Source organism: Schistosoma haematobium, chromosome 2, assembly GCF_000699445.3.
Source record: "Schistosoma haematobium chromosome 2, whole genome shotgun sequence".
NCBI lineage: Eukaryota > Metazoa > Platyhelminthes > Trematoda > Strigeidida > Schistosomatidae > Schistosoma > Schistosoma haematobium.
Genome location: NC_067197.1, coordinates 40,278,991 through 40,351,079, shown reverse-complemented (window position 1 = coordinate 40,351,079; position 72,089 = coordinate 40,278,991). Strand labels below are relative to the sequence as shown.

The window sequence follows — 72,089 nt, the reverse complement described above, 5'->3', positions numbered from 1 at the left end:
TCAGTATACATTGAGAAATGAAAGGATTTATACAGTTAACGGTGAAGTTAATAATTTCGGTAATCTTTAGACATACGTTATCTTCAAATATGAAAATTGTATTTAGATTAATATTGAAATTTCATTAAGTCCCATGATAGCAATAGTAGTAATAATAATGATAATAGGATTATTTAGAATAAGCTAAAAATTCTCATTTTTTGAACATTTCTCATATATAGAACTTATTTGTTAACGAATAGTGAACATTTTCATGATTTTATAGCTTTTAAAGCTGAATGAATTCTGTCGATCAAATTATAATCTTCAAAATGATCTAAGTGACTTGACATCGAATCAACTAAGTTGAGATGTAAGGTGGTTGAAGAAAATTTGTGAGAAACCTAACTTGGCCTACGTTTTGTGGTAGTTGCAACATTTCATCGTCAATCTCAACAGGACTTATGCTTCCTGTGGCGTTCGAACATTAGTTAATCTGTCCAACTACCTCCAATTATCAAACAAGCTAAATCTTCATATATGAAAAAGTAGAGAAAATTACATTTTTCAAGAAAATAAAATATTCCCTTCTCAACTTACCATTTTTTTCAAGTGTCCTTCTTGCTAATGGCCAGTAACCGACTAAACGTAAAAATATATATCGTGCACGAACATGATCTAATGATAACTCCCAAATCGGACATTTACTTATACATAGACCAGTAGAATGCCGTAATGAATGTTTATGTGTTGGTGAAGATGATGCATTTACATAATCATATGATTCTAAACCCATATCATTAATACAAAATTCACAGATATCAACTAGTTCCAATCTTCCACGAAGTAAGACACCTTATGGTTAAGCGAAGAAAACAAGTAGAATGTGAGATGATGATAAAAAAGGATAACGGATTTTAATGTATACGTGATAATTCGTATTAATAATTGAAAACACTGAGTAGAAAAGGGTAAAATCGATAATACTGGGTGTCAAATTCACTAAAGTACCATACGCAACGTCGATTAAAGAGAAAATACTATCTTGGAACATTTATTACAAACAATAAGAAAATGGTTGGTTCACCGTTGAACAATTGGATGCAAAAAACTATACGATAGAATGTAACTACTCATAAATAGTATAGTTATACTACATAAAGTTTACTGAAGCACATGCCTTCAATTACAAAGCTAAATTTAAATCTTGAATTTCAATGCAATTTCAAATAACTCTTACGCTGTAATTTCATTCGTTATTACTTTTGAGTCCTATATACTCTAGGCTTACATGTTCTTTATATTACCACTGCTACTACCACTTTATCCCAACTCTGTGGATGCCCATCTTGTTAACTTCCTCTAGTTGTGTTTATATGAGGTGTGGAGATGTATATTTATAGTCAAACCTTTAAAGACCGAGAGATCCCAAATATATCACTTGCCTGTACTCATATACTATCTCAGCGTCAATCCGTACTTAAAAAAAAGTATAAATTAAACACTATCGAAGAAAACCTATCATATTTCTAGTAAAGGTCATAGCTTACGTTTCCTTGTTACGAGGTTAAGACAAATTCATACGAACCAATAATTTGTGTATCTAATTATCCAATTTCACCAACTACAAATTCCTAGTTATTCTTTATTCGTCTCACGTGTATAATGAGTCGGGTGAACGTAAAGGAAGAGTGAATACCTGAGTCGAACGTCATGAGACGAAACAGTACTGTGTTAATTATGAGTGACTTTTTGAAACGATTGAATGAAATAAAACTAGAATATGAAAAACCATCAATTGTTCAATGAATTCTATAGTATTGGAAAACTGGAAACTCAACAGTATTCACTTTTTTGGTAATAAAAAAAAACAAATAACACAGTTCAATAGTGTTATGGACAATGATCAATTGATGTGAGGCTTATATACATATGTATTCAAACTATTTCCATTTCAATAGACAGTCGTAAATTCATCTTTGTGTGGTAAGTTTGATTCACAGTCAATTAGGAAAATTCACTCATAGTTATTATGCTAAATAATAATTCTACTAATCAGTAGCTACGAAATATTTAAACAACAAAAATTATGTATGATAAGAAAAAAAACATTGTTAACAATTTAAGACTCTGATAGAAATCACTTGATATTGTTTTGCTTGTATCTTCCCATTGAGGTTTAAGACTGCAATTGATCAGTCTGTTATTGGAATCTTTGGTAGAAATGATTTGTAGTGTGGTGTGTGCTACTTGTACGAATAGATATAAGTAGTACGTATAAAGAATTGAAAGTAGAATTCTTACGAACAGAAGAGAAAAATGAAGAGAAGAGTAAGAAAAACAGAAAACAATCGAAATAACAGCAGAAATGAAAGAACAACAGCGTTGTAAGAAACAACTCAAGGAAAATGTGCAAATAGTGCATCTATGCATTGTTTTCATATTTTACAAATTCATTGGGTGATTTTGCATAATACAGTAAATTGTTTTACTTTAACCAAGTCTTTGTTCACTACAATAGTCGTAACTAAAAATACTATACATATGCTAAGAAATTTCAAAAATGATTTGAGATAATGGATTATTATCATTATTAATATTCATTTTGTATTGTGTGTTTGAATCTTCCCATTGATGCGCAGGACTGCAATTGATCAGTATCTTATGTGCAACCTGTGCGGATTGCCTCGATATTATATTATCTCAAGTCACAAGCATTATGAGCTTGGACGGATGATGGCTATCAATGGAATCCAGGACACGCGTTTCGTCCTATTTAGGACTCGTCAGCTGGATGTGTCTGTATCTCAGAGTTGATGAACAGTGCTGAGTTCGAGCCCCGAGATGAACACAGACTCTGAGGTGCAGGTGCATTCAGCTGACGAGTTCCGAATAGGACGAGACGCGACTCTGGGTTCAACTGCTAGTCACTATCCATCTTTGCTGATTATTAATATTGTTTATATGGGTTAGGTATCGAGACAAGTCTAAATGGGAATTGGAACTTTATTTATTTGTTGAGGATAATAGGCGCGTATTGGTGAGATGTTTCAGTCTAAAGGGACTTTCAACAGTTCAACACTGGATGTCACTTTAGCATGAAAAGTAACTTCTGATTAAAGGGTTTCGAGTCCGGGTATGAACGGCAACACTGGAATGTGAGAAATACGTCCATATAGAGAGTCTTAACTAATATGAAATGGGCATACAGGATCACTATGATAGCCACATACCAAATACATTCAAACAAAAACATCGTTTATTAAAATTCTTACTTGGAAAACGCTGAATAACATTTACAACATCGTTATGTATAAGATAATGATTTAGTACTTCCAATGATTGTTGTAATATAGTTTTTTGAAATAATGACGACTTGTTGTTACTTTCGTTGTAATTTGAATCTGGCATATCGGTGGGACAAATCATAGTAGATAATGGAAGATCTGGACACCGTTCAATAAGCTTATTTACATGTTTCACTCCAATATTATATAATGGATCGTACAGTTTACTAAGAATTATATCACAATTAAGTATGTCTAAACGAATATGTAGTGGATCAAAATGTTGGTTATATTGTAAGGATACATCTAAAGTGTGAAAAAAAGTATAGTGGTAGAGGGAAAATAAATAAATAAATAATATTTTATCTTTACTCGACTACATTTGACGAAGCCGCAAGCGACTTTACTCGCCATTTTCATGGTATCATGCAAATGTAACCAATGCTCATCTACACTTTTCTGTGGGATGGTAGCTAGCCTAGAACCTAGCTACGTTTGATACTTAGTTGCAACAGAAGCTGCAATCAATTTACTGACATCGATCCGTCTAGGACGGTGAATTCATTGGCCACTGAAAAGTAAAGTAAGATTGGCGCAAACCAAGGCATGGTCAGAGTCCAGATAGGTAGTCCAAAAGGAGCGGCAGTCTTGTACACAACCACGCCAGCTGTAGCTTTGATAAAACTTTCAAATCTAACAGCATAACCGGTTGTTAATGAGGATGCAGTATATAAAAAAATAGTAATAATAATAACAGTGAGTGTTATCAAGTAAATGAACCGAAGCAGGTGGTTTTCCTAGGGGGCCACATCCGGAGACTTTGACCTAAAAGTCTGATCCACAAGGCAGTGGAGCAACGAAAGGTTCCCACTCGCTTCAATTAGATTTCAGACAATTCACATGGCGAGTAAAGTCGCTTGCGGCTTCGCAAAACGTCCTGCTTATAAGCACTGGGTTTCTTCAGGCTCCTTACAACTCATCGGAACCCATCAGTCTAATCCGGGTGACCGTGAGTTTAACCACAAACGAAGGATGTTACATAATGAAATTGGGCAAAGCTTGCGAAAGGACCGAGAAGCCTGGTGGTTGGAGCATGCTAATGAGTTGGAAGCAGTAGCTGCATCTGGTAACTACCGGAAGCCACTGGCAGCAAGAAGTCTGGTGTGAGCAAAGCAATCTGTGAGGATGACGGGATGCCAATCAGTAATATCCAATGACGTATTGGACGATGGGCAGAGTTCTTCAAAGGGCAGTTCGATTGGCCTGCTGCTCCGGCAACATCAATTAGACTGTCCTGTTCTCCATGGCCTGTGACGACTGATCCACCAAATGAGGCGGGAGTCCACAAGGAACTCCAACTCTTGAAACGCTACAAATCACCGGGCCCAGATAACTTACCTCTGACTCTTTCTAAAGATGGTGGTGACTTTCTGACTAAGGAACTGACGACGTTGCTTACAAAGGTTTGGGAACTAGAGAGTGTACCAACGTCATGGAATGAGTCAATAGTTGTCCCTATCTTTAAAAAAAGTTCACATCGTTTCTGTAACAACTATCGGGGGATAAGTCTACTTCCAATTGCGTCTACACTACTGGCTTCCGTCATACTTCGGAGGTTGTTCACAACTCGAGAAAGATTGACCCGCGAGGAGCTGGCTGGGTTTCGTTCTGGTCGAGGATGTATTGATCATACCTTCACCCTTCGCAAAATGTTAAAACACCGCCATCCTTATTATAGGTCAACAATCATAGTGTTTCTTGACATCAGGGCTACCTTCGATTCGTTGGACAGGACTGTTCTCTGGGATTGTCTATTAAAGAAGGGTGTGCCTCAGAAGTTTATTAACATCCTAAAGGCCCTATATACAAACACCTCAGGCAGAGTGAGGGCATACAACCACCTCTCTCCACTGTTCCACTCAAGCAGTGGGGTTAGACAGGGTTGCCCAATCTCACCATTCCTCTTCAACTTTGTCATCGATGACATCCCGGAAACAGCTCTGATGGATGTAAGTAATGGCGGTGTGGATCTGTTGACTGGAGAAAGACTTCTCAACCTTGAGTATGCGGATGATATTGTCTTACTGTGCGATAATACCCAAGCCGCGCAATCCGCACTTAATCAGTTGGCAATTAGTGTCCGTAGGTATGGTATGTGCCTAGGGGTAGGATACTCGCTTCGGGTGCAATTGGTCCCGGGTGCGTATCTGCCCCCAAATGCCCTGGTATGGCCAAGAGTGGGGTGGGCCCGCCCTCCCTCTCGAAATGCTCTCAAACGGCCACGCGTATACAGCCTCTGCCAGAGAAGTCCTACTCACTGCATTCTCGTGGCGGGCGTGCTGTTTACGAAACTGAGAGGGCGCTTTAACCGGATTCCAAACCAATGATGCACATGGACTCCAGTATCCTAAAGGAACAAATGGCGTATGAACCAATCGTTGGTCACCGGCTACCATGGGACTGCATCTCCTCACGATTCTCCACTGCCTTGTGGGCCAGACCTTTAGGTCCAAGGCTCGGGCTGTGGCCACCTACGGAAACATCCTGCTTCGGTCTGGGCACCCGGGCAGCATTCCAGCCTACACACAAATCGAATGATTTATGTGGCGCATATCTATTTGGTACCTCCTTGTACCAATGTTTATGTGTTTAAATAAATAAATCGCACCTTCTAAGTGCAAAGTATTTATACAAAACTGGTAGGACCCTAATCCTGTACTCACCCTGGGTAGTGAGTAGATAGAAGTAGTCGAAAAGTTCGTGCATCTAGGTAGCTGCATAAGTGTTGTTAGTGGCATGAATGATGAAATCAATACACGTATAGTGAAAGCCAGAGCGGCTTATGACAATCTGGGCCATCTTCGGCGCCTTCGTGATGTTAGTCTGGCTGTATAAGGTCAGATCTGCAACGCGCCGGTGAGAGCAGTTTTGCTCTATGCTTGTGAAACCTGGCCTCTCCGAGTTGAGGATGTTAGATGACTCTCTGTGTTTGATCATCGTTGTCTCTGAAGGATTGCTGACATCCAGTGGCAACACCATGTCAGTAATGCAGAGGTTCGGCATCGTGTGTTCGGGCACAGAGACGATAATCCAATTGGTGTCACCATCTTGAAACATCGACGTTAGTGGCTTGGACATGTTATACGAATGTCGTCCCAGAGAATTCCACGTCGTGCATTATTTGCCGACACTCGGACTGGTTGGAAAAAGCGCAGAGGTGGTCAGTGTATGACATGGTGTCGTGATATGAAAGAAAGCTGCAGAGGGCTGGCTTCTGTTGGTCCTTCTCAACTCCCTGGCTGGGGTCAGAGAGATGGTGCAACACAGTAGCTAGAGAAGTTATCATATATGGCTCAGAATAGAAGCCAGTGGTGATCCTGTCGTAACCTTCATTTGCTTTCTTCATAAAAAGTGGCCGTAACTTTAAGTGAAAGAATTCTTTCTACTTGTACCTTTCTGTTTCTCCAATTGTTATTGTTATTTCGCTACCATACACTAATTTGTGGTCGTTAATGTTTTCTTTTCTTTTTTCACGCACCTTTACATTCTTTATCTCTTCCCATTCTCATTGTTATTGTGTGGCGCATATGTATCTGGTGTCCTTAGCTGTTGGACAAACAGCAATGTCATCCAGTCAAATTTCTATCATTTCCACATTAGATATCATAGTATCCATTTATCTACTAGAAAATTTCAGGTGCTGACTGTAAGCTGAATGGCAAGCGCTTATATTTGATAGCATCCACCATAAGTATCAATAGCTAGAAACTCATTTGAATAAATATTGACCTCCATTTGCGAGTAGGCTTCAGACAAATCAAGTTAGGCGTTTAGCATAATAAACAAACCATTAAGGTAGATGTAGTGGATATGAATGATTTTGTGATGTACCTCCCGGAAGATGATCATATCGAAAGTGAACGGAACATCTCATTATTCCAAAGAGCTTCAGTACGTCCCTGTGTGTATTCCTGGGTGTTTTTAGTTTGTAATCCTTGTGAACTAATTAAATTACATGTCCTTTCAGAGATTAATGTGATATTTGGCGCAACATCCAATGGTGATAGAATATATAAACCGTTTACAGATAAATCCATATACCTTCTTTTGTCAGCTGTACTTCATGCGAGTGTAGCATATATTCTGTTTATATAATTTTTTTGATTTTAATCAAGAAGCTTCATAGATCGTGATTTCAATCTTTCCTCAACTCGACAGACAGTTCTTTTGTGGCTAACTTTTTTTGTATGCGGTGCATCCATGAGCTCGTAAATTCGTGAGAAATCAATCGCACTACAGTACCAGAATTTCATCGAAGGTTTGAAAAATTTCGATGAATATTTGTTACTCATCATAATATTTTGTGTCTAGACTATCTAAACAGCATAAACAGTATATTTTGATGATGATGGACCTTGAGTCTCCACCATCGTTGTATTCCATTTCAGGTTTACTAATCATTGACACTCTGTAGTAATATTCGACTGATCGCCTGTCAAGAGTCTAGAAGATAGCAGACAAACTTATATTCTTCTTTTCATTATTGTTCAATGTACGTATCGATTTATAAACAGACATACCAGACTGCATTGCACCAGATTAGGAAACATACTAGTTATTCAGTAATTAAATAGTAAGAATCCATATAAAAATAATAAATAAGATAGTTTCGAATGTTATCCTTTTCTTAAGTTTTCGTTTTGTTACATAAGTTTTCTCTTGACTACCTTAAACTATCTAACATACAACTATGATATTATGAATAGGTGCATAAATCTATGTTACAATAAAGAAAGCTTCATTGTTTCTCACCATATCAAACACAAAAACAAGTAAATAATAGCTGCCACAGTATCTAATCCGTAAACTAACAACCAAATATCAATACATTAATCGAAAGCGAAGTTATACAGAAGAATAAACCTAATGAGTCTAATTAATTGTAATGAATTAAAACTATTAAACTGGAAGAAGCTGTGTCGATAAAGAAAAAATAAATGAAGGGAAGTGATTCGTGGGAAAACAAATAAGGATAAAGGAAACGAGATGCGAGAATAAGCGTCACTGAAAAATACATAGAAGAAAGCTGAGAAACAGAAAGAAATACAGAAAAAACGAGGACGAAAGAGAACAATAGAGTGGAGAAAAGCGAGGATGAAGTGAGAGAAACAAAGTGAGTCAGTCAAAGAGATATTTATGTTGGCGGCTATCTCTTCCCAGTTGCCTATACCGTACAAGGATGATTTCTTGAGATCACTGAAAAGGAAACAATATCCAGGGAGTGAGAATGTACAGTCCATAGGAAAGTTCCTTGAGTTTAAATATCCATAACCTTTTTTGAGTACTTTTGATATATTAGCTATGGACTTTTAACTCATCACCAACAGTACCACATATACGTGGGGGAAGGTGGGGTATACTGCTTATAGGATCGATTTTTTCTAACTTAACCTTCCTTTGTGTATGAGCAAAATTAATGTAGATGCTGATTATCCAGTGGAAACACCTTACTGAAACCACAATCTGACACATTCGATAGTACTATCTTTCCCTATGACTTTAGATTTTCTACTTTTGGTCTTAGTCTTATCATTATTCGACTGACCTGCCTGGAATGGTATAGCCTCAGGAGACAAATAATCCAACCAATGCAGATTCATTGAGTTATCACGTTAGGAAAATCCGACTACAATATCAAAGTGCCAGATAGAATCAAATAAAGAACGAACAGATAACAAAGAAAAAGAAAAACACAAGGAATTAGTTGAATAACTGTAATAATATCAATAAGAATATTTCACTTACTTTGTTCACTGAACTTATATTTACATACATTGTGTATCATTTGAATACCAGTTCTAGCGTTGATATTTAATTCTTTTTGATAGACATTTAAGAATAAACTATCCAATAATGATTCTGAATCAACTATTTCAACATCATCTTTAGAACATAATGATTTCATTGTACGCCAACGACCTAGTTTTGATTCATATTGACATAATACAACCAGACTTTTGAAATTATTTAATACAAATGGATCGGAAAATTCTTTATGTAACCAATCATTTGGTAGATATTTACTAGTAATCCATGTTGGAAATACTTCTTCTTTTGATGAAATTGTCGATAAAGAATGATTTACTTGTATAGAAGAAGTCAATGAACTGTAAAATCGATTATTATTATTATTAATGGTTTGGCAAAGGAATACATTTTGATTGCGATTCAAGATTATTTTCGAAATGAATGTATAACATTGTCTATAGTGCATATTATAATGATTATATGGAGTATGTTTTCTTCTTGTTCTGTAAAAGTACAAACAATCATTATATATTATTGTATCATTTCCGTTAAATGCATAATGTCTACTATATACATAAAGTAAGATTTCAAAAACAACACTTTACAAAATCATGTATCCTCATCAAAAATCTACCCATTTTTAACGATACACTAGTTTTATGGCTATTTTTCTTATTCAGATTTATAAGTCAGGTTCTTTGGTTACTTCATCGTCTTATGTTCTATGAGAACTCTTTTTAAAATGGTAATTCAAAAGTATAGACTACCGAATACTTTCAATGTTCCCATCAATAAAAAAAGAATACTGAGAACTCTCCTAATTTTATATTACTCTTGTAATCGCATAAGATGCTGATATGACGAGAAAAAAAAATCAAAATTAGATTGATTCAAGATTACCTCCATTTTGATTCAATGTGATAATCATTCAGTGTAGCATTCGGTTTTGTTTCTCTCTTATGATATTTTATTCTGTATAATATACGATATTCTTGTATTCAAACGGACATAAATTATGCTCAGCATGCGATTTGTTATAACTTAGTATTCTATTAAATATGTGATTTCATCCTAATTATGAATCAAAAATGGGTGTACAATCAATATATAAATCAGTGTATTTCCTACTAGAATTGTCGTCGTCTTCGTGTTTTGGGGCTTAATAAATCTTCACTTACACCAGTCTTTGTGTTTTTACTTCCGTGTCGTGAGAATTGCAGAGGTGCCTCGTTTCGAGTATTAGTGATAAGCGTTTCCGTCATAACAATCAGTGACGATCAGATATAACAAGTATCGTTCAAAACAATAAGACATATCAGCCGCTAACTGGAATATTTGATACACCTGAAAAAAAATTGTCTTATCACAAAACACCTACCAGGAATTCATGAAAGTCTTAAGAGATTTCTAAGCTATTATGAGAGACTACAGTGTTTTGTTTTGTCTATCATTACTGAACCGATCGTATTTATGGGTTACAGTGACTACAAGCAAAAAGAAATAGATATTTTCTCATGCGTTAATTGAATGGACACACACACAACACTGTCAATTGATTCATACTTTTTAACCGACTTTCTTGAAAACAAAAAACTATACTATACAGATTATCAGTTAGATGATTTAAGACAGTCTATAAGATATTTTACGAAATCTAGTCTCATACTAGTAAATTCAAAGTGTCTGATATTCCTTGTCTTACATTCTCATTTTAGAAAACTCTCGGTTTTATGGTCACAAATATTTCAACAGTGAAACAATTAAGCGACGAATGATAAAAATTGTTCGGTATCATAAACTAAATTACAGATATGAAAACCATTTAAGGTACCTTAACAATACTGTTTATCGATTCTAAATTTAAATGTCCTCAGTTTGACTCACTGATTTGGACTGTGTGTGTATGCGAATTATTGAGGATTCTTATATTACGACAAAATAAATTATCTGTTATAATTGGGTTTCAACAATCCTTCAACTAATATCAGATAGGGATAAAAAACTGACTCATGATCTTAACCATTGAAATTACTACAATCTCCACAAAAACCCATCTGATATTAATCAAAATATGCTCACTAGTGACTGGCTTCACGAGGTATATCCTGGAGTTCTAGTGAGAAGTAGTGATCAGTGGAGTTCAACCAGGTCTGTTGTGAGGTAGTAACTCACTGAAGACAATGGTGAATGTGTCGCTCAATTTCGTGGATTAGTTGAAGTTAGACATTAACACCGTTGGATGCCGGCCGGCTCAGTGGTCTAGTGGTTAAGTGCTCGGGCGCGGAACCAGTAGGTCCTGGGTTCGAATCTCGCAGGGGGCGAGGTCGTGGATGCGCACTGCTGAGGAGTCCCATACTAGGACGAAACGGCCGTCCAGTGCTTCCAGGTTTTCCATGGTGGTCTAGCTTCAACTGACTCATGATCTTAACCATTGAGTAAAGAATGTCGATGTACTCTTAAAATAATTAGTCTCAGTGTTTAATTTCCAATATTACAAAGCCATTTGATAACTATCAAGTAAACAAAATGTATAAATCACTGAATCTTATGATATAAACATCATAATGTAATGATGGCTTTATAGTTAGGGAACATCTCACTTTCGTCCAGCAAGTCTCACGTTCAAACTCTACAACACCTACCTAGGTCTAGATAGCATAGTATTATTTTATGGACCCTCACATAAACAGTAAAGTTCAATGTTGAATAAATAAACTAGTAACTGATGGGTTACATAATATCTAGGCAATTGCTGAACAGGCGTTAGACATCCACGAAAAAAAACAACAGAAAATATGCTTTCACTCATTAAACTTCATTTATTTTATGTGATACATATATACAACTACATAAATCACACTGTACAATAACAAAACAAAAAGTATCTATTCGTCATCATTTTACTCATATTCAATTGTTCAATATTCAATCATTTAATATATTTAATCCTTTCAATTTCGAAGACACAATGGATATCACTTGTGAACTGTGTGCTTGATCTGATTTTACTATTAACCGGATAAGGAGAATAGCCCATTCAACACAGAATGAATTGAATGGATCCCTATTTGTAGCGTCTAATATCACTTCAAAGGCAGATAAAAATGATGGTGTAGGTGTTGTTGAACTGATTAATTTCTCGCTGACATCACCGTCGCCTATCATATAATTATTTGCGTCAAATTTGTGTAAGGCTAATGTAAGTGATAGTTCAGGAAACTGTGTAATCAATCCAACTATGCATCGAATCACATCTTGTTTAAAACAAATAGCTTGAATTAATGAAAAGGGTGATCTCGTAGAGAGTAGGACCTAAATTTTAAAAAAGAGATGGAAAACATTGTAGAAAAAAAACAAATTGATAGTTTATCCATGTACTAAGTGCAGATTTTAGGTACTCAGCTTCAAGCCGCACTTCAGTTGCTAGAAGGCTGACAATACTATCCGGATGGTAAATCAAAGTAGGTGGGGCAGGGTTCGAACTCGTAACATACGAGTTGATAGCCAAGTGAACTAGTGACTAAGCCAGGGCCTTACAAGTGAAAAGCACTAAACAGCTACATCACCTTAGTACGGAGTATCTCAGCGTTTTGCATCTATGACCTCATTAGGGGTCGAACTCAATAAGGTTATTAACCAACTCTGGGACCCATGTACATCCAGCTGACAAGTTACAAACACGACGAAACGCACGTCTTAGATTCTACTGATAGCCACATTCCATCTATTCTACAGTAGCCTAGTAGGAGTGGCACCTTTCGAAAAAATTGAAGCTCAAATTGAAGCGAATCATGGTTTCTACAACTAAACGGTTTACAGTAACACCAGTACAGATTGCTGAAACAATACTAGTCGTTTGCACAACCTGGATTCTGATCATTAGAGTTAGAAAGATAGTATTAGAGCTATGATGTTAAAGCTTAAACCTAACATTCTAAAACTATTTTGTCCTTAATTTTGTAATGTTCAATGGTTAGTTTACAATCATTACAATCTAACTGGTTAACATATGATTATTTAATTGTAAGGTCAATCTTGGAATCGCTCAAGGCTATCCGTTCGCTCTAGTCCTATAAAAACAGGTACAAATTAAAATAATTAACACAACAACAGAATAACGAAAGAGAAATAAAGAAATCATACCATTTTCTTCGCTAATTTTGATGGATAAACAGTAAAATCTTTATTTTTCACTAAATCATTCTTGAATGGTAAATTATCTTTGATTGAATCAGGTAAATCATAAAATTCCTCAAATTTATGAGTTGCATAATGTGTAATCACTAAAATATTGCAGAGGATTTTTAATAAATCACTAGCATACTCTTGTGTGATTGGTATGTTCTGTTCTGATGATTCATTACTTTCTTGATGAAATGATAGTATGGATGATGATTGAATATCAACAGGTTGTTTATCATTATCACTGCCTTCTGAATTTGTTGAAATACTCTCGTCTGTATTCAAATTACTATTACTACTATTATCCAAGTTTGAAAAAGTGATACTGGCCAGTATATGAACTAAACCACGTAATCGAGCATAAGGATAGTTTACATGCTGTGAATACAAAAATAAACACATTGAAACTGTATAGTTCAATTATACTGCTAGTGTAATGTCCAATGAATATGAGAATTAAAGTAATAAAAACTTTATAAAAATCTACGATACTTAAATTCTATCCTCTTTAAAATACTCCTCCCAATCGATTATAATGACATGGTATCAATTAAGTGGAGAATTTATTTGATCATCCCATTATTTTAAATTATCTACAATATTAATTAATTAATTATCACTTGCTAGAAAAATCTATATAAATGAGTGTATTCAGTTATCAATGTGGTCGTTGAGTCCATAGAATACGTTCGTCCACTTCTATTTTACATACGATAAGATTTATACAATTGTATATGAATGACTTGATAAAGTTCTGGTTAGTGGTGTTTGAAACCTGGAAATTTCTGTATTATAACATTCTCATGGCAAATACAGTAGTAATGGGGTTAACCGACATGCTGTTAGTATGAGGAGTTTGTGAAGGATGTCAGATTTTGTAGTTTGTATCACAGATTGGCCTTAGACAACTGATGAAAACCAGAAAATACTTGACAGCTATTTTGTCATAGTACAAGACTTCTCTTAATAGTGTACATCGATCACCCCAGAAGAAATCGAAATCTTTAGGTCTTGTTGTGAGCGCTTAACTTTAGGACCACTGAATACGAATCCAATGGTTTACATTTCTAAACTCAATCAATTTATGATATCGTGCAGCCATTTTACAATCCCACTGGTAAGTGTCTTATACCAGTTATGGCATAACTCCACTGATTTCAGCTATTCACCAGAATTCCCAGAATTACCTGGATCCTATCATTAGTGGGTTTGTGAATGCGTAAAACTAAGTTGAAGAACCCCATACTAGTACGAAATGGCTATCTAATGCTTTCTGTTTTCTAGTGGCTGTTTAACTAAATTTATTTTATTTATTTGTTTAAATACATAAACATTGGTACAAGGAGGCAGCAAATAGATATGCGCCATATAAATCATTCGATTTATGTGAGGGCTGGGATACTGCCCGGGTGTCCAAACCGAAGCAGGTTGTTTTCCTAGGGGGCCATACCCGGAGCCTGATCCGCAAGGTAGTGGGGCAACGTTAGGAGATGCAGTCCCATGGTAGCTGCTGATCAACAATAGGTTCATACTCCACTTATTCCTTCAGGATCTCGGAGCCCATGTATACCATTAGTTTGGAATCGGGGTTTTCCAACTCCCTTGAGTGGATCCTCCATATTCACTAAAGAGGTTAAAGCGCCAGATATTCGCTTTTCGTCCTCTCAATTTCCTAAACAACACCCCCGCCGCCAGAAAGCAGTGAGCAGGACTTCCCTGGCAGTGGTTGTATACACGTGGCCATACGAGAGCATTTCGAGAGAGAGAGAGAGAGAGAGAGAGAGCTGACTCTCCCCACTCTCGGTCCTACCAGAGCATTTGAGGGCTTAACTAAAACCAGTTAGTGTTATGAACTGTATAATTAACTAAATAATTATACACATGATATATTGATTGAATTTACCAACAGGGAAACTGTATTATTATTAGCCGGAATAATTGCATCCTTTTCTGGAGAACAAACAATTAATTCTTTAATCCATAATGAAGATAATCTAGAACATTCATTCAATAATATTTTCATTGTATCATTCATTAGATGAGAAAAAAAAGAAGGAGAAGAATCCAACATTGATAGATATGCTAACCAATAACCTAAACATGATTTCATATTAGTAGGTAAAATTCTTTGTGGTTTCATCGGTAATTCACATTGATTAGTTAGTTCATTAGAACTTAATAATAATAAAACAAATCCAGTAATATCAATTATTAAATGAATAAAATCAATATTAATTTGAGTAATTATTTCATTAAATGATAATGATTTAATAAATTGATTAAAACTTTTCATTAATTGTATTAATAATAATTGAAAATGAATAATTTTTATTGAATCATTATTCGATTTAATTGTATTACATGATTGGTCTAAAACAGATTGTATAATAGTTTTATTACTGATAAAATTATTCTGTAATAATTGAAAAATCAATTTAGGTAATTTATCATGATAATTAATAGTTTGTTCAATACGTAATAATAATAAATATAATAAATAAGCATAATAACTTGATAAACGATCATGATTGATAGAATGATCATTATTATAATGATTCCATAATGTTAAACCATAATTTGTTAAACATATTAATGGACGATTATTAGATAATAAGATAATAAATAATGAATGAATATCGAATAATTCAATGGATTGTATTGATTCACTTAATAAATTAATAATGACTTGTATACAGATTGAAATACATAAAATAATATTTGATTGTATCATAATAGGAATAGAATACCAGAATGAAATGATTTGATCCTTTTGAAATAAACATAGAAATAATGAATCTAAAAGAGTTTTCAATGAATTATATACAACTTTTCGGCAAGAATTAATCTCCTCAATAGAATGATTATGATTATTATTATTATTGAGTAAATCTGGAATAGTTGCTGCCCATTGTCTAAGTGAACGTAGATAATCTAATAGAGTAGTAAGTTGATCATTTGAAAATAATGTTGGGATATCAATCAAATTATTGTCATCATCAGAACTGATCAGTTTATTTAAATCTGTACGTAGTAAACTAATAGTTGAGGATTGAATTTGTTGAGATAATTGATAAACAATATCCAATTGATTATTCTCCTATAAAATAAGAGATTGTTTTAATAAATAAAAAAAGGATGATTGTATTTATGTAACTATGCATGTAGGGAAATAAACAAAACAAGAATGTATGCGAACAAACTTAAGAATGATATACAAATAGTCTAGATTTTGAAAGGGTTCAAGATCTCTTGTGAACATGTAGACAAAAAAGTATGAATGTGTATTGTTGGATTGTTAATTTGTTGACAATTTTTTTCTTCATTGAGGTTAATACTTATGACTAGAAAACAAAACCACAGTGGAAATAGATATATTTACGAAAAGAGAGAATTTAACTTACATAATCTCAGTATTAGTTAAGGATTTGAAATATTTGGTAGTTGATATTTAGGACTGAATTTGGATTAGTTTTTATTATACCGTTTATACATCTTTGATAGATTGTTTTGATATTGTCATTTTGTTACAAGCTTTTCGAAACATAAACTTTAGTCAGTATTTAAATCTACAAAAAGCGTTCCATCCTGAATTCAATCTCTAACATAAACAACGGGGTAATTAAAATCCTTACTGACAATTATAAAAACACCATACCCGTTAAACAACTGATGTTTGAAGTGAGAAGTACTGGGTACAAGATTAAATGTGCACATCAACTCTGAGAAATAACACATACACTCGATCAACAGGTCCTAAGTAGGACGAAAAATGCATCCTGGGTTGCACTGCTAGCTATAATCTATCTAATTTAAGATAATATCAGTACATTTAGTCTTTAGGAAGAAGTAACTGAAATATCAACAATCAAAACATCAAAGCAATATTTTACAGATGCTAAAATAATGAATTATAGTTTAACATGTAAAATCTCAAAACAGCATGGGGTCGTGGAGATTACTGAATATCATTGAAACCATGAACTGATCAATTTTAGACAACCGTTGAAACCCTAGAAGCACTGGACGACCGTTTCGTCCTAGCATAGGACTTAGCAGTCCACATCCATGATCCCGCACGCATGACTTGAACCCAGGACCCTTGGACTCGTGCGCTAATGCCTAACCCCTAGACTGCTGAGTCGGGATCCAGTGAGGTTAATGTTTAACTCCAACCAATCCATGATGTTTCCTCATCATCCTCCATTGTCTTTGATGAGTAAATGACATCAAACCTACACGGTTGAACTCCACTGGTTACGGCTTCTCACAGAGAATTTTTTCCTGGATTTGTTTCAACTAGTTAACAACGTACAGTAATCATATTCATGGGCTTTTATGAAAACCTCAAAAACTATCGCATGAAGTTGATTACTACAAAATTCGAAGGCCTCCACATTAGTTAGTGTATTTTTTTCTAATATTCAAAAGTTAAATGAATAAATAGGATTCATTAAAATATCATACAATCCACGCATAGACTTAGGCATAGTAATCAAGCATGTATTACTGAATAAGATGACTATTATTATTATTATTATTATTATTATTATTATTATTATTATTAACACAATGGACTACATCAGAAGTCAATAACTTCACTGAACTAAATCCACATCCTGTTATGATAACAACTGTGCTAATTATCAATGGATATTTCTTATTGGCATTACAACATCAATCTGATTTATCATTTAGAATAAAGACTTTTAATTCAACTTATCTTAAAATAATTATAGAAAAAAAAGCGAAGAATAGATCATCAGAGTAACTTAATCTATAAAATTATACCACACTACTGAATGAAACCATAGTAAAATGTTTATTATTCCAATCTTTAGGATATTTCCCACTACCAAGTGAACGTGGAATACTTCACTGAACAAACGGTAACATAAAATCTATCATCATTTTTATTTTAATTAGTATTAGTTATTACTATAGTTAGTTAATAGTCATCTTTAAAATCCTTCTCTCTATCATTCCATTCACATTCAATCATAACCTTGAAATATTCCAGAATTGATCACCTTGTTATCACTCGACATGAACATTAGAAATATTTGCACAATTTCATGCTGAATAATTCAACGAATACAAGTAGTGAAGATCAATCTTTTCTTGTGATGAAAATGATTATTCAATTGTTTAAATTGAAGTAAAGATGGAGTGACTTTCGAATCACAAGCATAGTAGCCCTTTAACCTTCGAAACTAACGAAATGTTTTAAATAATAAAAAAAACTAGAAAGCTGATAAAATAATACCTAACATACAACTTAAATATAATTTTAACACTGACATCAAATAATCTTAACTAAGTATGGATATATGCAATACCACTATGAACAAAAACATTTATATTGCCACACCAATAAAAATCTATAAAACCCGTATGATATTTATATACCGAATCGGTCAGTAGTTGAAGCTAGAATTCATGCTTCATCTTGTTTAAGAGGCTTCAGTTGGATCTGCCTATATCTGTCCTAGTGAGAATATTATTTCAAAAAAACACGATGAAAATGTATGATGAAGGAATACGGAAACTCAGGAACTGGGGGAAGACAAGGACTGAATGAATTTAAGCCATTGTGACCTACTCTGAACCACATCCTTCAATGTCACAACCTACTGATTGCAATAACCATGAGGGCCACTACCAGGTAGTCTTTATCTATCAAAGTCACAGATCAGCAGTGAGGGAGTTCTCTGACCGACGATACGCCTTGGTTTGCTCTCACCTAGCTTTCTTTTAACCTTCTTCTACACCAGCTAATATCTGTCGATTTAGACGGTGGTTAGGCATACTTAACACATATCTAAACTACCTCAGTCAATAAAGACTCAAAACGTCATCAACCGGCTAAAAAGTTACTTCGGTAACACATGGCCAAACTCCAAATGAGTACTTGCTAAAAAAGAAAACCACTAGTCACTTCTAGGACAATGGTTATTTATGGACAACAATATTTCTACAGGAATTATCTATTAAATAACTTCAAATGCGATTATATCTTAATGGTATTTTCGGTAGTACAATCTAAGACATGAGTTTATAATTATACTCATGGACACATCCGATAGATATACATTCATATCTACAGAACGAATGATGTTCCCATAATGAATACATCAATTTTAGTCACCTAAAACACTTAAAACTCAGTGGCCTAGCCCTTTCAATTATTTTGTGAATACAACATTTGAATTAAATATTATTCGAAGGTGACTATTTGACTTAATAGGCAATACATTTACTTTAGAAAGCCTTGTTAATTTCTATCATACCAATTAAGCCTGACATGTCATTTAATATCTCTAGGTTGCATGGTAAGTCAAATGGAAGTATAACCAAACATACACTAAACGTAAAAGCTAACAAGTCCTTGAGTGAGTCAATTTGTCTACTTTTAAATACATATGTGCTTAGTGCATTCTCTACTTTGCCGTAATTACATTTTCATCATCCACATACTTAAACAAGGATCAAGTGTTAGAGGTGGACAACTAAAATTAATGCGATGAAACATATTTTCTAATTCCAAACAGAACCATGATAACTCTCAAATCTACTCATTATTTAAATTTATTTTAACACACAGATATTGGTACAAGGAGGCACCCAATACATATGCGCCACACAGATCTCATTTGATATGTGTGAGGGCTGTGATACTGCCCGAGTGCCCAAACCGAAGCAGGTGTCATTGGAAAATTACCTATTTCAAGTATATTTTTAGTATTACATTTCTTTCTATAGTTCACATATTCATCTTGAAGTGAACGATAAGAGCCCTAGGGTCTTTAATATTCACTAAATATGTCGTAATCAACAACTTCGGTTAATTTTCCGTTCATTTAGTAGGCAAACACTGCACCTTTTATTATTGATCTCATATCAAGAGGTTGGAGTTACCTATAATTGTCTAATATGAATATCTCTGGGGTGAACACTTAAACCGATGTAAGTAGTAACAACTGCAAAGGAAAGCCTATTCCTCTGAACAAGTATACAACGTATATATATGAGAATATTTATACACATGCAAACATATACTACACACATATACTTTCATCATATACACAGGGTTACTAATTAAGAACAATAATTTTTTACCAAAAGAAATATATAGACTTTATTTGTTATTTATATATAAAAAGGCAACAAAAAATATGTATTTACAATGAGATGATAACATGCAATTTCGAATACATACATACAGACAGACGAACTGACAAACAGTACAAAAATGTAACTTATAAACTTGTAATATGTAAAACAAAACACATCGATATGTTATCAATGATATATGTTCTCGGAAAAGTATTTTTCTGACTGATACCAACAAGTTCTTTTCAACTACAATCCATATATATTGGAGTATTCATCACATGAGTCAGCACCGCATCATTGATGAGCGATAGTGTGTGTAAGACACAGGGATGCAAGCGATACGAAGAAGAGGAAGAAAACGTATACACAAATAAATTAAACCTGTGATTATAGTGAAACAAAAACACATTTCCTTTGATAAAAATTCCAAAACAGTTTACTTCATACATACATAAGTTCGTGTGGGAACCAATAATAGAAATGTGACTACATAGTATTCATAGAATAGATAAAGGGGGCAAAAAAGTCCTCGAACGAAATCATAATATTCTCAAATTATGATAATAACTAGTGTAAAAATTACGTTTTCTATTTCATCTTTGTTAAACAATACACCAACACCCTTAAAAGATAGAATTATTTCAGTAGGTATTACTAAATTTAAAAAAAACAACAGTATAATAACAATAATAATTGGAATAGGCAAAATCTACTACTAGTAACACTGCAAGATACTATTCATTTCTGGATTATACACCTAGAAACACGTACACATACATTTCATTTACAACATGTATAAAAGCAAAACATAATATAATGAGGAATTAACTGATGAACAGTAGAAAAACATGAATATCGTTCATGGTGAAACAACAGTAGGCATATATATATATGAGAATATATCTAGGTGATGAATTTTACAGTATGAGAATAATAATATTAATAAATGAAATAATTCATTGACGAAATAGATGAATTCGAAAGAGGCTTATGTACACAGAATACACAAAGTGAACTGAAGCAATAAAGTATGGTGTATATGACATGAATAAATTTTACAAAATAACAGATTTTATCGTAAACGTTTGAGTGTCTGTAGAATAATATGTTATTTTCAGCAACAACAAAAAAAGAAACGAAGAAAATTAGAGAAGTTATGAGGATGAAGAAAATAATCGAAAACTAACAACTACTATGAGGAGGGAAGAAAACACTGTTGATTCAATATCAGTATATGTAGAATTACCAGTTGATAAAGATGAAAAAAGAAAATGTATATTCATGTTAAAGTAGAAATTAAATAAACAAACAATTACATCATCATCATCATCAGAACAAACAGACAAAAAGTGTGCATACAATACGGACATTAATAAATATTTCATTATGTATAATACACGACAGTATTATATAGATATATATTGAAGAGAGATGAGTAGAGCAAGGATAATTTCTGTATAATAATGGAGCATATAAACCATAGATGTACTTTCTATCAGAAAACAATAATAATGATTAAATAGTAAGGAAGTAACTGACTGTTTGGTAAAAGTGTGAGCAAACACTCAGACATATGTATATACAAACATATACGCATAAGAATCAGAAGCTGATAGTAGAAGTTGTATATCTTAAACACATAAGTACATGGAGCTGGTTATCCATCCAATTAAGCTCTGATTGTCTCTGGACGTATATATATATATATATATGAAAAGATATGGAGGAAATCAAAGGAAGATTATTCAGCAATATACAATCAAACTCTAAAGAAAATATTTCAGAAAGGTAGGTTAAAAGTTAAAGAGAATGCAATCTGTATAAATTATGATTGGTCCCAGGGTAAATGATGATGACATATTATCCAAAATTAACAATGTATTTATCAATGTGAACTTTCGATTGATGCTGTGGATGATGTTGATGATGATAATTCAAAACGTGGACGTTTAGCATTTGGTGGGTTATTGAATAGTACAACATTCGAAGCAGTAGGATTACCCTGGAGACGACCAATCATTTTACCACTAACACTACTACTACTAGTAGTAGTAGCACTAAGACAACTGCTGCTACCAATGGTATTATTATTCCAAGAAGTTAATTCAATACACTTCTGTGATGAATCAATTGTAGCGGTGGACATGGCAGCTACTCCTACTGGTTTCAATTGTTCTCGTTGACATATAACATTACCACCCTAGAACAAAGACCACAATAAAAATGAAAATAATGATGACATGAAATAAATAAAAATAAAATGAGGAAATGATTATATAATCCACCCGTAAATCAATAGAATTGGGACAATGAATAAAAAAACGACAAACTAAAGTTACAAACATTTTTCAGATCAACTCCGTCTTCTCATTGTTCCATCGAAATTTATAAAAGGGACTAATTGCTTTAAATTACAAACTTGTATTTCTTTACAGACGATAAACTATCACTTAGATGCATATTCATCAATATCTAGATAAATAGTTTGCCAGAAATTAGTCACCAAGTACAATAAAAGACATCATTCATGTAAAATGTTTTAATTGAGATAAATCTAAATGATCTAAACGTTTTATTCAGTAATATTTTAGTGAACGAGAACATAGGCGGGGACAATCAAATGTATTTGAATACAAAATTACAGAATGTCTTAGTAAAATCTGAGAACCATACAGTAAATACTTCATTTGCAAATTGTCAATCAATGGTCTCAAACTTGATTGTTCCTTCGTTTCCACATCAATCATTCTCTGTTCTTATTCTCCTTACTTCCATCTTCTTAATTTTCTGCCCTCAGGCATTCCACATTCGACTGGTGTTATAGACTACTTATATCTATCAACATCAATAGCACACACCACAATATCTCTTGTTTGAACTTCTTCAGGAAAAATAATACACAGAAAACGAAATTTAGATCAATGTTTAAAGAATAAATCTAAACTTTTCAAAATTTATTCAGTCATTAGTTTTAGGAAAATAGGAAAATATATATGGGAGAGAAAGGGAGACATACTAGAATGTTGAATATTATGAATAATTCACAAGATGTAAAAACTATAGATCTATGTGTAATTGTATCTTTATGTTATGAACAATTAAAATTTACTGAATAAATAAATATGGTTATTGTTTATTATAACAAAGATAAGTTAATAATTTTGTTTAATTAAAAATAATAAAAATAAAAACTAATAGTTACAAATTGAAAAGTGTTTTAAAACATGAAAAGTTTCTAGTTGTGTTGTTAAGAGATTAGTTCCTGTCGAAATAAAATTACATGTAACATAAACGAGGTGGATAGAGATAAGGTTCATATTGATTGTTCATGAATTGTTGCTAAGGTGTGGCTAGTTGAATTTAATCTTCTCTATCTAAGTTATTTTGATTGGCCCAAATACACAACGCTAATGATCTCAATCGTTTTTTGTGCACGTCAAATCTTTACTGAAGTATTTTGGACCCTTGTGTGCTGTTTCAAACGTATGTAGAGTTATAATAGATTCATTCTCAGGTTTCTTAAGATCAACCGAGGATTTTAGAGCATGTTTCAAACATTATTATTGTTTACTTAACATTAAATTTAGCCGTTTGGATGTTTCTTACATGTACACTGCATTGCATTCATAACATTTGATCTCATAGACAACTTCTTGTCTCACATTCTTTGGTAGTCTACCTTTAACTTTAACTGCAGTCGACCATACGACATCACTGGTTAGGAAATAAACTCTTATGTCATACATATTTAGAATCATCTACCATATACATTATTTTGGATAGTCTATTCTTGTGTCAGTTATCAAATTAACTTATTAAAAGAGAAATTCGAGTTGCTGTTATGACTTCGTTTAAGATAAATAATTTAAAAGAACAAAGTAATAGTGAACGTGAGGTAGAATAATCCTCCAACTGAACTTCGACTAGACTTTCCCAAAAACGACTATTGACCCAATTGTCAACTATCGAGAAGACAAAATAAACAGATTTTCTGCTGAAAACTCCAACCAACCAAAGAAATATTGGAAAACGCGTGAGTTTGCATGGAATTTTTAGGATGCTTTTAAGAAACAGTCATTCAGAATGCAAGTTTCACCGAGTTGAATTAAATTGCAAAACTGAAGTTCGAAAACTCAGAAACTGGATATTTTTTAAATCCACTTTCTGATTGATTGGGGTTGAATTTTTGAGAAATAATATATTCTCAAATATCTTCTTTCTTGAAGCTAATCATACGTGAGTTTTGTTAGACTGAGCAACATACGCTTTTATGGACCCCACACGGGCATGATTTCATGTTGGGTCGTTGGAATCTTTATCTTTATTTCCAAAATATAGAGAAGTGTGTCCACGGGTCATTGTATATAGCAAGCATTCTCGTCGATGCATCGAACAAGCAGTTGGATTTTATATCTAATCCATATGTGTCTTCCAGCATATGCTTTGCATATCACCACCAACAACCCTCTTCTAATGATTATCTCAGGTAGACACTGAGGACGATAATCCCTTACATATTTTGGTCCAGGTAATAGGAACAAATAAGAACTGGTGCGCCTTTTTGGGATTATTATTATTATTATTATTATTATTATTATTATTATTATTATTATTATTATTATTATTATTATTAATGGCTTTATTCAATATTATAGTTTTGGTACAATATAGAATTCTCAGCACAGGTTATTAAGACATCAAAATCAGTTCCCATACTCCCGTAAATTAGACACTTTCCCGGTGACAATCCTCCAGATGTCTCAGGATGTTACATTGTTATAGGTAGTTTATCCATCTATTGGAAGCTAGTAGAATGTCTTTATGTTGACGGCTACTATCCATAGAGGTAATAGAATCAGCTGATCAAAAATTGGGAACTAACTCAGTTTACCATTACAAAAATGATCTAAAATAACACAAGATATCACAGGGACTACAAATCCTGTCTCATCAAAATACATGCTGTTTTCCTCAGACTAATTTTTAAAATAATAAATTTGGTCTCATTGTAATGTATAAAGCCGAAGCTCTACGGCATGACATTAATTACTTACAGAGTATAAGTAGTATATATATAATCGTAAAAATTGCCTGAAACAACTATGAGACTGGTTTCTAAAATTAAATGTATGATCTAAAACGCTCATTATATGCCATATAAGGATTTGCAAACTTATTTCCATAATCTAAAAATCATTCATCGAATAGGCTGTACAAGCAAGAGGTTGGTGAATTGATAAGTAGTCTACTTAGAACGACAATATTCATCAATCCATTAGTTTACAGAGGAACTATTCTAACGAGTTTATTCGTTAATATAAGAATCCATGCTTAAAGGTGTAATTTTGAATAGAGATATAAATAAACGCAAATATCTCTCAGTATAAATTCTTTCGAGAAAATCTACCGAAATTCAGAAAACATTAGAACAAAGCATATTAAGATAAAATGAAGCGTTTTGAATTCAAAAGCTAGTTGCTATTAGAATGATCTTTGATTGATGAGTGAAGAAAGGGCTGAATGAATGAAAAGTATCCATTTTGCAAACTTAAAGAATATATACTTTAATCATGATCTTAATTACAACTAGAAATGGAAAAAATAAACTTCTATATATGAATATACTTTGTTGAAAATATGAGAGAATATAAGACAATCCATTTACTAACGTCAAACATAAATAAATAACTATGGTTAGAGGAAACCAAGATAATTCTGTGTTCTTTTGAATTTCACGATTTTAAAGCTTACTTTCATCAGCTAATAAATACATGGATTACACTATAGATAAAAATCTTATGTGACAACATAAGAAGAACTCCACGGAAATCCGTTAAACAAGTGTTATTGTTTAATGGAGACAAAACATTGAAGAAAACAGCTGTTTCCAAATAAATCAAATGTAACAGTAAATAATGTGTAATATGCTGGAATTTCAGAAAAACCATTCACCGTCTATGCTGATCAAAACATTAAAAAACATGTACTTGTTAATAGTATATTCATCACTATTTTGATTATTATTGATAATGAGTAAAATTTAAGAAAATTATCTGAGCACAAGGACTCTAGAGAAAAGTGAAGCAACAAAAAGCAGAAAAAACATTTACCTCAGAATATATCGGCAATCGATTATTATTTAACGATTGTTCATTGATTATAGTATATAACCCAGATGAAGTATTGTGTAAATCATTATTACTATTAGTAGTACTAGTTGTAGTACGAAGTAAATTGACAACAGACAATTCATCGGTTAAAACTGTTGGTTTGTTATGATGAATAGGTGTTAATTTTGATACGTCTATTGATAAAGACGTTTGTGGAATTGTAACAATAGTAGAACAATGAGAAGTCGATTTATTGCTATGTATAGTAGCGTTATGATAATCAGAATAATAATTGGTTTGATCACTATAATTATCCGAGTCAAGATCAACTTCTAGAATTGATCCTAAACGTGAACTATGATGAAGTAAATGACTAGATGACGATTTAGAAATAGCATTTGTTGTCGTCATTATCGTGGGAGTATTTTGAATAGACTAGCGATGAGATTAAAAAAGAAAAGATAAACATTATATAGGATAACAAAATATTTTAAAGGCTATAATCAACAGAGAATGATGTTAGTGTAACTTAAAAATATATACCTTTATTGTGAATATCCCATATAGTTCAACTATGTATGCAATGAGACGAAACAACTCCAATTAAGTAAAGTTGGAAATGTGGGTCAACGGATAAATTAACTTATTCATCAGGGATAGTTTTATGTACTCTGATCAGATAGTAACAATATGTCGAAGGGCAAATGATATGACTACTCGGTTTCCCAAAACAAACCAAGTAAGGTGGAGTTCGAACCTGTTACTTAGCAGCTAATGGCTAAACGTCTTAAACACCGACCCATCACTACAACGACTGGTAACCCATTGATCTAAAAGTAGCGTGTTCCCTGCGAAATCTGAACGTACTGGGTTGCGTTGCCAGAGATGGGGCACGGTTACTTACCACTGAAGAGCTACATACTAAGATGAAATAGCTATCCACTGTTCTCTGGTTGTGAGTGGCGAGGGTGTTGTTTACGAAATTGAGAGGACGAAAAGCGAATGTCCGCCTCTTTGACTGGTTACTTAGACACGAAAGGTCCACTTAGGGGAGTTGGAAGACCCTAATTCCGAACCAATGGTGCGTATGGGCTCTGGAATCCTGAAGGAAAAAACGGCGTATGAACCAATCGTTGGTCACCGACTACCATAGGACTGCATCTCCTAACGTTGCTCCACTGCCTTGTAGATCAAACCTTTAGGTAGAAGGCTCCGGGTGTGGCCCCTAAGAAAACCATCTGTTTCGGTTTGGACACCTGGGCAATAACATAGCCCACACATAAATCAAGTGATTTTTGTGGCGCATATGTATTCGGTTCCCCTTTGTACCAATATCTATGTGTTCAAATAAATAAATAAACTATTATTATTATTAATACTATTTTATTATTTTTATTTAAACGAATAAACATTGGTACAAGTTAGCGCCACAATATATATTCACCCACAATAGAAACAAGGTTGTGAGCATATAGAGAATATAGGGTGAGTATAATTCGAAAGAACAACAACGGATATAAATTAATGTATGAGAGTGAATTAATAATAGTATTAACGATGAGAGAAGCAGTGCAGTTAGTAAAAATACGACCAGAAAGAATCCTTTCACTTAAAGAAGTTTCTCCCACTGTTTCAAGAAAGTAAAAGAAAATTACAGCAGCATCGTCACTGGCTTCCATTCTGAACCATGTTTGATAACGTCTCAAGTCACTGTGTTGCACCATCTCTAAATTTTCCACCACGGACCAGCAAATGTCAGTTCCGCAAAGCTTCCTTTCGTACCACGACATCATCTCATACACTGACCGCCTCTCCGCTGTTCCCAACCAGTCCCATCGTCGGCAAACAATGCACGATGTGGAATTCTATGGGACAACATTCGTAAAACAGGTTCAAGCCACCAACGTCGATGTTTCAAGATAGTGACACCAGTTGAATTGTTGTCTCTGTGTTCGAACACATTATGCTGAACATCCTTCATTGCTAACATGGTGTTGCCACTAGATGTCAACAATCCTTCGGAGACAACGATGATCAAACGCATAGAGTCCTCCAACATCCACAACTCGGAGAGGCCAGGTTTCACAAGCACAGAACAAAACTGCGTTGTAGACCTGACCTTTTACAGTCAGACTGACATCACAAGGGTATCAAGGATGGCCCAGATTGGCACAAGCCACTCCTGCTTTCACTATACGTGAACTGATGTCGTCACTCAGGCCACCACCATCACTTAGGCAGCTACCTAGATACACGAACTTCTCGACTACTTCTACCTGCTCACTACCCAGGGTGAGTACAGGATCAGGGTCCTGCCAGTCTTGTAGAAGAACTTTGCAGTCAGTCAATTCCTTGACCGGAAAGTCGCCACCATCCTTAAAGCGACCTGGAGGTAAGTTATTTGGGTGTCAAGATCTATGGAGCTTCGAGAGCTGGAATTTCTTGAAGAGTTTCATCCCGTTAGGTGGACTAGTCATCACTAGACACTGATGAGTCTGATTGATTTCACCGGGGCAGCATACCACTGGAATTGTTACTCGATTAACTCTATCCATCGTCCAAGATGTCGGTAGGTGTTATTGGTTAGCATCTCATCAGCTTAACGGATTATTTCACATACACCAGAGTTCGCGCTGCAAGTGACTCGGATGGATTGAAAGGACTTCCGGCAGTTACCAGATGCAACTGCTGCTTCCAACCACCAAGCTTTTCAGTTCTTACGCAAGCTTTGCATGATTTCATTACGAAACAATCTTTGTCAACTCAGAGTGGACCAACGTGCTTCAACGAGTTGCAGGAAGCCTTTAAAGCCTAGTGCTTATAAGCGGGACGTCCCGCGAAGCCGCAAGCGACTTTACTTTCCATTTTCATGGCACTACGCAACTGCAGCCAATCCTCATCTATGCCTTTTGGTGGGTTGATAAATAGCCATGAAAGTGGTCTGTATTTCTTAAGGTAAGAATCTGTCTAATAAATACGGAAACAGTGTTCACGAAAAACTTTATTTTAAAATAATCAGGGTCCATCAACCTGATTTCATAGTTCAAAACATTTCTGGAAATCCTCAAACATTAGGCTCATTATCTGTATTTAAATCTTTTCACCCTTAGTTGTTTCAATATCGTTCTAGAGCCGTCGCTATTGCATAACCATTTTGCATTTTGGAAACCAAAAGAAATCCCTAGAGAGTGAAGTCTATTAGGTTATGGAAAGTGACCTATCATGATGACAAAATTATGAGTCGGAAATTCACAGATAATCATAGTATAGTGTGTAGATACATTGTCGTGATGCAATAACAATCTATTATAAATTAATAGGTTAGTAAAAACTGGTTATCAAGGTTATACAGACTCTATGTGTCTACATATCCATAACTAAACAAATTAAATGGTTCAATCCAGGTATTTATTCTACAGATCATGCACATTACTAATTATGCTATATGGGTTTATAAACCATTGTACAAGTGCATACACACAAGGCAAACGCTGCGATGCCCTGTCTCCAACAACGAGATAATGAATTAACGATATTAAAAATCCCCTTTTTGAAAAATGAAGCATAAAATTACAAGTTCATGAACATACTACTAATTCATTGATATTGCAAATTACTTGACTAGGTTCCTGATTATAAATTGAAGTTTCAACGGTACTAGAATTAGAGCATACAGGTGTATTCGATAAACCAATAATTCGAAACTGACGACTCGGGAATGCAATGGAAGCGTTTGAATAACCACCAGATACAATTGCTTGTGTATTGCTATTGACCGGCACAGTTGATCCAATTCGTATAGATGGAGTAGGTGTGAATGTTTTACGCGCAATACCTGAATAGAATATGTCGAAAACCATTGGTCGATGATGAAATTTTAACGAAAAGCAAAAAGCACGTCAATAAAACCCAACGACACCGAAATATCAAAACTAAGATATCAGGTAGTTGTGGGTAGTTGGTAGAATACCCTGGATCACGGTTTCATGCTAAATGACACACGTGAGCGGCCCGGATAACTTAGCAGTAATGTTTTGGACTGTGAAACTGGGTGACCCAAGTTCGAATCCAACAGTAAGAATTAAATCCCTTGAAGATTACAGCTATCCCTTGAGAACGAGTCCTAACTGGAACAAGACCCAGATTTGCAGTTTTCCGCCAGTTATCTTCAATCACTTAAAAATCCAATATGGTGAACGTGATGTCAAACCACTTAAACTAGTGACCATATTACAACTCAATTGATGAAATCCAATCAGCACTAAAGGGTTAGATAAAGGTAACATTGGTCGCTGCTCAGTGACTAATGTACATTAAGGTTATTATCTTTCAGACATCAATCAAAACAATTGTACATTTGGATAATGTTCAGTTAAACATTCAATGAATTATAAGAATAGATGTTTTTAACGCTTTACCAATCTACTCTTATTCAATCTAGAGTAACTACGAAGCAGTTCCTGAATATTAGTTAAAAAGTTTTCCAGTTATATTTAAGATAATACATTTTACCGGACACTGTTCCAACTGTTTATTTGAATAACACTACTACAAACAAACAGTGATTCACCCTTTCTCTTTCTCCTGGTGATCGACTGGATCATAAAGACGTCAACATCTGGGGAGAAGCATGGGATACAGTAGACATCTAGGATACAGTTGGACGATCTAGACTTCACAAGTGATCAGGCTCTTCTATCCCAAACGCAAAAACAAATGCAGGAGAAGACGATCAGAGTAGCAGCAGCCTCAACAGTAGTAGGTCTCAATATACACAAAGGGAAAAGCAAGATTCTCCTATACAACACAGCATGCACCAATCTAATCACAATTGACGGAGAAGATTTGGAAGATGTCAAAACCTCTACATATCTGGGCAGTATCATTGATGAACACGGTGGATCCGATGCAAATGTGAAGGCACGGATCGGCAAAACAAGAGCATCATATTCACAACCGAAGAACATCTGGAACTCAAAACAACTCTCAACCAACACCAAGGTCAGAATTTTCAATACAAATGTCAAGACAGTTCTGCTGTATGGGGCAGAAACCTGGAGAACTACGAAAGCCATCATCCAGAAGATACAGGTGTTTATTGACAGTTGTTTACGCAAAATACTGCAGATCCGTTGGCCAGAGACTACCAGCAACAATCTATTGTGGGAGAATAAACCAGATCTCAACGGAGGAAGAAATCAGGAAGAATCGCTGGAAGTGGATAGGACACACATTGAGGAAAGCACCCAACAGTGTCACAAGGCAAACCCTCATATGGGATCCTCAAGGCCAAAGGAGGAGAGGAAGATCAAAGAACTCATTACGCCGGGAAATGGAAATAGACATGAGAAAAGTGAACAAGAATTGGATGGAACTAGAAAAGAAGGCCCAGGACAGAGTGGGATGGAGAATGCTGGTCGACGGCCTATGCTCCGTTGGGAGTAACAGGCGTAAGTAAGTAAGCAAGCAAACAATGATTCATTTTATACAGGAGAAAATTCTCATAAAAATTTTTACAAAAATTTATTGACACGAGAAATATGTTTCATCTATCAATTTGAAAAGAAATAGAGATTAGTTGATCATATTTTACTGAAACAAAAGAAAAACTTTTGATAAAATAAAAAAGATTTTATTCATGAAAAACAAAAATCATTGACAAGAAAAAAACAATCTACCTTTATGCAACACAATTACATTGTTCCCGGAAATTGACGATGGAAATTGTACAACTGAACTAGATGGGATCAATGTATTTTGTTGAGGTAATGAAGTACGATTTAATTGATCAGTATTATTATTAATCGGCAAATTATCTGTTGTAATATTTATCACTGAACTACAAAACATATTTGATGCATACGTTGTTGATCCCAAGACGTTACTACAAACAGGTATGGTAGCTTTTAAAATTTTAGGATTTTGAATTTGTGTAATAGATGATAACTGTTTCGGTGTTTCATTTGTAGAAACAACTGGTGGTTGTGATTGTGGAGCACGAAAACGTTGAGATGGTGTAGCTTGGAAGAGAGAATAAAACAAACAAGAGACAACATGTCAAACTATGGAGAAAATCACCTAGTATTTCAGAATTTATTACCCTAAGGTTTAAGGTTTATTAAACAACATCATTGAAAATAGCCATCACAACTATTACATTTGATCAACGGCTGGGTGACAATGGACCTAGTTCGCTAGTGAGCGTTAGTTCCCCTAAGATTGCGGATACACCTTGTTGACCAATCCCGGACTAGCGCGAAACCTATGCCTAGACATTTCTGTCGACTACCTGCAACCATTCCCTTACAATTCAATTATATCCACTAACCCCTTATACCACTGTCTTTTGTTTATATCACATGAAAAGCTTTGAAGTAGAAAGGTGAACTCATTATTTTCCGCTTTGCAAAGCTTACTGTTGCTGTTATCATAGTTATTCATACTCCAATCAAAAGCATTGTTAAATAAAGAAATATTTTACCATCAATTATTACTATTATTATAATTATATACCGGTAAAGTGACTTTTTACACGAGAAAAAAATGAAAACAAACAATCAATTTACTTAAAACTTACTACTATTATGAAGGCTTTGAATGCTTAGAACACTAGGAGTTACAGGTGACAATGTATGAGGTTGTTGTTGTTGGTGGTGGCGTTTTACTCCGATCACATTATCTAAATTCGATCTGCTGATAGGCTGATATAGTTTATTACTATTAGTTGTAAAATTATTAATATGACTAGGAGAAGAAGTGGAACATAAACGTGTCGCTGTAGGTGTTGAATGCTCACAGACATAAACTGAATTGGTAGGATTGATTAGAGAACAGCGTTGAGTAGTTGTTAATACTTGTTGGCTAGAATCCTGTATAGGTATTGAATAAATAAACAATGAACACATTACCACTACATAGTATTAATAATAACAGTAGCTATTATCAGTATAGGTTTGTGAAAATTGTCGAATTTTATCGAGATCATGAACCTATCCAAGTTAGACAACCATCGAGAACCTGAAGGCACTGGACGGCCGTTTAGTCCTAGTATGAGATTCCTCAGTAAAGTGCACTCACAACCTCGCAACGAGGAATCAAACCTAGGATGGTCGGTTTTGTGTGAGAACATTTAACCTATAAACCAGTGAGCCAGAATCCAATGGTGCATAAGACTGACTTCAATCAAATCGCAATACGGACCGACCATCTTCTACTGTCTTCGGTGGGGTAACTAAGTAATTGAAGCTGTTGAACTCCACGAGACTGAAGGTCCTGGGTTCGATCCCTCGTTACGTGATAGTGGGGAGGCATCGCTGGGAATTCTCACACTAAGACCAAAGGGCCGTCCAGTGCTTCCAGGTTTTTAATGGTTGTCTAACTTAGATAGGTTCGTGATGCCAATGAAATTATAACAATAATATTCGGTTTCTTCACTATTATATGTTTGACTACAGTAAAGAATTTTCAGCACAAAATATGCAAAGTCGCAACAAAATTCCTGTTTTATAATCATTTAAATTACGAAGATACCAAAAACTATTTGTAAAATATTTTTAAAGTGATTAGCTGCCATTTATATTCATCCATTCATAATCAGTTTCGTTCCCATAACATCTCTTTTCATTGTCGAATAATATCTAGTGTATGTGTTTTATTGTAATCGTGTCTGGTTTCACTAAAAGATAATGGAAAAAGAAAAGTATACGAACCAACGTGGTGATAATTTTTGTGTTTCGTAATAATCAAAGTCGAGATGATTTGTAATTATTTTATGAAGTATACACGATTGACAGACATAACTAGTCAGATAAACCATATTGAGAATGAGAAAATTACTAGCAATAAATGTACATTATGAAAAATGGTGCCCTAGAAATTTGATCAGGAGCCTATCATTTGTGTTAAACTGTTACAAAATGAAACAATAAATTCTAACTGCTATTCATGATAAGTATAATTAATTCAGTTAACTTATGAGTTAAACAGTAAATATCAGAAGGGTTTTGTAGATATTACAGTAATTTCAATAGTTGAGATCATGAGTCAATTGAAGCTAGACCATCATGGAAAACCTGGAAGCACTGGACGGCAGTGCGCATCCACAACCTTGCCATGCAATATTCGAACCCAGGACCTATCGGTCGCGCGCGCGAGTGCCTAACCACTAGATCATTGAACTAGCATCCGACGGTGTTAATTTCCAACTTCAACTAATCCACGAAATTGAGCGACACATTCATTATTGTCATCAGTGAGTTACTATCTCGTAACAAACCCGGTTGAACTCCACTGATCACTGCTTCTCACTAGAACTCCGGGATATACCACTTAAAGCCAGTAAATAATCTTGATGAAAAAAATCCTATCGACAATTTAAAACAGTGACATATTTTCTCATAAATAATAAGAATGTGTGATGAAATCTTATAGAAATAAATGTGTTAATAAAAAAATGTTTATTGCCCATTCATATTTCAGAATGATAAGTGCACGACTAGCAAGCGACTTAATCACTTCCTATTGGTTAAAATTAACAGTTAAGTCGATTATATCAATGGTATGTTATGGAAATGCTTAAAATTTATGTTCTTCTTTTAAGTTTGACAATTAGAATTCCGGGATTTTTTTTCGTGCCAAATTAGTAACAAATAGTAAGATGACCCATTTTATTAAATAAATATTTATATGACCTTAGCACATTATTTGTGTAGTAGTTAATGATTGTACTTAGTTGTCTGGAGTGGATAGAGTGGAGTTCAAAACTTGTGATATGTAAACTGTAAGTCGATTGTTTTAACAGCAATGATCTACTGTCTCCTATCTAACTCGAGATGACATATATGTGGATCGCTTCAAGTTATACACCACATACTACCACAGCGAGATCAATACCAAAGTAGTAGTGTTATAATTCCCTCTCTTTATTACAACTCAGCTATTCCTATTGCTTAGTATTCTCGGACACCGATTCACTCGACAAGTCCCCCAAATCAGAACACGATTGAATAGGAAAAGAGATTATATTCCAAATAACAAGGTTAAGTGGAACTAAGAAGCACAATAGGGAAAACGTTAGTATATTTGTAGTTTTTCACATGAGATTTCTAGTGTTCACTAAGTATTGACTAACGCTGATTGGCTAATTCTTATCCAATCAGCGTGCATCAAAGCAATCGTGCATTGACCATGCTTAATCCAGTCTATGTCCGGCTAACAAGTAGTATCAGTGATTATAAAAAGAATTATGGATAAATCCGAGAAATAATTAATTGGTGAAAGAGAAAATACGGAATGACCTAAAGACTCAGCATCTAAAGGGAGACAAAAAGTAAATGCATCTGTGCCATTGGGACCAATTTAAGCTATATGTCCAATACTTTCAACCCTTCGTTACAATAACATCGCAGACCTCAACCAGGTAATCTGCGTCTAATAATATGACTCATATCAATAGCAAATGAATTCACGAACAGGTGCCATGTTTTAACCTGCGACTCCTCCCCTCCCAGAGATTATTTTTCATAAAAACTAATCCTACATCAGCAAACCTGGCGGGTCGAGTTAGGTGATGTGGCTAGGCATATGCAATCCACATCCGTCATCCAAATAGATGAATATTCACAATTTTGCCAACAGATTTACGATTTTTGTCCAATACCATGAGTCTAATCATAGGTGTCTTTAAATCACTGCTCGCATATTTTGGGACCATTGAGTAAGCAACACAGAGGTTAGGAATACGGTACTAAGTAATAACGGCAAATCAATTGATGGAGTAGTAAATTTTCACCAACTGAGGTGGTTTGGGCATACTGTAGTGGGATATCTTTGGGATAATTCCTAATACTTCGTATATCACTCGTCCTGATAACCACCATTAGATAACTCCCAACGGTGTATAACTTTCAGAAGACAATGCAAAACGTTTTTATTGCACAGTGCAGATTATAGAGCCACAAGCACACAAAGCAAATCCGAACAGAAATCCTAGTGCAAATGAATCCAAGCGAACGAATGAGTTAATAAGGTTTAAGAAGCCCATATATATAGGAAGGTTAATGAGTCATCAGGTGATTTAAGCAACTAACATTTAGGCTAGCAAGAGAACTATGTATGTATGTTGCAATACATAATCACACAAAGATATAGACAAATTGCTACTATTCTAATAACACTGTCTGTCAAATAACTTGATTAAAAGGTCTAAAAAATTAGACGTATACAGACTTAAATATAGGTGAGGTGCTATGATGTGTTATGTTGTTTAATGTAGGAGTATGCTGGGAGAAAGCTAGGGGCGGTCAAACCAAAACAGGGGACCAGGCTACAGAAACATTTAAAATTGGACTAAGCCATGTTAATAGGTTTAGACTATCTGATTGGGGTCCGCATGATTATCGTAATCAGTGATTAGAGACTTTGAATGACATAGACGAAAATCTTTTGCAATGGCACATATGCATCCACTCTTCATCTTTCCTCAGATTCTAGGCTTTTGAATTCTAAATGTTTTCTTGATTTCACTAGTTTATATTTTCTTGAATCGTATCTTCGATAATTAATCTTTTCTACTGTCACTGATATTGTTACTACCTCTACTATTCTGGGATTTGGCAAATATCATCTGTGCTAATGGTGTGTGGCAACCTGAATCGATGTATATATGTACTAGATTCTATGTTGTGATTGACCGATTGCTCATTCAATAATTAGTTTAGGTAATTAATAGAAAAAAATGTCACAGCAAAATACACAAAATTAAAACAATGATAAAAGAACACTTTAAGATTCTAACCAATAAATCGTCAGGATTTCGATGCATTTGTACGACCAAATGTTGAGATGTATGAGCTGAAGATGATGATGGCAATGATGACAGATTCAAGCCATGTACAGCTGAATAATTAGATGAATTCAATACTTTACCACTGGTTATAGTAGTTGTAATAGGAATTCGATTGATTTGACTAAAAACTGGTTGAACAGTGCGAGGTTCTGAAATCGCATAGGTAACAACATTGGCTGCTGTTGTAGCGGGTGTCGTAAATTGAGCATCAACTGAAGTTGACATATTTATCTCATTCGACGAAACAGATTCATGAGTTTTACTAGGTTTATTCAATATAGTATCACTAATACAATTGACAAGTGAAGTATTTTCCGATTTCAATAAACAACTACTTCCGGAAGATGAAGATTCACGTGTAACTACCGGCAATAATGTTAATTGATTGGATAAAACTTGATTTTTTGCATTTAGAACCTCAGTGTACGAAGTTGACGATGAAGAAGAAAAGGAAGTGGATAGGGTAGAGTTTTCTTGTTGATTATCCATTTGAAGTGATGAACTAATCTCCATTTTTTGTGGTAACACAACATCCAAAGAGCTTTTATCCACAACATAATTGTTATCTTTTATCGATGGTGACTGAATAGAAGTAGTTTTGGGTTCAAGTAGTGATTTAACAAGCGGATTATTTTGAGTTTTCACTGGTGAACATTTTTCTGGTAATTTATTCAAATTATCTAGTTTAATATTATTTTCATTTTTGTTTTGTGAAAGATGAATTGAGTCATTAACAGTGTGAATGTCTGTCTTCGATTCATTCACTGATATATCACATACTTTATCATTCGTTACTACTACTGGAGGAAATTTCTAAATTAAAATGAAAAATGAAAAATGGTGTGAGATTTATAGATGATAATTGTGTTACTCATGAGTAACTAGTTTATTTATTGTACAATTTTCTTTCCAATGTCTCACTGGTTAATCGTAAACCAACTGCTGTCTTATCGGTAGATAAACTTTTTATTTTCCAGATATATATAAGTGGTCATTTTTGGACATGTTTTTGAAGAGCGATAACTGTTGTAGCCAAATTAATCCATTTGAATGTAAGCGTTTTCAATCCAAGATAATTATTGTTCACTGTAGAAACATTTAATATGTATACAATATTTATATTTTATTCATATTTCGAGAACCTAAGACAGTTTTTGTGACTTTGAATGACCATGAGTGGATTATTCCAGCGAATCTAATAGTCTACAGTCATTAACAAGGCTTCAATCAACAGGTTACAAACTCCATGGACTAACGGAGTCTTAGTTAGATAGAAGTCAAGAAAAACCTTTAACATTTTTCTCTAGAAATCCTTTTTTATTGAACTCATAGTCAGAAATAAACGAATATACTTCGAAAAAAGCTCTAGCACAATTTGCTTTTCAACCTAAAGATCATGAGGATACATAGATACAAAATAGTATTGTTGGTTAGAGATTGAAAATAACTAAGTGGCTGAGGTCACATTTACAACGTTTTTCATACATAATAAGTATGTTGCTACCAGAAACTTTAAACGGTTTTCTATTCATTTCGTGAATATGTAATTGAAGCGTAATTCCATCCCGAACGTTTGTAGTTATTCCCAACTGTCCAATATAAACAGGTAAGTGTAATCCAGTCCATTATCCCGAATAAAAAACAAATCTAATAATGAATGTTACAATTTAAAATGTAACCCCCTGTGAAGCACTCAGCTATAAAATGAATTAAGAAATGACTGAAGGTTCTAAATATACCAAATCTATTGAACACTTAAAACATTGCGGATGACCGCGGCCAAATTTATTTTGTCTTACCTGTTCAACTGATTGTTGTTTAACATTAACTTTCTCATCATTCAATTTTGCTAGTTTTATGAAAGTTTCAGAAAATGTTGCTGTTTCCGCTGGACATGGTAATCGAGAATTACGAATTAACTGTTCAAAAGAAGCTTTATTAGCTTGTGATATAAAAATAGTCTCAGGACTTGGACGTTGAAAAATTGGTGAAATACGTTTACCCTCTAAGATCCATTCTTCATCAACCTCTTTACCGCATACACTTGAAAGAAAAGAAAAAACAAAGACTACTGCTCAGTATTTTGTTTATTACTATTACTAACCCATCAATCATACACATACTCGTTTAACTGGCTTTGAATCACATCCCAATTATGAAGACTATGTAAAATACAAACAAGTTATCCAAACGGAAATAAATGGAGCGGTGTCCAAACTTGCAACTTAATAACTGAAAGTAGAATCCCTTAACTACTGAACCACCACTCCACTTTCTTATTAACTCACAAACCAAGTAAAGATTGGTATTCTTGGCTTTGAGCCAAACTTTATATTTAGCATCCGATGATACTACCCAGCTTCTCACACTGAACTGGGTGGACCAGGATTCAATCCTGAATTCCGGTGGCTGAAAGTCAAATGCCTTAACCACTTAGTTACTGCTCCTTTAGTGAATAATAATAATAATAACAATAGTAATAATGACAGTAATAAAACGTACGCTTCTGATATAGTTGCAAGCTCTTCATCATTTAAAGCTTTACGAACTTCAGCTTTATGCCGATCAATTGAAATACTCAAAAGACGTTGTAATTTATGCAATAGCTTTTTCTTTTCTTCTGTTAACGGTCCTTGTGCTCGTAATACTGCTACAATTTTACTATAGGCCTCTAATTCAAGACGTCGTAAAATCTGTAAACATTCACGTTGATTATAATCTAACAATAGAGGCCATATAGTTGAAAATTCATTTGTCCGTACAACAACATTTGACATAATGATGATTTGTTATAATCTAGAAAACGATAATATACGTGTATATAAGTGTATCAACTGGTATCCATTCATCAAAAAAAGAGCAAGTCATTAATGTTTTAATTTATCGACGATTATATTTAATTAATTATTTTTGTACTAAAAAATATTTGAAGTGAATCAGTAGAACTTATTAATTAACATAAATATTTTAAATTACTTTACTTATTTACGTTTACACATACAAAGTACTGGCTAAACACTGAATGTTAAACAATTTGCCTACAATTATCAAGTAACTCAAATAAATAAATGTAAAAAATATGTGACAGGATCATCTATAGATTGACAAAAACAACTGTAGGGAAGAAAACTGCCGGTAACATACTAGCTAGCTAAGTGACAAGAAATATATAGCGTACGTCAAATCCAGTATTCATGCTGTACTTTAAAGGGAGAAAAACACCACAGAAGCCAAGAATAACATCGAGCACAAAAGAGAATATAAAAATTTGTGTTCTGTTTACCAAATATAAATTTATGTACAAAACTTTGAGCAATGATTGCGATCAAGGTATTCAGGTTCAAACCTCGCCCCACCTACTTTGACCCACATTGATTCTGTTGGAGAACAAGTAGAACTAAAGGATCGCCAAATCGAATTAGATGACGCGAGGTTCAAACCTTAGATCCACTGCTTGACAATCGAGAGCTTTGATCACCATCATTAGGAAAACCAATGAAAATTAGAGACAAGTAACTTTTAGAGCTCTTTACGGTAAATGAGAATTAACTATGAAATTTTATAGAACACCGGAAATCAAAACGGATACCATATGGCGCACCGGAAAACACACATCATTAAACAGTTTTGATATATTAGCGATAACAAATACAGTAATTCTTCATTGATTCACAAGGATTAGTTCGATAAATATGAGTATAAAGTAGTCAGCAAAACCACTCCCAAACCACTTGGAGCTCAATGTGCATGGTTTAGAACGTGCAACATCTCATAAGCATATCAGCTGACACGGTTTCAACATAACCTTATCAACTCGGTTTGCCTATCATATAAAACTTCATGACTAACCGTAACAACTTTCGGTGAATCAGTATAGGGACTTGTACTTTTTAATCATATGATCACCTTTTGTGATGTCATGAATATAAAAAACCTAAGTATATATATATATATATATATATATATATATATATATATATATATATATATATATATATATATATATATATATTTTGAAAGTGATATTGTGTAGCTTTTTGGTTCAGATAGTAAATGAATACGATTGGACTATAAACCCCATAATACATATTACTCAATACCTTAAGTCTAATCTTAGCATTGCTTACTCGGTTGTTCTACAATACCTTGTAGATATATATGACCAAAGGCCTGCACCCTATACATGTCTTCTATTCCTAAAGACTATGTTTCACACCCATAGAGTAATGCTTAATGAACTGCTGCTTGGCATACTCATTTGGTTGGAAGACAGATATATCACCTATGCCGCAAGCGACGAAAGTTAGCAAAAGCCAACCGAGGTTTCTAGGTTCATATCGAGATTTTGTCAGATAATAGCCTACCAGGGGTGGTGAGAATTCCAAGACAAGTGAAGTGGTCCATGCACCCGACTGAATCATTCTATACCACTAGCTAAACGTTTGCACAGAACAAGTGAGGAGTAATATTTTGAACTTAGAAAACGTATCAAAACATCCTTGAACTACTACTCAAGGTCACTAGAAGATTCCGATTTACGTCAAGGTCTTCAATAAACATAACTGTGTCACCCCATAGTGCTAGGTCGATAAGCGAGTACTATAGTACGATATCAACCACCTGAAAAGTTAGATGAAGAAATTGTGACATTTAGGAAGACATCTATGACGGAATCGAATAAGAAAGGAAATGGTGGGCAAGCCCGACGAACAATACATGAGGTTGATAATTCCGATTAAAGTTCCCTATAACCTTGGACTAGAGTAATAGAGTTTGATTACAGAAGCTTCGCAGAATATATGTCCATCTTTGCCACACCTAGTGACAAACGATGTTATTGGCGCAGTGGCACAAATGGATTTATTCTGCATCTCGCGGTTAAATCAAATATGACGAATGACTTTAAAGATATTGGTAAGTAAACATAACAAACTTTATTTAGTTGATTTTTAATGGTCATGCTCGATTTATACGATGAAGTAAACAATAGTGACATACTTGACGAATCAAAATAATGACTAGGCAGCTGACAGATAAGCACCGTTGAAGTAATACTTAGTCTAAAACGATAGAGTACACAGCATCCTGCAGAAGATAGGATGAGTGTGTTTAATTTATTGATATCCCCTCCAAACTGATATTGCCAAAAGTCTCATTATTTATCCAAGGTATATTAAACAGAGCAACTTGGAAACTTACAACTTATTATCTATCTTGGATCAAAGATCGACAACCCTATGCACTGAAGTTACTGTTTTAGTAAATCACCATCGCAAGTTTTCGAGCATCACATATTCAACTACCCAATGACTTTTCATACATGACACATAGCTCAAACAAACTCACAACATCGTTAGCTGATTAAAAGTCAAGTCATGCCAACGTCCATGGTTTCATTAACTTAAGAAATGTTATCAACTTTTAGTAAACATTGTCTGACAACTGCTAAGTTTCAGAGAGCCTAATAATACGAACAATACTCGTCTCTTAACAGTATTCTGACATATTAGGGGAATCTAGAAATACCATTTGTCATTTATGCATACATAACTACATTGTGGAGCTAGTTGTCAGTCCATATCTCTTCTGGGGCACCGCTGCATCTAACAATCGACAAATAAACCCAACATTTTATTTTTGTCTTTTATTCTTTATTTAAACAGAAATATTGGTACAAAGGGGCACCGAATACATATGCGCCACACAAGTCACTTGATTTGCTGTGGGATGTGATACTTCCCGGGTGCTCAAACCGGTATCTCTACCAAATAAGGCTATTATATATGTGCGCCTTTCAAATGGAACGCGAGGATCTTAAAGTAACGAAACTCGGCTAGTCGACCTTAATAATCTGATAGACGTTCTCGTACTCGACGTTTGGTCACGATTATTGTGCGACATTCTACTGACGATGATTGGTTATCTAGACAAAAATATAATGGGATCTTTATCTATACGCGAGTTGTCGAAAGTTGCTTGGTTAGACTAATAAACTACTGCTTCAATCAAAAGCTAAGGTAGGGATAGGAGCATTGAAATATGTACTAAGGAAGCATCCTGCAAAAACAAGTCACGACACCTAGGTGAGTAATGAAAATAATGAGAATTGGCTGAATAATGCAAGTACCACAAAGACTAAGGATCGCCAAACTAAAGTATGGGATCACCCTATGAAGTCACTGTTTTGTCTAATTGTTGCGTTTTAATCACGTGAGGTTGAGTAATGCAAAATGGGGCCTGTAAAAATTCAAATTCATTGCTGAAGACTAAATGACAATTTAAAACTAGTTCTGTTGAGTGGTGCATCCTCCCGGCATAAAATGAATATTATCGTTAAGAGTTTGTTTGTTTTATGTCTTCTATAAAATTACCGCTATTCTTAGAAAAAACAAATAATTAAAAGGCGAAATTGCAATTGCTTTAAATCCTGTCACACAGGTTAGTGTTTTTTTCAAGTTCATATCAATGGGTGTAAGACCAATGGCAACTTTATATGCATAGCCAAACTTAGTTACCGTCCTGGAAAAATGAACGGCTAAATGAAACTACTAAAGATTGAGTCAGGCGTATTTGTTAATTTGGTAAATACATCCACACCATATTAGCTCATCAAAATTATAGACGACTTATCCCAGTATCTCGTTTAGATTAGTACACTAAACGGTCATAAGCTGGTCAGGCGGAAGTGTATGATAGGTTATATGATTAAATTACCGATTATCTCACAGGGAATCGATCTAAAAAATAATTACGCTGGAAAATGTGCTCTGAATGACGAATTGCTAGCACAACTATTCAGGGAGTTAAAGGCACAAAAACTGACACGAAATGATATCAATGAACTGAGAATAGATGTTAAGAACTAGTAAGTAAAAAATAACTAAGGAATTACTATCATAGTAATCTACAGGAAGCAAAAACAACGTCACTTGAACACATGACTTAAATAAGCCGTAGCTGTAAATGAGTTATTAACGGAATAGCGCTTAAGTAGACAGGTTTTTTTCAAGATCAGAAAACGTTTGTGGAATTACCAAAAATAGAAATCGAAATTCAATTACTTGATCTTTCCCTAGATTTTTGAAAACCACACCTCTTAGAAATAGTCAATATCCCTCACTTTTTCACTCAAAGAATAATTACTTTCGAAGCACTTGTAAACGATTACATTACTTGGATACAGCGTGATTATAAATAATTGTAGAGGCAACTCACTGCAATAATTTGGAAATACGTTTTAAAAAATAGTTTGTACAGCAAATGTTTAAACACAACGATGAGAAATATTCGTCGACAGTTTCGTCAAAAAACCAATCTACTAGAATCTTCACATAAATAGGAAAACAAAATCCTACCTCTAAGTCATCCGCCAGTACAACCAGAATCCTTCTGAGCGCTTATGCCTGACGCTCAATGTAAAATGGCTCCCATCCAATACCCAATATATCCACTATCTTTAGAACTCGTTAGTATAAACCAGATGATTGCTTCTCGTTTCTGCCCTGGCGATGAAGCACCATTCCTGGCCTTCGGTAACATCCAGTTATAGAATTTTAGTCACTAGAAAGCAGTAGTCGTTGTGTAGATAATGAATATGTTTGGTTGATATATCATGAATTTCAGTCATGACGTTGTCGGAACTAACAGCTGTAGCGTTACCACACAACAAACGGGCTGGTAACAGTATTTAAATTTATAAAAATAAGGTGCAAAGAAGCGAAGGGAAGAGGGTTACGATTCATGTAAACTGGAAAAGTGTTCAAAACGGAGCTTACTTGTATTGCGAAAATTTTTGATCTTACCTGGGCATTAATTCTTTGACAGACAATTCATAGCGAGGTACCTCTTAAAATGCAAAGGTTTGGTCGAACAAGGTGTTTTACTGGAGTACCAGAAAAGTCTCATACGCGTCAAATCGTTTTCAGGTCTCCTCATATTATTTTGGAACCTAGTAATGGTAATCCTAGGTGGAGAAAACGGTTTTTAAATGATTCGTCCATTATTCCTGCGACATGCCTCATTAAACCATCTCTACATATTTTGATAGATTCCTATTCCTTTTGAAAAAAGGATTGGATGCAAGAATGTTCTGGGTTTTGGGAGTGCTAAGATAAAAAGGTCTTGTAGAGTGTTAGAAGTAAAGTAAGAGTCAGCACAACTAGTTGCCGTTTATAGAAGTGGAGAGTAGTGTAAGCTCTGGCTGAGACCCCTTGATGTCGTAAACGGGATTTCTGTCTGAAGCACGCGCAAACCACGTCCCCTCGTGATTCTGGAGAACCGGTAAACTCAAAGAACTTCCCTTGTAAAGTTCAGAATAGCATTGCTTTACACTGGGAAACTGAGTCTCAAAATAGTTTTTAAGTGGTTTTTCTTGCAGAACTACAGAAGACGAAGGTAAGCGGTTAAAAGTCAACTAACGGTCTGCTCTTGGAAAAAAAACATAATGACTGCAATTTGTAGTCCTTTACTTCCTTATTTTATGGAGGAGTTATCTTGCTCAATTTCCTGTTAAGTGGGACCAGCCAGTTCTACACTTCTAGAGTTGTGGTATATAAAATACGATTAAAATTTCACGGCCTTCTGACTTTGCTATCTCAGTAGGTTTTAAATATGATTTTAATAACCAGTAAGTACTTGTTTCTAACAAAAGTGTTTTTATATACTGATTAGAATTGTTCGAATTTATGTACTAACTAGGAATTCCCAAAATACTGCAATTTACAATAAGTAGGACTAGTTAGGCAAAAATGGACGTGTTATATTTCGTATTCGTAAACGGCGGGCCATCAAGTACGAAGAAATCATTAGTTCGTACAGATATAGCCACTACAGATTAAATGTGAATCCAACTTATTGTGATCGATTGTACTTCCTCACCTTGGGCCTATGGTGTGTCTTTCGAATGTATGTTTGATGTCTAGTGTGCCTTTGAATGTATTCATTAGTATTAGAATTAACAATCGTAATTGGAACACTCATAAGGTTCATGAAGTTGTATTTGATCAACATGTCGGCTATGTATACCTTAGTCATAAATATCTAGAATTCGCACCATTGATTTCCCGGCGTTCTTTATCACAATCCCCGTGGCTGGTAGGAGATCATTCCTACGATAATATGTAACTTCTACAGAATCCAAACACCTCATATACAAGCGAAAAATTCTTCCTTTTAATAGCTTGAATGTAATCTCTTTCGTCACAGAAGGTTTAGCATTTCTATATCGCAGTATAAATGTATTTACTCCTCTTCTCAGTCCATTAAATGTTGAAGCAGCAATAGAATCAATAGTAATTTTCAATGTCCTGGAGAAATTTTCTGCCTGACCTTTAAAACAAGAGTGCATGGGAACAGTGAACAGATATCTGTACACTACAGGTAGTGATTGAATCTGCAGCAAACTGAGAGCCATCATCATTTACTAATACCACAGGGACCCCGACTAAAAGCTTTATGAAGTCTTTTAACAGACTAAAACACGGCTAGTGATTCTCGCTGAGTTTGTGAAAAACCTTGTTTAGCAAAATTAAGTCTGAGTGAAACACAGATAACCGGAATACCTTCCTGCTCAAAACCTGCACCAATACTCACAGACGGTGCATCACAAGTAGTACAGAATGTACACTAGGTAAGTTCGAAGAACAGCATCACTTTGAACAAACTTTATTAGACTTCGCAAGCATGACTCTTGTTAGACACACTGTTTAAAAGAATTAGATGTCAAAATATCAAATAAACAATCAGCACGACATGAAAAATTACGAACAGTATTCATCATTTCTTGAAATATAGGTGAAGAACAACTTGGACTGAATTGAAGGAAGTTATAATTGAACAGGCCAAATAAGTGTTAGTTATTGTTAAAATAGATAAAGATCGACCTGAGGGAATTCGGTGATGACCATCTCTTAAGTAAAATTTCAATAACATCTCAGGACCATGAAGTCGGTCAAGAATAGCTTCGGCTTCCACCGTCGCTCACGTTTGCCTCAATAAACGGGGGTCCAGTGTTGATCTGTAATCGCCTCATATTCTAGGGATCTTGCCATCTGACTTCAAGGGCGTAACAATACGAGCATTCCATGCTGAAGCTTGGATCGGTCAAGTCATACGTTTCGCGCAAACATTGTTCAGTGTCATATGCACCGCTTATCGAAGACCATAAACAATTATTCGTCTTTTAAGAAAGACGTGATCACCCTGTGCTTGGATTTCAACAGGCTAAGTTTTCATCCATCTGCTGCACCTGGAGCATTCAGCTAGCAAATATTTAGGTCAGGCATCAGAATTTTCTAAAAAAGCTGGTAAGGACACTTTCACATCAAGCTATTTTAAATTTATCAAACCCAGTATTGATGGTTCTACGGCACTTTATAAAAGCGCAGTATAAACACCTACTAAACGTGTGCTCACTTCTGTAACCTGCCTTACAATTCTTCAATGAGTCATTTTTAATATTTCCACGAGTGAGAATCATTATTAAACTAACGCGAGCTTGAGCGACCCTTAAAGTGTAGTTCATCACAATGACCAAGTGAAGTATTAGAAATTTTCATTGACTGGGAACCGAGCTCATTTACTGCCTCATAGTTAATACATTCTTTTCTAACTTCTTGGAGTGAACTTTCGGGCTTCTGCATTAGTTATTTTTCTAAAGTCGGAATATTTATCCCAGAAATCAACCGATCACGAATTCGAGTTCCCGATCGGTCTCCGAAATCGCAATTCACGATCTGTTTCTGTGGCTCAAGTATGAAGTTTTTAACTTTCGGATCATTTTGTAATATCATTTTATGAAGCTTCGATCCCTCTATTCATTAAAAGCTAGCACATTGAATGTGACTAAGTAGCAGTTCCTTGAGAGATTAATGTGACAATAACATTAGTCTCTCTGGAAAGGCCAGATTCATTAACAGGTAACATGCTTCTTTGTTGATGAACCTCTGAAAATAATCTGTAAACTGATCATCTTTAGTATCTTTTCTAGTCACACCAGATTTCGAACCGCTCCATGTAGTCTTCAAAGCCATTCCCACTTGAATCATTATCCAACCGTCCAATATTTTACTCCATCGCGACGCCAGTATGGTAACTGGAAGTATTTGGATTATTGTGCTAACTAGGAATCTCCGAAATAGTACAATCTAAGAAAGGTAAAACTAGTTTGGTTTAAATGGACGTACTATATTTAGAATTTGCAATCAAGTACGAAAGAATCATTAGTTCGTATAAATATCACACTAGTCTGCCGGTCAGTTACCAAAACGATGTACTGGGAAACATGATGCACTTTGACTTCATATTGTTAGATTGAGATTTTTTCTTCGTTAATATTATAGGGAAACATTTGTCATGCACCATAAAATGTCATACCTAATAAGGGATGAAAATCGGGAGTCGAAGCAAAGCATTCCGACTGCCGAAGTAGGCGCGATTGCAATAACGATGTTCAGACTCCAGGAACCTGATCGCAATGACTCTGAGTTTCAATATGTATAAATGAAGTCTTGTTTTAGTAGGAGTTTTCCTGTATGCATGCGCGAAAATCCTCCAGGTATGAACTCTGTGCAGACATATAGGATTTGATGACATATCCTTGCTCCTCTAGTCTTACACGGAATTTAGATTGACAATTACGGAATTTAGACCTTAAACATAAGATATTAGTTAAAGATCTTACGATTTTTGCCTCACTTTCAAACCTTCCGATTTCCGTTTATGACCAAACGTACAATTAAACGTTACAAACAGGTATTTGAACCTGACATCCTTCAGCAATCTGCTTTCTGTGTGGATGTAACGAGTATAAGTAGTCTGATAAGCGATAAAATTATAATTCCATACTTTTTGGAACTCTTTTAAGGCGCTTTCAAAATCATCCCACAACACGAAACGCTTGTTCAGTATCATACTTCGAAAGGCATCGGTTAGGTCGACTGAAATGTCACTTGAGCATGAAGCACTAAAAACAGACATGACTAATTATTAAAAAGTTATTCCTTGCAACAATAATAACCCAAGGAGATACTACAAATACTTAGGATTTACTTGTGACTTGATATTTCGTTGAGCTTTACTACAGTTGTTGGGATCAAAGATTAAATTACAAAGCAACAACAGAGCCAAAATGTACACTACAAAACAGAGAACGCTAAATTAATGGTTTCGGTATTTATTTCGTGCTTTTTTAGGTAGCAGAAGATGACTTATATATGAAAAAACTTGATACTCATGCAATCCAACCAACCCACGGCAACTGAAATACGGAATGACCTCCTCTAGTCAAGCCGTTCAAGGTCGTTAAAACGAAAGGGTGGGCACATTTCGAAAGGACCTAACGTTTAAACCGTGTCTTTGTACGTAATGTTTTTACGAACGCCCCTTGTACTTACGTGTACAACGTTTGTGATTATCAAGTTGTTCTAGGGTCCACATCTTAAGATTGACCAACTTAATGACGTCGTTTAGATTTTTACTCACTATTCCAACTTTGTACCTGTCGGTACTATGTGAGCTGATTGCTCTGTTCTTATTAATAATTGAACTGCATTTCCCTCGCTTATTAAGAGCGTTTGCCACTGATAAACGGTATTCGGTTGTGAACCTTTTCTACTTCTTGTATAACTTAGTTCACGCCTGATCTCTCATCCATATAGATTGAGCTAACTAACCCTTTCTGAACTGAATATTTATTCTTAGCTGGTCGGAATATTTTTCGTATTGTGATAATTGTGTTTGACCGCGTCGACATAACTGGTGTTTGAAAAACCCCGCTCTTGCATACTCAGTTGGGTTCTTCGCTTTTTTCGTAGTACCTCCTCCATACCTTCTCGTTCGTTCCATCAATTTATTGCAAGGATGTTGTTCACCGATACGATCTTTTATGACCTCCATAAACTCATAATTTGGACCCACAACCGTACGATACCTTAAGATGTGAAATTATGAACCGTCTCCTTATTAGATGGTCAAAGACTAAAAGATTATTCAAAGGTAGACAATATGTAATAGCTTACAATCACAGATCCTGTATAAGAGTTTTGGTCAGTAACAACACTGTGCGTGGAACAGTTCTTAACCAAGGAGGATCAAAAGCCCTGATACATGTTTAACTCACTTAAGATATGTTGCAAAATGGATTATGGAGGAAAGCCCACCTGTCACACTTCGTACACCAGACCGCATATGAATTCAAGAATGATCAAAAGACCCAATAAAGGCAGATCCCATCCCACAGATTGCTGCCGGAATTAAAATATGTTCAATAAAGCAGAGCACGCCACCATAACGGCGAAATTCAAGATTATGTATCTGAACACGTTGACCCGAATAGTCTTGGTAATTCTGTTGGTATCATTTAAAGTCTGGCACTGAATAAACCACGTTTCCAAGAAAATGAGAAACTAGCAACCCCACTACAAGTCGTGAGAGCTGGGGAGAAAAGCATAGACAGTTGCTTATATCAAGTTAGAAACATGAATTCTGGAACGAGCTTTCGAATAGATACAGGTTGAGAGCTTAGTCTCAGTCCCTAGAAAAATACCGAACTGAGATGAAAAACCTCACCTGTCATACTTCAAGCTGAAAATTAAGACGAGAGTCGTGAAATTTAAGCGAAAGACATTGTTACTGAATTTAGAGTCTAAGTTGGATCTAGATATGCTTGGAAGACGTTTTGGATATGGATTTCTACTTGACACCAAGATACACTGTTTGAAACACAAGAGACTTCCGGTTGTGCAGTGTGCAAGGGAATCCTTCGTTTCTCTATATTCTCCAAAATCCAGATGTTGATAACTGTAAAATCTTTGGATGAACCAGCGAAACTTTAGAATTAGGACAAAGCAAATCTTCAACCTCCCAACAACAACCCGTACAATTAAGATTGAAGGCGACCCTGTACGTGCGAAATCAAACAGACTAGCTCTTTAATAAACTTAAAATCGGTAGTCAAATCCGACTACACACTATGGTTGAAGATTATCAGTCTCTCTGATAGCGACTAGGCATCACCTCTACCCATATTCCCGAGGTAAAATAAGGGTGACCAGCAACCTTATGAGTACTAGAGCTTTTAGTCGTCAAACTGTACCACACAGGTACCCAGAACTACGCAACCTAGGTCCCACAGACGGAAAGCCTCATATTATACTTCGAAACTATCCGTTATCCGTGTCGATTGAAAATGTTGAATTGTCGTAAAGTATATTAGTTCCAGTAGATTCTATTTGAAACAAGAACTATCTTTCCACCGTATGTAATTCGTAATCACTGTCAACTTTCGCAAATAAAACCTAATCTAATATATTTAATATATAACACCGCTAATCACATAAAAAAACATGTCAGAATGATCACAGAAAGGAAAGGAAATCAACTACAAAGAAGTACTGAATGTGTTGAAAAGTGAATTAATATTTTTTGAATTTATGCGATTTAATCAAATTTACACGTATTCCTTTAACTTCACCAGCATATGGTTTGTCTTCTTTACGAACCGGCGCAACACGTGATCTGTAACGAATTGTTGCCTTACGGAATTTATGCCGTAAATGCACTCTAGGATTACGTTCACGTTTATGTCGATATTTTACAATGCCTTTATTTTTCATTATCTGGAGAAAGAAAGAAAGAAAATCCTCACATCAAACTGGCGGAAAAAGTAGAAAAAGATAGAACTGGTTGGAAAAAGACACAAAATGTAGCAGAATATTATGAAATAAAGTGTGACAGATCAAGAACTGTTCGATTGGAGTGAACAAGATATGATGGATTAGAAATAAATAGACGAAACAGGAAAAATATCATGAGCTATCAACATCAGCAACACTGATATCACATTTATTACTATTGCTACTACTCATTTTACCATGAAGAGACCGAACTCTCCATAATAATAATAATAATAACGATAGGAAAATATATAACTCATCTAATACCTGTTGGACTATTACAATTCTGACTAAACAAACAGTCAATAATTATCGTTCTCGTCCACACATCAGAATGGCAAGTAATTAATAGCATGGGGAATATCAATTTTCTGGAATGAAGATAATACAAAGAAATTTACAAATCTAATCGCTAGAGAAATTGATTTGATCACATCATTCTCTCGAATTATTTTGAGGTGAAAAGTTATCGTGTAAACCACTGGATATAATCGCCAAATATTTCGAATGCCCTAGTATACCAACTTCAATTTAGGGAAATGAGTAGTATTACAGGTTCACACTGGGAAAGTATGACCAAGTAAACGGTTGATGAGTCACGCTTATACTTATTTATTGTCAGGATTTTATACAAAAAGATTCCATTGAGACATCAAATAATGAAAAAAACTTAAATTAAAAATGATTACGGCTAACCTCTTTGCTTATTGGTCGATTTGGTAGATCACGAGAGGACTGATCAGCTGATTTCGGACTAACTGTGTCCTTCTCATTAGGCGCTAAAAACTGATCACTATCATCGTCAAATTCTGAAATGCTTCCGTCACCGTCGTCATTAGATTGACTATCAATAAACTGACTGAAACGTAAAGAAACTCACAATTAAGAAATACTATGATTATGGTATTTTATCAAGATTTGTACGATTGTCCAAACAAAATAAATTGTCAAAAGTAGTATAGAAAGTTATTTAAATCAACACGACAATTGCTCTACATTCTTCAGGTCGAATAATCCTAATAATGACTGATTTCTGGGGGTTAAAGGAAGCTAAACCAATACATAGCACCATTCCATAAAGTAACTGACTGCTTTGACAGGGACCTCACAAAGTGAGAATTTCCTGAAAAAGAGCAGTGCAATGATTGTAATTTGCGGTTGGGGATATTGAGTGATAAGACAAAAAAACTAGTTGCGGTAGCACAGTTCCATCCACTCTTATTTGAAACAGTGGATCGGTGGCTTAGTGGCTAAGATGTTCGACATTTAGCCGCTTGGTCGCGGGTTCGAACATTATTGATTCACCTACTTGATTTTGAGCAGTGGAATAGTATCACTAACTTTAACATACAAGGTGTGACTGGGAGCCGAGTATAAAAATCTATTCTTGGTAGATAATTTAAGTCACAAACATTTCGTACTCTTTACCCTAAAATAAATTTTACATTTATTTTACTACTATGATGCATATCATGTCATTTCCACTCCTACTTTGCTTTGCATCTATAACATTTTTTGCTTACTGTACTACTAAGGGTGTTGAGAGTTTCAAAATTGTGTAGACAAGTACTAATTTTCGCACATTACAATATGGTGAATACTTCCTGATTTATAGCAGAAAAACAAGTGGATAACTGAAATAACCAATGAAGTGATAGTACACATGACAAATTCAGTATTATATAATTAAACTTCACCCTTTATTGTCGATGAAAGTACACTTCAGAGACGAGTCTTCACAATTTGGAACCCAATCTTTAGCTTTCCGCACAAAATTCAAATGCCATGTATAATAATCAGTGTACGAACTATTAATAGGCCGTTTGGATTCTCCTGAGAATTTGACAATATGGACAACCTATATCCATTAGAACGAGTTTATATGTCGTTGCTTTTTATTTATAAGTAGTGTAACGTGTACAAGACATTAATAAAATCAATTTTCTATAGAATCTGTTTATTTTTCGCAATATTATTGTTTTCTTTACCACAAGCTATCTACTTATAAAGGCTAATTCCTGATTGGTCAGAATGTAGCTGGAAGCTGATCGTGACTGTTTAAAGCTCGTCGCTATACCATGCTTTCGCCCTATTGTCTTCACAGAAAAAAGACTAAATTTCAATTACTAGTCTATAGTTGTAACCGATAAGAAGCAACTTTGGGAAAAATAGAAACAACACATGATTGGCCACAAGAAGAGATGGAAAGATAAAAACATAACGAATTTCAATTATTATTACCTATCAGTATCGGAAAGACCATCGATTCTACACAGTTCGTTAGTCTACAAACAATAATGGAAACAAAACAGGAAAATGTTGACACCAATATTGACTGAATTTGAAATTTTTGAGCCATTTGACATCAATTTAATATATAAAAGCGAAGAGATCATTCCAAGGCTTAAAAGCCTCCCTCTGATGAAGCGTACCATGTAAGATTCGCGTATTATAACTGTATTATTCGTAGGTATCTAGTTTTTTATTGCATGATTTCTCTCTTAGATACGTAAGTTATTTGTTTGACAATATTCACATGGTTATTCTAGACTTATTTGTGCTGCAAGTTGACTGTTATTGCTGAATTCATTATCATTTTGAATGTCAGTTATTTTTAAAAAAAAGTAATTATTACTCACAGTAGAACTACATATATATATATATTGGTCACCACAACCAGCTAAATCCATATTAAATATATATTCTGTGTCAGTCACCTGTATGTGTATATCAACTATGACGAAAAGATCAATTAAAATCACTTTGGTATGGAATAACGATATTCCCCCATCGAAAAAATATTTTAAAGCTAACAGAATTGAGGAGAACTAAAAATATCGAATCATACTGTGGATCTAACATTGCGAAAGCATCTAATAAGTTATGCGCGCTTATTTGTATTTTGAGTGTTTTAACATGGATCCCAACAAACAACAGAGAGTTTACAAAAAATTCGGGTATGATGAAGTAGCTTGTTCCAAAATTAATTTAGAATGAGATACGTTTGCACAATGTCTTTGAAGAAAATTACGTACTGGATGGACCTCACTTGTGTTACCACGGAAATCTAGAGAGCACTTAACAGTTAATTCGGTTTACTATAAAACTCCACGGTAATGAATGGCCATGATCACTCCAGGAAAAAAATCTACAGCATCTAAGTCTCTTAACCAATGCTTAATCATTAGACCACCCGGTTAGCACTCAATAAACTTACACGGTATTTTAAATGACATAAACCTACGGTAAATATTACATAAAAGTTAAATGATGGTCGGAGGTAGTCAACAGGAAACCCGGGTTTCGTGCTACTTGGCACTCGTCAGCAAGGTGTCCCTGTAATCTTGAGGGAAGTGGCGCTCCCCGACGGATTCGATCCCGTGCCATCCAGCTTCACAGTCAGAGACGTTACCACTAAGCTATCCTTGCCGATGAGTGCCAAGAAGCACGAAACCCGGGTCCAGGGTTTCCTGTGGACTACATCCAACCACCATCTAATCTCAACATAGTGCACGCAATGTCGAGTCATCTAGACTGGTGGCCACATTGCAACTCGATTGATAGCACTCGATCTGCACTAAGGACTTGACACACATGACATTGATCACCACCAAGTGATCAATCAATTGTGACTACATAAAAGTTAAATTAATCTCCACAAAACTTTGATATATATACAGAAAAGGAACTTACGGATTTCCTCTTCTGGTTTCTAATATTCTTCACCTCATTGCCAGGTAGTAAAGCATGTAAACTGTAAATCAAAAAATATAAACGCAAATTTATCTCCAGTACAGTCCGCTGGAATTATTTAATTAGTTTCCGTTTAGATTTGTACTACTTTGTAAACAAATTTAATCTAGTGATCAATTATCAACTCCTTTCCCAGGCACAGATTCGTGCCCCTGGGGTTCCAGACATATTTTAAGGGTGGGGGCTAGTGATATTACCTAAATGTTCAATGAAAAATGGATAAAACAAAATGGGGTTTAGACCAGCGATTTAATGGCTGAGGACTAGACGCTTCAATCACTGATGAATTGCTTTATCCAAAATTGGCTGAAAATTAGGTGGGATTTTAAACTCTATGGTCAAGTATATCTGCGATCGAAGAGACAGGGTCGAATCAAGCACCATAGGGTCTGGTTATGATATGAAAAGAAATATATCATTTAACCATTGAATCAGAGAATTCAGTAGTTTGTAATTTTAGCTATGATCGCTATGCGATCAAACTACATCCTCACACATATGCACCATTATACATATAGTTGAAAAATATCCATTCAAGAAAAACTCGTACCACTCACTCACCATTGTTCTCTCATACTTAAATCACTGATAGAAGAAGTGAAAGTGATTGGGTTAAGAGAATACGGTCTACCAGATGATAAGGCTTTATTAATCACTTGAATGAGACGATTTCCAATAACATTAAAATAACCAGCATCTTCACTTAAACAACCGAGTCTTTCCTAATTTTAAATAAAATAACAAGAATTAATAAGGTTGTAATAGTGATATATCGGTTTAAGTTGGGATTATCATTGAAAAATAGTGGAGACCAAACAATAATTTCATTTTATTATAAGACTCCTTAGATATGAGTATGTAGGATCTTGTTAAAGATCAAAGATAAAACCTTCAAGTCTTGCGTCAAATGTTTAACCATTAGGAACTAATGAGCGATCATCCAATGGTGCGTTTTCAGCTTCAATCAGTTCGCAATGTAGGACGACAATAATTAAATACTATTGGTGACCGTTCTTAACATTGCTCACGGAAATGAACTCCACCAGCCACGATTTCATGTCAGAACTTCAGGAACATATTGAAGTAAGAATGAACTGAAAAAGATTATGAATCGTCAATTTACTGAGGTGTGGACTGGTGTAATAAAATACATAGGGGAGTTAATTATAAAAGCAATACTTTAATAGTCTTATTTTTTTAAATATCCTTTTAATGAAAGAATATTCCTCGACCGACTGTGCTATGGATGCCTACTGCTGATAAGTTCTAAAATAGAAAAAAACGAGTGTTCAACGGCTCTCCGGTTTTCAATGATCGCTGTTTTACTTCAGTCAACTGCATGATGTAAACTACACATTGAACACAACCTATATAAACATACTTATTTTATTGAGATCATGAACCGACTGATGTTAGACCACCATTGAAAACCTGGAAGCACTGGACAGCCGTTTCGTCCTATTGTGGGACTCCTCGGAAGTACGCATCCACGATCCCTGGACCCCGGGTTCGAATCCCGCGAGCAGGATCGTGGATGCGCACTGCTTAGGAGCCCCACACGAAACGGTCATCCAGTGCTTCCAGGTTTTCAACGGTGGTCTAACATCAATCGGTTCATGATCTCAATCAAAAACTTAACAATCTCCACAACCCCTAAACTGATCCTTATTTTAATAAGTTTATTGTTTTTAACTTTAAACCTACTCTTAATAGAAGTGATTAACTAGGGACGTTCATGACTAGGTGTTTTTGTTATGGATTAGGGCTAAAATGACAGTGATCGAGTGATTTCTACGTTCACATGAGTAAAGATCTAAAGGAGTTAGTAAATAAGCAACAGACGATCATTAAACGATACCAAACACAAAAAATCTGAGGAATGAAAGGTTTTGATAAAACATTTAATATCACAAAAATAGGTCAAAATATGAATGACACTGTTAGACGGTTAGAGGTTATCGATGGTAAAAGAAGAACTGACTAATCGAAGTTTCATGGTAGTTGGGGTTTGTCAATACACTGTATTCGCAATCTTGAAGTATATGATGCCCTCAATAGGATTTGAACTAGTGTCACAAAGCTCTACAGTACAAGACAATACCACTGCACAATTCTGATGACACTGTTTAAATTATTATTAATACATACTTATGAGCTTAAATTATCCCATTGTTGATATATAGGACAGAATTTTAATCAGTCTTCATTAGTATATATACACTCTAGGTGAGTGGCTTCGATATAGCTATTTTGTTATAAGTTTCAGTTACAAAGTTACGATAAAAACCGTTACAAATAAACATGATAACCGTCGAACAAGCTAGTGGTTAACTGGGCCTGGTATACTAGTGTATAATGCATTGGACAGATAGGTACTGGGTCCGAATCTGTGTGAAGATCAGCACTGGAATGCTGCTACATCTACCTGATAGGTCGGTCCCAAATAGAACGAAACTCACCTGGACTCCACCCTTACACGCAAATTAAATATACTAAGAGTAATAATATCTTTTTAAGAGAAGATACACCGATTAATTTTACACAATTTATTAGATAAAACGTTCATCATTATTTCATTGTCGTAAAAATCATCAGTGATATAATACCTGCTTACTTTGTAATGTTCTTCAAGTTCTCTATGTATAGGATTATGATGAAAAGCTGGTGTGAATTGTAGACGATGAGTAAAGTAACTTTTTAATAAACTGGCATATCTAAAAGAGTGAATTATTATTACTAAGAGTTAGTTGGTTAACAACTATTACATTGTTTGTTGAATAGACAATTAAACAACCTAAGACATGAAGGTTTCAAGTGAGAAATGTTATGTCCATGAGGAATAAAGTTGAAAAAAATTGAATAGGATATGAAGTTTCAGTAATTAGAACTAATGGGTGTAGGGTCTTATGCGTACTCATTCAGCTGTCGTCAAACTCAAGATATCATATTGAGCAAAGTAAAGGTTGCTTCGAAAAAAGAACATGATGATAAAGAAAAGATCGTTATTCACATATTCAACTATAGACTTGATGAAATCAGTGTCTGGAGACACTATCATTTTCACAACCAAAATGGGGGAACTAAGTATAAGTAACCGAAAACGTTTTGCAAAAACTAGATTAGTAGGACGATCAATCCTCTGAACCGGATTGCAAATGTGACTTATTCTGACTGACCCATATACCTCATGATCTTAGTTAAGAACTTTAAGGATGCAATATATACTTAATATAAAAACGTCGGTACAAAGAACCGAAGATCAATAGCTTAGTACTTTAAAGTGCTGCACTTTTGATAACTGAATTGAGAGACAAAAATGCAACACTAGTCCCTACACAAAAAATGGGTGGCTCAAAATCTTTGAGTGATCAATATTTTGCTTCGTAATCAGATTACGTTATTACCATAGTTCACACACAAAAAGAACTCTTAAGTCGAAAGGAAACGACTAATTCAATCTAAAAAAATTTTTGATAACGTTGTACACCTGTTACAAATTAACAGAAAACGTTTTTTTTCTATTATTTTAGTGGTTTGATTAAAGGCTAAATAGTAATAACCTTCACAAATTCGTATTTACTAATAACTGTTCTGTGCACACTTTAGTTATAAACTTGTTTATTAGTAATAACGATATCAAGAAATATTATACAACCATATGTGGCGTGGTATTTTGGTAGACAATCTACTTAGCTATAAATCTGCAAAAGTACTAGGTTTGAAATCCACAACACCTACTTTAGTTCAGGTAGTTGGGTAGTGTTTTGAGATTCTTTTATTATGACTGAACTGCTAATAAATAACTGGCTTCTTATCGCAACTTACTGGTTAGTCATAAAAGGACTGTTTTCTTATTGGCTGATATATTATTTATCTGTTTTTCTACCCAAGCTAATTATTGTTTATTGCAAAACTATATATATATATATATATATATATATATATATATATATATATATATATATATATATATATATATATAGTGGGTTCGCCCGATGAATGTGGCAAGTATCATCGGCTCTTACAAAAATATGTGACTAACAGTCGAGTACATAGAACGATAACTAGGTAGATAAACTACATTAATCGATAAGAGTAGATTATCACATACTTTTCATATTGTGTCGAACGTTTTTTCAAATAAGTTACAGCAACGCAATCCGAGGGAAGACCACGAATACATATATTCTTATCCAATTTGATCCAATTATCATCATTATTACTGATTTCACCATTACTAACTATGCCCAAGTTTCGTGTTAATGGCCTCCATTTCTGTTCTAACCAGCCGGTTACTTTATCTAGTTCACTAAACCAACGACCACAATCCGGATAGTTATAATTTAAATACTAAAAATGATGATGTACATTTAAAACAAATTCACAATCAACAAAATTTATTGGTTCATTCAACTTTATATTAGGGAAAAATATTAACAAGTTGCCTTGTTTTTTTCGATGCAAGAATAATTCAAAAATACTGATTGGTCTACTCTCAACAAATAGGGTCAAGTACCAAACATATCAGAACGATATGATGACCTGTTTTATATAGCACGGTAACAGGGACATAATACTAACGGTGTCTTTATTAATAGGTTTTGACATTTTCATCAACAAATGCTTAGCTGAATTTACTGTTGCTTCCTCAAACTGGTGTAGAATCAGAACTTCCTGTGACAGGAAAGTGGATAATCAGCCAACTACCATGAGGTTGGACAATCTGACAACTAGGTTTACCAACATAAAAGGTATTCTTATCTGACTCAAGAAGCTAAGTGATAAAGCATATTGGTAAGGGTTTGTTATCCTACTGTTAATATTTAATACTGGATTTCCATAAATGGATCTTGAACAGGTACCTCAATATTACCTTTTTGTTATAAGTTTCAGTTTACTTAGACTAAAACTAAAAACAGAATCCAGGAAGCGGGTTTCGACAAATCTAGAACTTTTAGGTAGATTTGTATCCATTACAAACCTGATGCTCACATTGAGATTTAAGACCAACACCAACCAATTATTTATTAGGCTACTTAGTACAGCTACCCACCAACTCGCTCAACGAGTAACGTTTATTCGTGTTTGTTTCATCCTGTTGTTGATATGTGAACACCCACACTGAAAAACATTTACATGACAAGTTACAAATGAGAAAAAACGTGGGTTCTGGATTTCACAGATACGCCTAGTTCAAATATGCAACGTTTTTGAATGATTACCAAAGCTCTGAAAACACAAGAATATTCATACATGTTATTTTAGTTTTTTCCTCACTAAAGTACAAACAATAAGTCATAACCGAATAGTAAAAACAGTATACTATATACCTTTTGAATGAGTATTTTATCAGCTGATTTAGGCCAAACAAGTAAAGGAAGTCCATGAGACCGGAATATTGAAACTTCAGAAGACAAATTTTGAGGAAACGATGGAATACTAAGATTATTTAGTTTGCAAACAGCCAAATCGACTTCAATAGGATTTGAGATGTCTGAGTGATTAGAGTTATTGCAATTTTCACATGTTTTGAGCGAAAGTTCGTCCAAATTTCGCTGTATATACAGATGAATTCTACTTTGACCAGTTATAGCAAGAAGTTCACTTGCATCTGGAGGTGAGAGAAGTAACTGTGCCGACGATGATTTAAACAAAAAGGGAGGGTACAATGCTGCCTGCTTTTGTCGACAATCATTTATACAAAGCTTTTGAGATTCTGTTTAAAATGTAGAAGTGAAAGTATGTGAGAAAGCATCCATAACACAAAATGACCAACTGTGAGTTAAACCCAATAAAGAAAAACAATACTTAGAATATGATATAATAATCATACATAATCGAAGAAAGAGGATGATGGTTTCCCATGCTTTACTTGGACGGTTTATCGCATCAGATATTGCGTATACCTGGATCTATCGATCATTGAGACGATAACATAATATAAAATATAGCCACTAGAATACAACTTGGACCTCATAAAAACTGCTGTTAACCGGTAACCATATATACTGATTAGTTTTTTACCTTTTAAATATCCTGAGTTTCTTTTTGGAACAGTTTAGACCAAAATGTTGACACTTTTAACGTAGGCAATTTGTTATTTGATATGTTCAGTATTATGATTATTTCTAATAATTTTATTTATTTACTTACTATGGTGGAAATAATCAGACAATTAGAAGCATTATGGATAAATATAGGATGAAGAACCAGGACAAAAGGGAAGATCATTAAATTAAATATGCAAATAATGACAGAATGAAGGTCGACGATAATCAACGAAGATCAAGGTCGACAAGATAAGCTATCAGTCACGTGGAGAAATCTGGATAGTTCACTTGTATCCGAATTCCGTGGTGAAGATTTTAAGACTTTCGATTTCCAAGTCTTGAATTGAAGAAAATAACGTATTACCCTTGTCTTCAATTTTTATGATCAATATCAAAACAGGGGTTAAAAGGATCCTTCAAATTTGTTGTGTGCCTTAACCAAGGTAAAGTATGAAGTTTCGGAGTCATTGGGAAAGACCGGGCTGACTGATACAACTGGGAAACATAATTATTACATTTGAAGATTAGGTTTAAATAAACTAAGATAGTCAGAGAAAGACACTGGGCTGAACTGTAAAGTCTTTGAATAAAATGGGCAAGCGGAGGCTTCACACTTCATCATGATGATAGAAATGAGTATTTAAGAGCAACTGGGGATGTAGCTCAGGATTGATCACAATAATAGTGCAATAAAATAGTAGTGATAAAACTCATTTGCCAACTACAGGTCTACTTATTCGACTTTTAATGACACAATGACTGCGGGGTAACGATACTGTCTGGTTAAAAATATACTAAACCGACTGCCTTCAATGTCTAGTCAAAGTTGAAATATCCTATGTCATATATCAGCACGAATTTCATATGATATTGAGTACAGGTTGTTGCTGGAGATCATGATGTCAACTACACTTCGTATTTTAGAAAGATTGAATGACGATTTCCTAAAGGAATGAAATGTTGGGGTCAGAATTTTAGTGTTTGGAGTGGTAGGGATCCAGGCTACATAGCTGTTCAAACCCAAGTAGAGGAATAAAGATCAGGACGTGTGACGATATATTCGCCGTCATTTATACTGCACCATTTGACGTGCACTTTCACCCTTTTTATTGTTCGATATCATGTCTTGCGATGTTACTATGTATGGGAACTTGAGTTTAATGTAATTCCATATAGGTTCAACAGTGATACTCTTATCTACTCATGGAATGATGATACGGTATTGCTAGAAAAAAATAGTGGAAAGATAAATTCTGCTAATGTGTTTCCAAAAAGATATAGACAGTATTCTACTTCTTCGGGTTTTAGCTTCTGAACTCTAAAGAAGCATCTGATGTTTGTACACTTTATTGATGTGAATGCCATGAATTGATTAAGTTCATGTTCACTTTGAGCTTTTTGCTTGCTCATAAATGGAACTCATCAAATGTTGCAGCTAATAACTACGTAGACATCTTTATTTTCCGTAGTTTGTTATCACTTGACGGTTTTCCGAATATAATTATAGTAATGATAAAAGTATTCCTAAAAGCTGAAAGTCTGCCTTGATAGCGCAAAATGATGACAAAAGGTGGGTCCCTAGAAATAAAAAACGCCTGGCTTATTATTCTCTGGAGCGAATTAGATTTTGACTGATAGTGAATGCTATGAAGTGAAGCGTAATCAGAAACTGAACAGCAGTTAAATGTCTGTCACATGAGTCGAGAATCATTTTTAAAAATCGAGTTATTAGAAAACACTGCAAACCCCAAAAAAGTTAGGCATCCAGTTGTACACATCTAACATTAAGAATGTAACTACGCATAGAACACACAAGACAAGAATTTTAGCCATACCTTCATCGTCAGCGTCAACTTTATCCCCACCGTAGTATGAAGGCTTTTCTCTCGGTTTACCGACTTTCACATCCTATCTTAAAGGTAAATTCTAGAGTTACACTCCTTACCATTAAGCAACCGAAATATGAACGTTGATGTGGAGTTAGAAACAAAGTTAATTTTGTTGTGATGAAGTAATTATTTCATTAGTCCAATCCAACCACCTTGAAGAAACTTACCAATATAGAAGGTAAGATTAGAAATACTGATCTAGTCTGAATAAGTAAAATATGTGTCATTACCTGGACTGTTTGAAGATCACTTTGACGTCAACAAGAAACTTCAGAGCATGACATCAAGTAGCGCAAAATTTGTACGTGTTTGGCGAACTCGAGGGCGTTATCAAGGTCACTGACAAATAGTCTCAAGCGATTGTAAAGTGACTAGAACAAAGATCTACTCATCAAATTTCTTTATATACACTCAACAGATCGCCGATTAAATCTCTGAAAAACCTAGTTGTAAAGAAACAATATTCAAGAGTAAATAGCTTTAGCCTTCTCTTGTGATCACGATATCGTGAAGATTTAGCTCGGAGTCATTAAAAGAGCATAGGAAACCGATTCAAACGTTCAGTTAAAAGACTTATCAGTATAAACTTTTTGCGAGACAGTAACATATTACGATGTATCAGTCAAACTTCATTCTTAATTGGTAACAGGTAGTTCAACAACTGACGGTAGTGTGCTAGCTATCTTCATAGATAAAATCTGTTCATGCGTTACATACTATATATTCGTTTGTATCTTTCTCCATAGTTTCGTTGATTCGGGCCGTGAATCCAACAGAGGGCATGAATGCACGTCACTTTATAGATTTTCGTGGTCGTCATGAATTTGGGGCTTGACTACTTCACATGGATAGTTCAAAGCACTAACACAGAGGAGTGTCATGTCAATATGAAGAGTTACATCATTTGTTACATGTCACACACTACTGTAATTTCAGAATCATTGAATGAATCAGTACGGATTCGTATAGTTCCCTTGCATTTGAAAATATGTGACACGAATTACTGTTCACCTTAGAATATATCATCTCTGTGGGGCGCCAGTCTGCATTCTGTACAGTTAGGTAGACAGCAACATCCATCTGTGATCCCTCTACAGCAGTAAATTCGGAGTCGTAAAGGTATCCTTAAAAACATTTGTTCATCCAAACAATCAGATTTTACAAACAACAATGTTTCTGTCCAGTCACATCAGAAAGTGTGTCGGTTTAAACAAACGATAAAAGACATAAGAAAATCAGAGTTACAGATAATAAGATTTCGAAAAGGAAATTAAATTACCACGTTAGCATTTAGCGTAGTGTCATTACAGTTTAAGAGGCACCTAACACAGTTCATTTTGAGATGGTGTAGTACGAAACCTATCGAACCATATACTCTTAGGGCAGCTTCGACCATGGCATTTTTGTCTGATAGGTGCGGCATTAAGCTCGGCAGTTAGGATATTATGAGTCCAAAGGTTATAGAACACGTATGTGGAATGAAGATTGAACATATATATTGTTGCTCTCTTTTATGTTGGTTATTCGGGTGTAACTGTCTTTCAAGAGCAGAACGGTAAATCTACTTCCTAGTCCTTTAGCCGATCAAACACACATGATAAACAATTAAAAAAGTATCGATCTTCAAATAAGTCGGTTCTTACTCAGCAGTGTTTCACCTAACCTCGCGACACATCCTTTTCGTTCGCTAATGCACATTATGCAAACTCAAGAAGTTACACTTCAGTTTATATCTTTCATCGTAGATCCATAAACCTCATCGTATACCAAGACGACTAAACTGAAGACAATATTCGTTGTCAATACAAGTTGGTTGCAGGCATACTGAGGTATGACGTTATTATTGTGAATTGCTTTTAATGCCTTTCGTTGTATGTACTTGTTTTCCTGTGTGTTTCAACAATCCGGCTTCTAGCCTTCGTGAATGGCATCTCGATGAACCTGAAGAGAGACACAAATGCTCAAAGGACGGTAAAATAATAAAACCCATTACCTATTGTAAACAATTTTCTTAGCTCTTTGCACTAACTGCATGTAAATTATCGTTTTTTTTCGGATACAGAACTACATATTTAGATAGCTGAAAAAATATGTAGCGTAGACAGAATAATGGTATAAAATCTTCTTACAACATGTGAAAACCTGTTAGAATGCATCTTTCTAGGGAACGTAGAGATACAATAACGCACCTAACAACTTGGTGAAGTGATATTCTTAGCACCACGTGTCTAGTCTAATCACTAACTTATTAGTTTGGGTTATGGCTAAACCAAGTATTTGACTAAAGATCGATAGTTAGTTTAGTTTAATACCTATGCAAAATAGAACAGAATAAACAGTATGTAACTTCAGAACGTTTTCAATATCTTTAAAGAGGCGAATCATACATACAGACCAATATGTCGAACTTTTTCAGTTTATTACTACCTAAACTAAAGTAGCACTGCCGAAAACATCACATGATTAAGTAGTAAAAAATGTTACTTTAAAGGGTATACTGCACAATGTACTAAAGTTTATTTTGTTAATACCCTATCTAACCACTGAGCGAATAGAAAATTATATCGCACGACACACTATGATTACATGCTGACAAGTGATATATCCTCTCTCCGCCTATCTTTTTTTATCATTATTCCGTATCTCCATATGGATGCTGGCTTGCAAATTAGTTAAGACAGCGCACCTGAATAATATATCCAAACCTATCGTGAAGCCAGTCGTGTGATTCATGCGGTTGAATAGAGATTGCAAGGGCCTTGAAAACTTTGTAATGGCTTTATTTAGTTGAAACTGAAGTTATCTGACTAGATAGTGTTTGTTTTTAGAAGCAACCACTGTAAAACTGAATGTGTTGTCGAAATGTCATAGTATATGGATCCAATAATAATGGTCACAATGGCGGTTCGATACAGTACGTAAAACTGTAAGCTATAACTCTTTCATGTAGGCTCGTCACTAATCTATAAGGTTTGCCAAGCTTAAACAAACAGAGATAGCTTGTTGTAGTATTCCGATGGTAGGTGAAGTAGGTGGCCTATGTATTCAAAAGGTTGCTCGCAATAACAATCAACGAAAAATGTTGATAGGCTGCCACAGCGTATGCAAGAATAAATGTGTCGAGTCAAACCAGTAATACTTCTGACTGTAGCACTCCACTCTTTCTTGAACAATAATGCTGGCGAGTAACCATGAATTTATAGCCGCTGTACTCATCAGATTGTGTCCAGATAAAATTCAAGGACTGAAATTTGTATTGTTTTGGGGGAAATATGATCATATATTGTATGCCGGACGTTACTATACCATTCTCTACGTAAAACTATGTCCATTGGTTCCTAGGCTTTCACAACATACTGTTGGCTAATCGTTTACACATTACCTGATAATCCTGTTTCAATTTTAGCCAGCTGAGAGTGTGCACGTTATGAGGCAAACTAGAAATTTTACGAATCTCATTTGGGGTAGACTGATTGGCAGTACGTAAAATCATGGTAAAGAATAATTCTTTGTGACTACTGGAGTTTTGACGGTCGATGGAAGTCAAATGCATAGTTTTCTGTCCCCAAAAATTGATCGTAGGCTTACCAACTACAACAAGGGTGTTTTTCTGATACTGTCACATCTAGACGGCTGAATTTCCAGTTAGTTTGACCACTTCGACCAGTTCAACAGGATTTATGAATTCGAGCAAAATATCGACCCTGAAGCCGTTGTGCCTACAGTCTTGTAGATTACTGAAAGATACGTCAACCGCTAAGCTTTTTAGTGGTTTTCAGTTCCGCAAGAAAGTTTAAGGATATGAAAATTGATTTGATAACCTCCAACATCAGGCAGGCCATAGCTGTCCTGAAAACGTCTTATGACGGTGGACCTGACAGGATTCCTTCATCATTTGTAAAATATGGTAGTACGGAGTTTCCATTATTTTGTTGAAAACTTTTCAACCTATCTATGGAATATGGGACCTATCCATCTGTATGGAAAATACCTCTTATCACCCCTATATTTGAAACGGGGTCACGTAGTGATACTGTCAACCACAGGCCTGTTAATTTGAAATCCGTGCTATCAAGAAAAAATCATCCACAAACAACTATTATCATTTTTACTTTCGGTTAGTCTGAATAGCTTTCCTTAACACGGGTTTATGACTAAGCGCTCATGCTTCACACCGCACCTGGAGTTTTTTGATCAAATTACCCAGATGTGAAACGTTGGTCAGTCAATGATAATTCCGTACTTCGATTTTAGTAAGGCTTTCTACAGTGTCTCACAAAAATTCCTTCCTCTAAAACTCTCTTCATTTGGCATATAGAATCCTCTTTTATATTGGCCCAAATCTTTTTCGAAGAACGTAGCCAAATCGTTCACTTTGGATCTTGCTACTCTAAACCATTGAATGTAACCAGTGGGGTTATACAAGGAAGTGTGATTGGTCCATTACTCTTTCTCCTTTCCATCAATGACGTGTGTTCCCCCTTTCAGTATGGTAAAACTTTCCTTTTTGCCGATGACCCAAAAGTGGTTTATTCATTCTCTTCTCCCACTAAAGAAAGTTTTATTTAAGCGTTAATCCAAGAAGAAATAAATAAGTTGTACGAATGGACTGTTTCGTGGAATTTGCCACTTAATGTTGACGAAAATGGATTTATTCACATTGGCCGCTGCCTTAACGTAGATCTAGCTACAAACAAACATACACTGAAACCTCTCAACACTGTTCGAGCACATTGCATCTCAAGTATCCAAAGTTAGATAGCTCATCGGATTCATAATGATAAACTTCAATAATATCGAATCGAGATTATTTTTATACAGAAAATGTGTCTTAATCTTTCTTGAATATGGTATTTTAGCTTACAGTAATTGCAGGCTTAATGACCTGATTAAAAATGAAGGTGTTCTAAGAAGGTCCACCAAAGCTGTTTCGGGGTATTCCGACAACAAGGACTATCACCAAAGATGTCAACAACTGAAATTAGAACCTCTCTGGATCAGACGTATAAAATTAAACCTTGTCTTTATCTACTGGCTTATTAACGGTATTCCCTACTCTTCGTTATCCACCCCTTCATACTCTATGATATCATCCCACAATCTACGCAATAAGGAAAATATCCTAGCGATTCCAAGAACCCACACAAATTTACGCCATAATTTTTTCGTTATTCGCTACTCAACCATGTGGAACAGACTGCCAGTGAACCTCCGTTGCAGTGAAACTACAATACGGTTCAGAAGTCTCCTTGGTGATTTTGCGTCACCTGTTGAACATCAGTGTATTTAATAACGATTTATACAAACAAGGTCCGTCATTCATCTAGTTGACTGAAAAGCAAAGTGTAACCTTTGAAACTTTTAACGTCTATTTTGCTTTATTTTCTTTCTGTTCATCTTAATATATGAAGTCTGCTTATGTTCGTATCTATGATTATTGCTGTTATTAATATCATTATTTGTCCCCCGACTCATCAGATGTTCTTTTCATCTCTACTTGTCCTTCTAAACATATTTTGTTCCCAAACATCCAAAGTTTACAACTAAAAATAGAAAAATTATCTTATGTTACACTTAAACAAATTAACTCAGATTCATTTTATCTTCACCAAATATATATAACACAGAAATTTGTATTTGGTTATCCAGTACAATTAATTGTGACTTTCATAGCATCCTTCTAAAGCATTATTGCACGAATGTTTATTTTAATACCTGGTTTCACCCTGTATACTATTACATAAATCTACATATATTTATCCGAGTGCACTAAAGGATGATTTTATCTTTAAAACTGTTCATTTACTTCAGAGGTGGATATTCATTACATAATTATTATTATCATGGTTGAACCCTTTCACTAGATGTTCAATTCTTTTCTCTCCTTTTTTCTTCTAAATAAATATTATTAAGATTTCGAAGTTTGTAATTAAAACAATAACTTGTGTTACACTTAAGCTAACTTCTCAGACTCGTTTTATCTTCACTATGAATATATGACTCATGCATGTTGATATTTGGTTAGCCTTTGCACTTAGTTCAGACTTCCATAGCATTACTCCAAACTATGACTGCATAAACACTTATTCTAACGTCAAATCTTACTGCAGTAATAAGTTATTTTTTCTTGATTATTTTCTATCTTATTTTTGTAACAAATTTGACAATACATTAATCACTTGGTTGCGTATTCCAAATGGTACAATCGGTTGATCATCAACCCATCGCAACACATTAGCAGCTGAAATTGAAGTTTTCAACAGTTTTTAAATTTTTTCCTTCCAACCTTGTGGGTTGTAGGCGGTCACTCAGAAGCCAGTAAAACACAGAACTGTTATAAGAGGGTGTAAAGGTCCAGATTCAAACTGGCGTCCAGGGTCTCGTCAAAGGACAGTCAAAGTCTGCTACCCATCGTTTGACGAAGGCCTGGGCCACCGTTTCAGTAGTAATGCCCTTGATAAGTACTGCCTCTAGTCATCATGTGAAACGGTCCATACACGTTGAGATGTAAAAGTAGCCATCTGAATCTGGTAAGGATCCTACCAAATCAAGATGAACGTGGTCGAAATGAGAGTCAGGAGCTGTGAAACAGTCTAACGGACATGTGTTGTGTCTGTACACCTTAGATTTCTGGCAGCCTACTATAGAGCATGCTCACTCCATCACATCTCTATTCATACTGGGCCAACAAATTGTCCTGTTATGAGCTTGACGGTTTCTCGAACACTTGGATGAGAAATTTTGTGCAACGTGTTGAGGACGTTGCGTCAGTTACGTGTCGACCTGGTCGGAGGATCCCCACCCATAAGTGCGTTACATAGTCAGGTTTCATTACCATTTACCATCTGTCTGAGTCAGGGTTGTAGAAGATAACTCGTGCCGAAGATCGCTGCTTTCATTATCTTGCAACTGTCTGGAGATAAATGCCAAAAGATGTTATGAATTGTTTACCCATTGTTGTATGACCACATTGATTGCCGTGTCGGATGGGTCGACAGCAATAACAATACTTGCCTTGGTGTCGAGGTGTACCAGTATATTTGACTTGAAGGTACTGCCTTTCACTGTGAGAAATGCTTTCTTTGCTTTGTCCACCAAGTTACGTTTCGCAGTTCCACAAATTTGACTTTTTAAGGATCTAATTAGAGATGCGCAATTCAGGATGAATCGTCAATAAAAACTCGCCAGGTCGTAGAACGTGTATAGTTGCTTGACTGTGGTTGGTTCTGTGTAATCTGTAATGGCCAGTACCTGGTTCTGCAGAGGACGAATAACTTGAGTGTCAGTGCTATACATGGAACTATCATGGGAGTCGGTTATGGTCGGACATTGCTGCACGAATACGGTTACGCGATTTTTCAGAATTGTTGAAGAACAAGATAGTTTCGAAAATGAGATTCCCTGTTCGAGCATGCGACGACACAGCCATTAAAATATTCGTACACAAATTTGATATTTATAAATACTTCATTATTGGGTCTTTTGAAAGCTTGTGCACACTAGGCATACTATAGAGTTCATAAAGTTCGAAAGGAATGACGGTGGTCGCTTAGGGACGTTGTGCTCAGCCATATATTTTCGGTTGTGAGCCTTATTCAAGTCGATCTTAAAAAAGATGATCATGTATTCCATGGTGGTTGTCAGGGTGTGAATCTGCGGTAACGGGTAACGGTGGGGAGTGGTTGTTGCATTGGGTCACCGATAATTTCCAACTGGGTAGTAATCGCTTCAATACTTCTTAGGGACGATATGTAAAAGAGATGCTCATAGACTGTTTGCTATGTGGATCTATGATTTGATGGAATTCGTTTCGACCAGTCTCGGCTTTTCAGCAGCTAGTCGGCGCGCTTCAAGATTTCGAGTGACCCTGTAGTCATGCTATAGTGTATAACGTTGCTTCTTAGACATGGTATTTTATGATGATTAGGAGTATTTGAATTATAGTATGAACTAAGGATCCCAGAAATAACGTAATCAGACCAAGAAGTGCTAGATAGGTACAAACGAATGTACTGTATTTAGAATTCGAAATCAATCATTCAGCAAGTACAAAGGAACCACTAGTTCATTCAAAAACCACATATTTGCAGTCGTATTTTTTACAGTTAACAGTAATTGTCGAGTATGGGTTGGAATTACGGATAGGTTGGGTGTTTAATTGTAACCAACCATAACCTGCAATCGGAAAATGAACCTCTGCAAACAAGTTCTGTGGTATTTCTGTTTACAAACTCCGTTTGCTTGTGTCGACGAGTAAGTTATAGTGTCGTCCCATATTCACCAGCTACAGCTGCTGTTAACATATGCCAACAGGAAGGTTTCCCAGAATGTTTGTTGTGGCGGACGTTTTGGGGTTGGAGAAACTCCGTAGCCTCCTGTAATTTCTGGAAGACCTACCAT

General features: G+C 35.1%; 2 protein-coding genes across 3 annotated transcripts; both read right to left on the bottom strand.

The window, feature by feature from the left end:
- Window positions 1-20,120: 20,120 nt before the first annotated feature.
- On the bottom strand, window positions 20,121-44,714 carry MS3_00006954 (uncharacterized protein). Its single transcript, XM_051215197.1, has 9 exons — window positions 44,541-44,714; window positions 39,828-40,121; window positions 39,125-39,368; window positions 37,275-38,138; window positions 33,057-33,348; window positions 32,158-32,499; window positions 30,070-30,314; window positions 26,480-26,914; window positions 20,121-22,569 (listed from the first exon to the last, which is right to left on the bottom strand). Exons 2-9 carry the CDS (start codon window positions 40,100-40,102, stop codon window positions 22,255-22,257), a joined length of 3,012 nt encoding a protein of 1,003 aa, XP_051068390.1. The 5' UTR covers window positions 40,103-40,121; window positions 44,541-44,714; the 3' UTR covers window positions 20,121-22,254.
- Window positions 44,715-51,443: 6,729 nt separating this feature from the next.
- UTP3_1 (Something about silencing protein 10) lies at window positions 51,444-64,128 on the bottom strand (the record flags this gene model as incomplete). Of its 2 annotated transcripts, XM_051215195.1 has the most annotated exons (11): window positions 51,444-51,940; window positions 52,694-52,856; window positions 54,239-54,282; window positions 55,691-55,751; window positions 56,312-56,472; window positions 58,365-58,464; window positions 59,862-60,100; window positions 61,081-61,466; window positions 63,636-63,708; window positions 63,746-63,887; window positions 63,920-64,128. In XM_051215195.1, 10 exons carry the CDS (start codon window positions 63,746-63,748, stop codon window positions 51,737-51,739), a joined length of 1,434 nt encoding a protein of 477 aa, XP_051068388.1. In that variant the 3' UTR covers window positions 51,444-51,736. The 2 variants fall into 2 exon arrangements, with proteins under 2 accessions (XP_051068388.1, XP_051068389.1); XM_051215196.1 differs by lacking the exons at window positions 58,365-58,464; window positions 59,862-60,100; window positions 61,081-61,466; ... (1 more) ...; window positions 63,746-63,887; window positions 63,920-64,128 and having other exon boundaries at window positions 52,265-52,856.
- Window positions 64,129-72,089: the final 7,961 nt, after the last annotated feature.

What these genes read in the sequence shown, in the direction of transcription:
- MS3_00006954 (XM_051215197.1), bottom strand. Translation starts at nt 40,102, where the DNA reads ATGTCAAATGTTGTTGTACGGACAAATGAATTTTCAACTATATGGCCT. An exon ending in TGTAATTGTGTTGCATAAAG is followed by an intron (nt 30,315 to 32,157) that starts GTAGATTGTTTT and finishes TATTCTATTCAG; the next exon opens with GTATTGCGCGTAAAACATTC. An exon ending in GATTGCCGATATATTCTGAG is followed by an intron (nt 22,570 to 26,479) that starts GTAAATGTTTTT and finishes TCTTTGTTCTAG; the next exon opens with GGTGGTAATGTTATATGTCA.